This window comes from Epinephelus fuscoguttatus, linkage group LG8 (genome assembly GCF_011397635.1).
Source record: "Epinephelus fuscoguttatus linkage group LG8, E.fuscoguttatus.final_Chr_v1".
Classification (NCBI taxonomy): Eukaryota; Metazoa; Chordata; class Actinopteri; order Perciformes; family Serranidae; genus Epinephelus; species Epinephelus fuscoguttatus.
In genome coordinates this window covers 19,865,143-19,937,231 of record NC_064759.1, presented here as the reverse complement: position 1 = coordinate 19,937,231, position 72,089 = coordinate 19,865,143, and the positions used below count along the sequence as shown (strand labels likewise).

Genomic DNA, 72,089 nt, shown 5'->3' with positions numbered 1-72,089 from the left:
AGTGCTGGAAAAAACAGTTATGCTAAGCTCGTGTCTGCTTCGATCGAGACTGGTGGAGGCCTTTGTGCTGATCTGAGTTGGGCGTTACAATAGCTCGTATTGTTCCGCTGCCTCTCAGCTTTATTACATATGTATGTGTTGATTGCTGCAAAACAACAATGCTGGTGCATGGCATTAAGCAGTAACAATAACAGTGATGCTTGGAGCTCCTACTCAGCGTTGGATGTTTATCCAACAAACCTCTGTGTTGACGCCCAGTACCCATTGGTGTGAAATACCAGCAGGAGAGCCAGCTTGGGAATATCATGAATGGGAACTTTACAGAATACTTTCCATTACTGAGGGATATGTGATTTTTTTTTAACTCTACACATTAAAACAATCACAGATCAGGGACGACTGACTGTATTAATGATCGTAATCCCAATAACTTTTAGCTTTGGCTGTATCCAGAGTGCTCTGAACACTAAGCCTTGTATAGGAACCCAATGGGATCCATACTGTGTAGATGTGTGAAATTGATACAGAATTCAATGGCACAATGGACACATATGAGAGAGCTGCACAGGCTCAAAGGTCACCTGGCCCACCCACGTCACTGTGGTGTAACAAGCCCATGTGGAATGCCAGGGGGTCGCTCTGGTCGAAAACCTTGGGTTTGTCACTCGCTCAACCCCTCAAGCATCGTGACACACCCGAGCGGGCCAAGCAATGTGCCACCCCCGCCGGCACCCTGTGGTATCAGAGACCTCCCCACCCATGGGTCCCATTCACACAAACCCACATATGGGCGTACGCAGACAACAGCCATCTCTGATGCCCTTCTGATTCTCTCCGTTGGCATTTAGCTGCAGAAGTTTAGTGTGTGTGTGTGTACCCCTGTTTGTGTGTGTGTGTGTGTGTGTTTCAGCAGAGCAGTGTGCAGCAGGGAGGGAAGTGAAGGGGGGCTGAGGTGACAGGAGTTGTGGTGCAGATGTCCCCACAGCCAGCGGAGCCTCATGAATGGCAACTGTTGTGATGGTGACGGGGAAACGCGTTGGAGGCCTGGCCTACGCACTCCAGTCATCTGAATGGCTGGAATTCAACTTGGTCGAAAAGACAAGCTCATGCGTGCAGACTGGAAACAATGTGCCCTCTTTATTACTTTCTCTTTCTCTCTCTGCTACTCTCACTCTTTCTCTTTGCCTTTGAATCATTCCCCCTCTGTAAATGTAGCTGTTATTTTCATTGTGTTGACGCTTAAATTGTGACGCATATCTTTCATGTCACCTGTAAAATTCTTGTTGAGCATCAAAAACGATTGTATATGTACGACTAAACATAAAGGCAAATTGATTCATTCTTAATAATGCATCAAATGAAGCAAATTATTCGTAGAGGACAAAGCGCAGTCTATTGAAACAAAGGAACAAAGATGGATAGGAAGTCACGGGATAATTGATTTGAAGTGGAAATGTTATGATTGATCTATTGATTAGCTGTCTGCCGCTCCAGCCCTTTTTAACAGCAGACATACGGCTTCACTCAGGGGACCGTGAGGCTGGGGCCTCACAGGGACACACACGTGCCATAGGTCCATCTATTTACCATGCAACTATCGGGACTATGAGACAAAAGAGAGACAGGATGAGGCTGCCTAGTCAAGCTCTCTCCTGTTAAACATCCGTTCAGCCAGTCAAACACCTTTTGTGACTCAAAGGCTGTTTACATCTCTGAATTTATTGTCACATATCAGCATTTCTCAGATGGAATTATGTGACTGATAATCAATTGACAAAAGACAGAAGGGGAATTCACCGTATGTGTGCCGAAAACACATTTTTCGGAAGAAAGAGTAAATCTGCTGCTCTCAGTTTGCTCTGGATTTTCACTGTCAACATCAGATGTGAATGAGAGCACACACACTTCCACAGATGCACATAAGACATCTACTGCATTTCTTTCTCGGAGTTACAGTATTTATTAGTGTACAAGTGTGTTTGTCCTTGCACTTAGCTAAACCAAACAGCCAATTAATAACAGCCATACCAAAGGTGTGAGATGCCACTGACAAATAGGATGTGATCAAACACATTAGTGAAAGTTGATATGCATAAACGTCACACATAGACATCTAAAAATGTCATACATATTAGAAAGCAAAGCACATATCTATCTTTAGCCCTGTTCACATGGGACTAGTTTGACGTCTGTGTTTTGTGTGGCGCATTTGCATAAGATAAGCAAAGTCTCTGTTGTTTTACTTGAATCATTCAGTCATTTGTAACTTTACTCTACGTATTATAGAAACACTACATAGCACTACTAGCAGTGATACAGTGTTAACCTCCTTTTTTTTTCTATAAATGTGGGTTAAACAAACAGAACTGATTCTGCCACGTCATCCATGTCATCATCTTTTGAGATTTTGCTCCTCTAAAGGATTCGAACTTGATTTCTCTGTGAACAGGTCTCTATACTGTGGAGCAAGATGAGCCTGCTGCACCCAAAATGCATTCAAAAATTTTATTTATATTTTCCAACACAGCCTCTGCAATTCTCAACCGGGAAAGAGGCAGAAACAAGTTGCGGAGAAAACTGGAATTTTTAATTAACAGATTACAGACATGGCAGATTCACACAGGATTAAGGTCCTGTTTATACAACAACAATTTCAAACAAAAACAGTAAACTTCAGTTGTGTTTTGGCTGATTGTTTACACGACAGCGGCGTTTTGGGTGCCTGAAAACGCAACGTTTTGAAAACAGGTTCCAGAGTGCAGTTTTTTGGAAACAGCACTGTCTCCGTTGTCATGTAAACTTGCAATGTGCAGTTCCTCTGAAAACGGAGACAGCAAAATGTAGATTTACTGTAGCAACTCCACCTCGTCATCCATCCATACAAATGTTTCTGCAGTTGCCATTTTGTTTGTTTATACATCAACGCTCTGTAGAAGGAAGTGCATGTGCACAGATGTGTGTTGTTTAATTGCAAAGTCACACTGCCAACTACTGGCCTGGCATGTACACTACAGCTTTTTTGGTCAGTTTTGCGGATCCGTGTGCAGGCCGACTGTTGTCGTATCAACGCGGAATTTTTTTTCAAAACAAAAATGAGAAATAATTCTCTTTTTGGCTCTTTTATTTTTGTGTAAACGTGGCCTAACATAACAGGTGACGTCCGCAATTATTACCAAGTATCAGAGGTCCCCTGGTCGTACTAGTCCCATGAAAATAGGATTTTTGTTAGTATTTACATGAGAGCAGATCTTACACATTTTCAAGTTTTGTTTGATACCATTATGTATCTGCACCTCAGTTGCAACCGAGGTACACACAGCTCCCGTCTCCTTCTTTTATTAGTGACAGTGAAGTGGACAGCCAGACTACAGTGAGGTCCTTTATCCTGAGTAACAAACAGATAAATCACTCAGCTCAGACCCACACACTCACACACAGGGGAGCGACAGACAGTAAAAGTCCGACATGCCCAAGAGAGACCAAGAAAAGGATTCTTGTTTGAAGCAGGAAGGGGTTATTGTTCACTAGATGCCAGGGCGTGGGCACCCAGGCACAGATTAGCCACAGGGAAACATTATCTCTCTGGGACAGTTTACAAGACCCAGTCTGGCCTGGCCAGGCATAGTTTGGTCATCTAGGTACTTTATGTTCTGAGTGGCTCTTGTCTCTCATAAGAACAAAGTGCAGGCTTGTTGGAGAAACCCAGAGAGGGGTGAGTCCCTGCTCTCTTCCCACCTCCTCTCCTCCCTGCTTCCCCTCCTCTCCTCCCCTCCCCTCTGGCCCCCGGACCAACTGCAAGGCTGCTGGAGTTCAAGCCTGGCCACGTGTTGGTCATTACACTCCCACAATGACCTTGTTGAGCTCAACATTTAGAGTCCCATAAAAACATTATTGTCCGACTCCTGGGATCATTTGTCCACTACCACAAAGGCTCAGAGAAAACCAAAATGTTAACCCCCCAGGGTTTTGCGGAGGCACATTTTTCAGATTCTGCCCCTTCTCTCCCTCTCTACCCATCCGCCCTCCTGGTACCACACTGTGCCCACACTGACGTACTTCCTAGCGATGCCCACGGGGCACTCCTACACCAGCACATTCAGATATGAAGAAAGCTGCCCGGTCAAAATGCTGCCCCGTAAAATAGCCATTTTGTGTTTTGTACTCCAAAGAGCAAAACCAACAATATCCATTCTCTTCTGCATACATCACCATTTCAGCTTTTTCCTCTCATTTTATTTTCTTTCACCCACAAATGTTCCTGTTTGTCATCTGTCCATCCACCCATCTATCCTTCCTCTTTCAGCTGCATAACTATGGACCCATAACAGCTAAAAGTCCCTAATGGTCATTTAGTCTCTAAATATGTCCATTTCACATCGGCTGGGTGCATGTACCTGCTGAGTGAATGGGCAAGGTCGTGCCAGCCTATTAGCCATATTAAAAACCGACCCATTATGGTAATTGGGGAGGTCTAATGCATGTACAGGTTGCTTAGCGCCCATGTATTAGCTCTGATAGATGACTCAGTGATTAGCATTGAAAGGTACATTGTAGTGCGGTGCTGCTGCTTGCCCCCGTGCTTGCCGTCCTCTGATCCAGTCTCTCAATGTGGTGACCTCTACTGTGGACACTTAGGTCAGTTATGCACGTCCCTGACCAAATGTTTGCTGCTGGGAATCAAAGTGACCGCTGTGGACAAGGACATTCGTTATTCACTGTGACAATGACAAAGAAATGTAACTTTTTTTTTTTTTTTAATTGGAGGGCTGAAAAACATACTTAATTTCCATTTGGCCGACAGGATATGATTGTGGTTAGGAATCAGGGAAGGCACATGTTTCATCCTCATTACCTAACCTTACATCAGTGGACTAAAGATGCGCATGTAAATGTAGAAACTGCATCCTGGACTCTGATTCTGTAGTAGAACAGTACATGCCGAAAAATGTTTTTTTAAGCCACATTTTAATTATTAGATAAAAAAGTAATTAGTATAGATCAACAACACTGTCAAATTTCTTTTTTTTTTAAGTGGGACAATCTTATTTCCTTATGAATAAAGTAGTGAAAATCTTAGAATAGAGGAGGGAGAAGGCAAGAACCCACAGTCATACTGATGAGAGTGTTAATACTTCACTACAAGTTTTTAATTTAGAAATCCATAAGGGAAATGCTTTGCCTTGAGTATCCAAATCACATTTCATTAAATTTTACCATCTGTCCTGAACCACCAGCACCCACCCCAATCCCCATCTTACTCCCAATCCAGAGCTCCCATCCCCTGCTCTACGAGCGGCCCTGACTGGGTCTCTCAGGGAAGGGAGCACATTCTCCTTTCATCCCCTCTTAGAGGACAAACATCAGTCCCATCACGCTGCCCATCCATATTCATGAGCCGCTTATAAATATCTGATAGCAGCCTCGCTACAGCTGTTTAGCTAGGAGAGCAACGTAAAGCTGCTCGCACGTACATACACACATAAACATTTTGACTGGACATGCATGTGCACATACACACATGCTTAAATTGTACGTATTGTTCTCTATTTCGTGCACATACATGCACTGGTCGGAGGCCAGATATCGGCCCAGCATCTCCCAGTGGTTCTACCTGCCTGGCCCCCTGATAGCATCGGCTCATTGCAGGGCTATCGCTCTCTTTCGCCGGCTTTAATTAAAGCGTAAGTGTGACTACAAAATGAGAGAGGAATCCTTAAGTGCTGTATTTACCTTCCCTCTGACAGGGCTCATGCTTATCAGCAAGGCGAGAGTACTGGAGCCAAGAGACAGGGACTTCTCAAAGGCCTGAGTAATCGCTCGGGCCTCTTTCCCTCAACACACACATATACACACTCTTCCTCAACCTGAGCATCACCCGTCTCGTGATGCCTCTCCCTGTTTCATGCATATGGAATACCAGTGCTTCACATTGCTTCTCATCAATTTCAGGAATTCAAATTATCTAATGAAACATACAGTAAATACAGAGTTGAACTAAATCCACATTCGTAACACCTCATTAAGACAAAACAAAACAACATAACAGTGTGTGAAAGGGGAATTTCTTCAGTCGTTTGGCTGTAGCGACTCGTGCTAATTATTCTTCTATTAATTCCAAACAAACAAAGACTTTTCACTGTTGCCGGAACATTTCACTTCCTGTGTGCCAGAGGATTTTCCCTGGAAAGATGTAATTGTATTGGTTGTATCATTAATGTGCTACATGGAATAGTGAGGGAAACAATAATGCAAAAAAAATATTTTAATGGAAATGTTGCACAATATTGAAGGTCGAGTTTGAAGGACTTAAGGGCATATATTGGCAGAATGGAAAATAATATTAATAACTATGTTATCATTAGTGTAATATCACCTCAAAATAAGATTTGTTGTTTTTGTTACCTTAAAATGAACTGTAATATCTACAAACAGAGCGGGTCCTCTTCCACAGAGTCCACCATGTTGTTCTACAGAAGCCCAGGATGGACAAACCACATACTGGCTTTAAATAGAGCCATTCACCTTTTTTTGTCAGCCACCTTAGTTCTCCTACATGCTTGGCTCACAGGAGAAGTTTCAGTTTGTTGCAATCTGCAACCTCACAGCTAGATGCCACTAAATCCTACGCACCGAACCTTTAAATGGTAAATTTTCCACAAACTGGCCAGACTGAGTGTGAAGCACTAGATGGGGGAGTGACCAATCCTTTGCAAGGAACACGATGGGATCACAGGCTGTGAGGGACATTCAGGCAGAGCAGAAAGCAAGCTACGTTCACCAGCTACTTGCTAACCTTGTCTGCCATTTGGTGTTGGGCAGATAATGCACAGTGGGGTTTATGTGAGGATTTATTTCCCCCTAAAAACAGCTGGAGACAATATTGTTGCAAGCGTGAGAGCAAACCAAAACTATGCTTTTTTGCAGCTGTAAAACCAAAACAATAAGCTAAAAGATGCTAAAGCTCTCCATAGAGCTAAAGGAGCTGAGGAGTTGGGTGATAATTCACTATGGGTTTGTCACTATGAACTTCCCCTTTCACATTTATTTTATCCATTGCTAATATTTCTTTATTTTTATTCTTTATGCTAGATAAAAAGCTGCTTTGCATTTTTCCATATATGAAGAGCAGCCCTGCAGGCATTTACAATGCAGAATCCTTGGGAGAGGAAAACAGAAGGGGCCTTTTTTTTCCTGGGGCTCCAGATTAGAACGGCGATATGAACACCTCCCTATCACTGTCTGCTAGTGGCTTCCTAATCACATCCCTGCTACTGATACTGAGGCAGAAACAGGACGTGAGAGGGAGGGTGAGCAAGAAGAAGAGAAAGGAGAGATAGAGAGGGAGAAAGGCAGCTAAGGGTACAATCTTGGAAATCAAATGCCACAATCCACTGCATGCTTAGTGTGGCGGAGATACAGCGACAACATTCAAAGGTGACATTGCAATCAGTGGACAATACTGGCACGGGCCCCTGCACCTTCAGAAAGGTAGAAGCCCCAAAACTGCACTTGTGAGGAATTTAACTGGTGTTTCTTTTCTTTGAGTCCTTTTTTTTATTTACTGATACCTAACCCCTCCAGTCGCTCGTCTTCTCCTCCAACTCATTAGAAACATTAGAATTGCTGATGCCGGCAAGAAAACACATTTTGCTTCGGTCTGAAGAATATCTTTGTTCTGTTTCCAATACAAATAGAAGGAGATTTAAATATTGCTCCTCTGGAGTGTGCCTGTGTGGCTGTGTAAGAGAGGGAGGCAGTGAGAGTTTGAGTGTGCTGTGTGCATTTGTGTGTTGAGCCGCGAATGGTTGTGCATAAGAAAGGATGAGAAATTGTGTGAGCTTGTATGCGTGTGTGACACTATGTGTGTTCCCAGAGGGTATTTCTGTTCCTTGTGTGGAGTACAGTTAAAGTGAACAATAGGCAGTGCTGCACTGCACCCTATGCAGCGTGATACTACAGAGCATCAACAAAAGGCAGACTATGGGCTTTGTAGAGAAATCTGGAAGCTACTACTACTTGGAAATGGTCAAAAACGTTGGCCACAAAGGCCTTGAATATCAATGGTAAACCTTGAGGAAGGTGCGATGGTTGAATCTGATAGGCCACTGGCTTTGACCCTCGACTTGGAAAAGATAACTGTGCACTGCAACAGGTGCATTAGTAAGTTTTTGTAGCCTACGTCAGGACATAAAAACAAAAACGCAAGGACAAAACAGGAGGGAAATAATGATAAAAAAGTGTAATTCACAGGCAATTTATCAGAAGCTGAGGGAGCGTAAAGGATGCAGTCATATAAAATTACACTTAAGCAGAGGAAGAGAATATTGAAGCAAAACAGAGGGGTAATATGAAATCCAGAGTAACAAAATAAGGCGAAAATGTAAATAGAAGGTGGAGAACTGAAAAGAGAAAGGGGAGGGAAGGCTGAAACTAGCTAGCTTCCCTCATTAGCCATGCAGAGCATCTTGGCTCTGCTCCCACACCTCCCGGCTCATCATCGCCTGGGCCCTGGCTGCCAGCGCACCCCCACCTCCGTGAACCATCCCTCTCCGCCTCATCCCTCTATCCATCCCTCCCTCCCTCCCCTTCCAGCCCCTATAATCACACCCGCAATCGCAGCCCCTAATTAGGTTAATTAATTTGTATCAGCCCTTGTAGGGACTTGGCTGATGAGGCAGCCATAATAGCGTCAGCGATTGCTCCCTCCTCTCGCAAAAAAAAAAAGAAAAGAGAAAAGAAAGAGGGAAAAAGATCTGATGCAAGCCAGTCGGTGACAAGACAGGACTATAAACCACGGGGTCACATTTACCTCCCCACCCCCCACCTTTCTCTCAACTATGTCTTTCTCCCCTCTAACCCCAACACATCCCTCCCCCCTGCTCTTGTTATTCAATAGCAGTGACACTGACACCTAAATAGTGATATATAACCCATCTTCTGACAGTGCTTCATTGTGTCCACTGGAATGAAAACATCCCGTATGATAATAATTGAGTCTGCATCTTCTTAGTGACACACTTCGACGCATATAGAAGTGCCTTGTATTGCTTGTTTGTTTACACTTTGGCAGTCTGTCGTGGTGTTCCAAAAGAGTGGGGGGGGAAAGTGTGCAGTATGATAATGATTCTCTTGGCGGGTTTGTCTCTGTAGTCGTCAGAGAGACCGACTGAAGCATCGCATTACAATCAGCGGCCCTCATCGCCCCTCATCAGGCCACTGACGAACAAACTCTGATTAACACCCCCATCTGATTACTGCAATCACCCAGGCTAACCACGCACAAGCACTGTCCCCCACCAGTGCACGCACACACACGTGCACACACACTCATTCTAACACCTCACTGTTGAGCAGATACGAGGCGCACGTGCGCACAAAAAGTAGCTCTCATCACGCATCATCACGTAGTTGCCATTAGAGAGGTAACCATTAGAGAAGCAACACACTAACAAATATGAGCGACAAAAAAGTGCACGTCAGAGTGTGTTTGTGTGAAACACAAAGTGAGAATATTTTTACAAAGTAAAAAGGGAGCTTGACAGAAAAGGAAACTAATGTAGCGTACACACCTACAGTACCAAACCCCAAGTACAGTGTCCAGTGTGTGTGTTGCCAGAATGTTGCTCAGGTTCAAACACACAACAACCCCCCATACACAAGAACTGGGTGCGTTCAATTGTGATGCAAGCAGACACATGCATAAATATACACACACGCAATCTCAGGCAGACAATGACACGGGGAGGCTGCGAGACAAGGACAGATCCGGTAGTTAAAGCGTAATGAACACGTCCCCGAGGCGCGCGCCTGGCATTCCCCTGAATGATGGACTGACAGTAATACCGGGGCAGATGGGTGCCCTCCACGCCCCGTTCAACACCACACACACATGTACACACCCTCCCCCTGGTCTATCCTGTCCCTCTCTCCTGCAGAGAGATACCCCCTGTAGGTCTGATGTGGAGGCTGGGGTGGGTGGGGTGGTGCAGGGGGGGGCCAGGGGTGCTGTGTATGTGTGTGTGTGCACCTAGAGGTGGGGGGCACAAGTATGAGGCCCCCTTCATGATTTAGGCTCCCATGCAAATTTAATCAATTCGAGTACCTCTCGCAAGCCAGGGCTCATTAGCGGCAATTTAAAAAAGGGGGCTCTGTGATCCCCACCTCACTGCATGAGCCAGACATTCAACTCAGGCACACATGTGCACACACACACACACACAAACATGCTAAGATACACACACATATCCAAATACTCACGCACAAATACAAAAAAGCGCACACACGTCAGGGGCACTGTCAAGGCTGTAAAGATTTTCCTTCAGACGTCTTCCCCCTGGCATGGAGAAAGACCCTGCCTGCACGCCAGCTGAACCCCCCCCCTTTTCTGTCCCTCCTCTCTATCCACTACTTCAAAAGCCCCATGACACCCAGCTTCAAGTTAAAGGAGAGAGGGATCCGAAGATAAAGACTACCTCTCATCCCCCAACCCCTCGCATTCTGAGACACCCTCCCAACACTCAAACCCCAGGCTACCTCTCTCTTCTCCTCTCGCTCTCCAGCTCTCCGTAATTGGGGGATCGATTAGTATTGTCCTTAACCATCCTTAACCTTGGCTCCGTGCGGCTGGCTTTAGAGCACGGCAGAACTGTGTTGGTGAATAAGCTGGGTGGAGGCGCAGCACTTGTGGTTTGCAGGGATCAAGTACCAAGTAAAAACCATGTGGGGAGGTGATAGGGTCGCAACGGTATTAGAATTTCATGGTACGATAACTGTCTCAGAAAATATCGCAGTTTCACTGTATTACAGAATTTTTTAATATCAGTCAGAATGACCCTTAATGGAATGAAAATTGAAGGGCTGAACAAATGTTTTATTACTATAATTGAAACTTGAAACCATTTTGTTCCGTAAAACTTAAAAAAAAAGCCCAGTCCCAATCAAACACCCCGTCCCTTTTACTTGCCTGGTGTGGCTACACATGTTGACAATTGAAGGCCTGTCTCAATTAGAGGCCTGGTCTGGTCACCAAGTAGTTCATTTTTATAGGAGTTCTTTGGATGTATGAAACAGATTGTTGACTACAGACTTAAGCTAACGTTAGTTTGTTGTTTAGATCACACATACAAATATAATGTTTTGACTTGTGACAATATGAAGATGCTATATATTGTTAGGTGGGTTAGATTCTCCATAATTCAGTTGTTCAGTTCATTTTACTCTGATGCTCTGCCTGTCAGAGCTAGATCAGATTAATGATTCATAATTGATTTTTTATTCAAAGCCCAATTTTTATACAAGTAATATTCATACTGGTTTGAATAAACAATTTGACGGTTTGCCCCCCATGTTTATTGAGCAACAGTTTTGTGTGAAATGAATTAAAGGCCTGTCCCAAATACAGGCCTGTTGAGTTCAGCGATTCAAACAAATATTAGCCCAGACTACTAATTGAAGTTTTACGGTATGTGTAAAGAGTCTCTCCTTTGAAAATAACAAAAAAAAGGGGAGATTTTCTGTCTGGTTGCAATTTTTTTCAATATCGTGGATAAGCAAATGTACACAGTATGATAACTGCCAACTTATATATCATGGTATACCCTAAAACTGGTGTATTACTGCAACCTTGGGAGGTGATAGTGGTTTGTACTCTGTATCATGTAAAGATAAAGGAAATGGTACCACAAAATGACCTGCAGGTTCTTAAAGAAAAGAATTTGAAGGTTTGGTCCACTTAAATTACATTTTTGTTTGTCCAGATTTGATTAGTCTCTTACATTTCTGCCGCCACCTCAATACATTCGAGGTAAGCATTGAAATATTACATTTTAAAAAATTTAGCAGCAACATCACTTTCCCCTGTCACCCTGGATAATGCACAGAACATGTAGTCAACAGTTTTCATTGGGATGTTTCTTCAGTAGAGTGTAGTTCCAATGGAAACTGTTCACAATAGCCTCATTGCCACCAAGAATTCCATTCAGTTCAGTTTATTACACATTAAAAGGGTTATTTTTGTGTTCCCACTGTCAAAAAGTGTGGATGGTGCCAACAACAACTTTCCATACTGTGCGTTTTTTCGTCACCTCTCCGTTGAGGAACCTAGCACACTGATCTGATACTAAAAGGTGGAGCTAGAATCACTGCAGCACGTTGACTGGTCAAAAGAGAATCGTCACTCTTGCTCTACAAGGACTTAATGCGCAAACCCACTTTTTTTTAAATATCTAATCGATTGCAAAAGAGACAGTTAACACTCCAGCCTGTACTTTGTTGCTCTGAAAACGTCAGCATGCATCCCTGTTCTGTGGATGATCAGCGAGGTGCAGACGTTCCTCTGCGTCACTGGTGAAGAGGAAATACAGCGAGAGCTGGACGGAGCAGTGACACAGCCATTAACATTTGGTAACAACCCTGCCTACATTTAAGGCTGCTGTCTGTGGTAGAAACACAAGACAGATCTAAGGTACATGTCTGTAGGGATTATATAGCGGATTTAAGGGTACTAGAACAAAAGTGTTTGGTGAAAACTTGGCTTTTGAGATCTAGAGTAACTTGCTCATTGTCTTAGAAAAGGAGTAAAATATTTTGAATGATAATTTTTAATACTACGAGGCAGCAAAAAGGAAAATTTTGTTTACAACTACCGTGTTGATATGGTGGCTCAAATCTCAATGACGCATATCTCAAAACCTGGGCAAATAAAACAGAATCCATGTACAGGTCGATAACACTTACGGTGAGTGAGAAAATGTCACTCGGATGGACTGACCCTTAAAATAAAATTAATAAAACACATTGTCAGCGTCAAATAGAAAACATTGGTGTCTCACGGTGCGGCATTCAAAGGACAATGGGATCAAAGACACTGAACACAAAATATCCCCCTTATTTAATGGAGTAGTTTTTCTCTATGTGTGATAACTAAACTTGTAGAACAAAGATTCATTGTATTGTACCCCATCTTAACCAGGCTTCACTTTTACTCTGAAACAGTTACTATATATTGGGGTCAGTGTCATACCCTGCAGCTGTGTGACCACACAACACTCCACTTCTAACTCCCCCCATTCCAAAAATGACTATTCGTTAGCAAACCTCCAGGGTCATTAACTTTAGGGATGGCGTTGTGGGGGACAGGATGGCCTGTGCAAGTCGTCAAATGAATTATGAGGCTTTTGACAATAGAGAACTGCCTGTCTATATCTTTAAAATCAGGAGGTCGCCCACTGCCCACCCCTGAGCCCTGCCACTGCATCCCGGCGTAAGTGTCCCGTTGCTGGGGGGAATGAAAGGAGAGCTTGAGGAGGAACAGTGGTTCGTCTGTGCTTGGGTTGCACAGCCAGATAGGGGTCCCGGAACTGCGCACACAGTGTTTTGACCCCTGGGCTCTCCTCAACGACCTCCACCCCCTCCGCTTATGGATGCTGGGCCCTGAGGGTCCCAATACACGCACGCTCTCTTTGCGGGGTGACGCAGTAGCAGAGGGCAGGGAGGGTGGGAGGAAGGCGTAAGGAAGGAGGGAAGGAGAGTTGGCCAAGGACGTCAATCACTCTTGGACTGGGTGCGACGCAATTCTGACATCAGTGGTCACACAGAAATGCCATGGAAGGACTTTGTGTGTGCTTGTGTAGTGAAGTGAAATCCACACATCCATGAATGGGCTGTTTGCTACATGTTTATACATATTTTTTAATTTAAAAACACCCTAATCAACATTTGTACTATAATGAGGAAACTGCTGTTGGCTCTGTATTGAGTTTTAAATGAAAGAGCAACCAGTCCAAGTGGACACACACCATCACTCTTTCCCTCTTTTGGCCCATCATGTGGTGTTGGCTCACCTTTGCTCTGGTCAGCAGTGTTTGGGCCAAGGCCTCTGGTCCCTCTCCACCGGCCCCTCCACCTCTCACTGCGCCTAGTGACATTTCTGCCTGGCTCCCTCTTCCCCTCTTCCCCTCCAGTGGCTCCCAGGAGAGGCTGATGGATGGGCCCTGTTTATGAAGCTGCTGCCACCAGAGTGATCAATCAAAGCCGGGTCACTGTGATGTGCTGCTGGGCGCCAGGTCTTCAGTCTACTTCACACTGTAGGCTGGAAGAACCGCACATACAGTTTGTTAGTACACGCACATACATGACCACAGAGAGGCTGATGGAGAGAGACAGCACTATAAAGAACTAAAAGAGGAAACATGTTGTGAGGAAAATTTAAGTGTGCTCGCCTCACCTGGTGCCTCAGTACATGAAGTACTTGACTCAACCGACTTCAGGGACTTGGCAGAGACAGATGGCAGGAGGATCAACAGAGGAGTTGGCCTTAGTGGCAGTGAAACCAGGAATCTTTTTACAATGAGACATCAGAGCTAATCCCCGCTCCACCGTGGCACTCAGGCAAACTGATCACACTTTACAGAGAGGTCTAATTAGCCAAAGACGATGGCGTCTGTTTGAGCTGGATTGTCTCGTGAGAGCAGAAAGATGTGAGGAAGACATGGAAAATGACAGCCCTCACATGCCTTTATCAGGGAAGACATTTTGACATTTCACAGTATGAAAAGCGCAGGTGTAATTAATTAAATTAGTGATGGCTGGTTTCCATCTGGTTGCTGGGCGCTGGTATTGTGCATGCTGGCTCACTGTCTGGGCTTACTAGACACCTGATTGTAACAGAAGAACACCTTTACTTTTCCCACCATGACAAGCCAAAATGTCTGCCATTAAGAGGCCCAGGAGTATGGGCATTGATTTGGTTAATATATATGGGGATATCTGATGACCTGCGACAAATCCAAGGCAGCGTCACATCAAGATAGCTCAGTGGATTAGATTCAACTGTATGAACAGGTGTAGCTGTAACAATAGTTACATTTGTCTCTCAAGGGAGCCTTTTAACGAAGGTATTTTTGCATAAGCACAGCTGCAGCTAATAAAATTAATAATAGGTAATTTTGATTAAAGTCAGCTAATGAGCAAGCATTGACAATAGTATTATTATTATCAATGCATGCTAACTGACACCTACATCACACTTAATTTTATTAGCTGCACCTGTGTCTCGCCTGCTGTGACATGTGAGAAGGATCTGTAGGTGGTGCGTGCTGCATCCTGAGGGCTGCGACAAAGGTGTGTCCTGCAGAGGCTCTGAGGACTTAAGGTCCAGCCTCACAGACACAAGAACAAACGGTGTATTTGTGCTCTTCTTGTGAAATGCTAAGTCAGATATTTCCAAGTTTATCACCACAAAGTTAAACTCAAGTGACCAGTGAGACAAGTAATTGGTTCACATCTTTTACTAATGACTGATAATGACATTAATGCAAATACCTGATAATTATGGCACAGACGTGATACTTTCTTAACGTACAACCTCAGTTAGTTACCCGGCTATTATTTGCTTAAATCTCTGAAATCAACAGGCTTGGTAAAGATGGGAAATACAGTCAAATTGATTATTTAAACCAGTTTGAGTATTACTTGTTTAAAAATTAGGCTTCAAAAAACATATTCATTATGAATCATTAACTTGATCTAGCTGCAACAGACAGAGCATCAGAGTTACCACAATTGTTTCATGGCACCCAAGGGTTATGGCACCCAGCATACCAACATAACACCACTTTATCCTGTTAAAATAATGCTCACTTGGGTTAATATTTATGAAAAGCACTTGAGTCTTTTGATCCATGGAAAGCTTATGGACTAAAGGAATATGAATGACTTTACTTGGTAATGCAGGAATGGACATATATTCTGACTTTATGACCGCGTCACCGTTTTGTATGCTTGATTGAATCAGCTAACTCAAATGGGTAGCCAATAACCTGGTTTTATACGTCCAACAACTTCTGTAAAACTTAACTGCTTGGCAACCAGACCAGGCGTCGAGTTAAGATGGGCCTCTATTTGTGAAAATGTGCTAGTAGAAGGGACTGGGCATTTAATTAGGGCTAGGCTTTTCATTGAACTTTTACAGTACCTGGTTGATGAGGACAACCTGAATGCAACCTTACAATGAGCTGTAGGATACTGAGGGATGTTGGAGTTGTGTCTTTTAAAATCTGTCAAACAATGTATTTCTTAGCTGGTTTAAAAGAAGGCTTTGAAACTGAACATCATGGTAAATATGACAGGTTTGAATTTGATATTAGGGGGTTCAACTCCTCTGTTCTAAACTAGAGAGCTCAAGCCTACTTGAGAACCATTTGCGAAACAGACAGAAGACATCGCTGACATCTTACAGACAACATTACAACCACAATTAAACTCTGAAGTCTAAATGTCAAAATGTTGTGTCACTGACTGCCTGCTCAGTCTGCTCTCTGTGGATGTCCCAATGTCTCCAGCCACCAAGTTTTTGTCTCCCAGATAGTTGTATAAAGAACACTAATGCCACCTACTGGTACAAGAACAAAATACAATCCACTGCCACAACTGGAGCACATATGACATCCTCAGCTCAAATTCAGCCAGATGCCTCTTTCACTAATCATGTCGTTGTCTTTGATGCCAATCAGGCAAATCTCTCCATATGCATCAAAACCCATAAAAACTCTACTGTCCCAAAACGAGGTCAACCACAAGTTGTATTAGCTTAAAAAAAAAAAACACAAAAATGTGTGTAATTCTGATATTTATTTGAAAGAAACTAAAAATTGTAGATAAATATGTACAAAACTGTGTAGCTGGAGCAACATCTGAGGAAATGAGAATCATCCCATTGTCTACAAGTCCATTATTTCACCAGTATCTTGTTGGCAAAATTGGTGATTACACCCCACTCAGCGTTTCCTCTTGGCCTCAAACTTGTAGATAGCTGCAGCACTGGTTGTCTCCTTTTTTACCTTCACTTTCTTGTTCTTATCCTGGTGCACAGAGTAAAAAAAAAAGATCTCGCTGTTAATTTGACAGCTTGACACTCATTTGCAACTGAAACCAAAATGCTTGCCTCCTTCTCGTCACCTGTAGGTCCTTGCGGGTCTGAATCTTCTGTGTGATCACAAACATTTTCTTTTCTCTGTCAATCCTCTGGGAAAGGATCTTATACTGATGGTTCCTCTGCTTGGCCAACTTCTGCAGTTAGAGTGAGGAGAAAACAAGAACCAGCAGTCGTTAAAATGCAGCTGAAACTGAACATTTACTCACCAAAATGTAAATGAAGCATTTTTTTGTGACGGTCACACCGCAAAAGAGGCTGATGTACATGCATGACAAACACAGACCTTCACATTGTGAGGCTCCACAGCTCCCTGGACGCTCTTCGTCTCCAGAGTTGAGAGCGTTGGTCTGTTGTACACTCTGTCCACCAGCTCAGGAGCTGTGTCCAGGTGTTTCGCCAGATCGAATGACTCTACTGTGGAGACACAGTAAATTTTAATTATAACTTTTCAAGTAACCAAATAATTATTAAAAATCCACAAGGACAAGGATGTCTGTTCACATCCTGATTTACTGCTGCATGGTTTTATTTACCATCCTTCTTGGAATCCACAAAGAATATATGCTTGTTTTTTTGTTTGCTGCCCGCGTCTAGAAGATGAAGCTCTCCTTTCAGCCTCTCAATTTTCTGAAAGCAAATGATAAAGACACAATAATTTACAAGGGGCAACCACTGACACCCTATTTGTGGAGAATAATGGCTGTAACACATCTGTGATTGAGTTTTGAGTGTATAATCAAGTCCATTTTTGTTGTGCTCCTTTATTCAAAAAGTCAGTCAGGGAAAAAACAGAGCGAGACATGATGTATTACATGTTATAAAATAAGCCTACCTTGGCCTCTGCAACCCTCTTCATCTCCACATATTTGATATCCTGCGTCCTCATCACTTTCTTCTGCTCCTCTGTCATCTCCACGTCCTCAGTGCCTTTCTTTGCTACGTGAACTCCATCCTGTCACCATGCCACAAAATAAGCCACACACATTAAATATTACAGCCACAGAGACCACATTAGATGATTTAAGTAACTCATTTTCTCTGTCATGCTGCTTTGATGACGCTCCTCTTACCTGCAGCTGAGCATTGATCATCTTGTAGTAAAACTCATCTGGGTTCTTATCCAGAGCTTTCTTTCGCAGAGCAGCAAGAGTGTTTTGTTTCTTGTGGTAGTCACTATAAAACAAAATAAGTGGCATCATAAGCCATTGCAAGACGTATTCCTCAAAGATGTTTCACATTAAAAGGTGTATGCCTTTGAATCCAAAGCCTTAAAGACATAAAACATGTCTCTTAAACTTGTGTTAACTCACTCTGCACGGAGTTTGTAGTCTTTCTTCTTCTCCAGCAACCCCAAATGTTTCCTGAAACCAGGCTGGTCAAACAAAATGACACATACAATATTAGCATTTATTGCTGTGGGAGTCACAGGAACATAGCATTATATTTATTAGCTTGGTGACCATGTGAAGACATATTAAAAAGTGCACAGGGCGCTTCATAACATATCTGCAGGCTAGCAAGCTAACAAGCTAGCAGCAAAACACTGAAACGCTCACCTGAGATCTTTCATGGTGGTTTTTCTGTCGGGATTTCAGCGCTTTCCTGAACGAAGACATTTTGAGAAATGTCCCTCGGTGTGATAAAGCTGAATATTTTAGTTAGAGAGGGTAAATGTAGGACTTTAATGACCTATACACTGGAACCTCCCTGCTGCTTCAGCTCTAGTGTTTCCCCGGTAGCTGAACATGTGGGTTCCTCCCGTGTTATTTACATTTCCGGTCCGCAGATTCGCATCTCAACTCACATTAAAAACATCTTTGGGGTGATATATCGGGCAAATACTCAACTTAAAAAAAATCCTTAAATTATTCTGTATAATTTGACAAGAAACGGAATAAAAAATACTGATTTTCTCGATTGATAAAGTGCTGTGAATTTAATGCTACGTGTTGTAGTACCACGCAACAAACAGTAGATGGTGGTGTTGCACTCATGAAGAAGTGTTATGTGATAGGAGCAGCATCTTGTTGCACACTGCTGTGATAATACTAATAAACTTTATTTATATTGCACCTTTCAAAACACAGTTACAGAGTGCTTTAAAATAAAACTAAAACACATTTAAAACACAAGGAGAATTAAGCAAACTAAAATGTCATAACGTCTCACCAAAGTAAAAGGCTAAAACTAAAATGAAGGTAGGGTGAATTAAGGGTGATTGGGGCAGTTTTTGAATGTCCTCCCTCTGTAAGCTTTCATGTCACTAGAAAAAGAAATAGCTCAATAAGTGATACATTTCTGTAATACTGAAGATGTTACCTATCCATTTGAGGAGGTAATAAAATGTCATATACCCAGGAGGTGTGACAGACCCTTTTGTGTAAACTGACCCAAATCCTATCACAGTGAATTAAGACTCTATGTATGTTTCTGTTTAACTTTACTGCTGAAATCCATTCACAAGTCATACAATATAAAGCTGCCTTTCCTCACTGTCAGAAAAACCCTCTCCATCCAACATCCTCCCTTAATTCTCTCCCACCAAATTTCATTGAACACATTTAATTGAGGTAAAAAAAAATCCTTAAAGTCCAAAATTCATTGAACACATTTAATTGGGTTAAACAAAAATGCTCGAGGTGATAACAATACTTCAGGTAAAAATAAATGCAATTTAATTATGTGGTTTCACAACTATGGCGTTAGAAAATAAATGTTTTTTTGTCACTTGTAAGGCGAGAAAATAAATGCTGTTTAGTTATACTGTCCCCATTTGACCTTCTGTCCCAATCACCCAGAATTCACCCATAAACCTGAATTAAAATGAATAAGATAGCAATAAAATAGACAGACAACTCAGAAAAAAAATATGGATATGGTTTCCAATAGAAGTACGTTTTTAGGAGAGACTTAAATGAAGACAGTGACTCAGACAGCCTCATACCCTCAGCCAGGTTGTTGCAGAGCCTTGTCTGAGCCTCTGATTGCGGAATCATACTATAAGTATCATTTAACTGTGGACACTAACTAAGTACATTTACTCAAGTATTAAAATATTTGCACTTAACTTGAGTTTTTAGTATGTTGCTGCACATTTCACAGGAAAAAGCTGTATGTTTTATGTCACATTGACTGCTTGTCTAGTTACTTTGCAGATTGAGATTTTACAAACAAAACATATTGTGAGTTTGTAAAATATGAGCGATTATTATGGATTTAACTGCTCCACAGTAGTTTAAATTTGTTTCATCTTCACCAGCTACAACATTAAAATGCATCTCACTGGTTTATGCACATTTTTCCATTATTGTTATATATAAAGAAACATATTACATTCGCATTTTTGCTGTAGGGCCTACTATACTTCTAGTTAAGTAAGGTTTTCATGCAAGACCTTTTCTTGTGCCTTTATGTGGAATATTTTTATTTATGGTACTTTTACTTTAAGGATCCAAATACTTCTTCCACCACTGGTATTATGTGAATGAATAATTTAAGAAATAATAAATGGATGAAAATAGAATAACATTTGAAGGATGTCACCATCCAGTTTCCTTAATATCGTTCCTTATTTAATAACCTCATGTCATTAAAGTTCAAAGCTCTGCAATATTTAATTTGGCTTTAAATATTCAAGACCACAAAAACTGCATTACAGGGCTTACTGGTGAAGGGAAGTGGGTTTAATTATATTCATCAAAGTAGAAGACCAGTATAATTGGTATCTGCCATTAAGGAGTTGTGTACAAGCCAGGCTTGGCACAGGATGCTCTTCAGAACAAGCGAGGGTCATCACAGTGCTGCTGACTTAATATGTTTTGGCTGCACTGTTCAAACACCAAATTATTTTGGTCATTATAATGAGGGCCTGCATTTGCCAAAGCGCACAGTTAACACTAATTGGTAACAAGTTTATGTTTTTCCAACATGGACATTTATTGCATGTTTCCGTTGGGGTTCCAGACCCTTGTTTTGATTTACGTCCAGACCAATAGACCTAACGGAGATTACACAGAAGCTCCGTGACATTAAAAACTTCTCACACACTTTTTTCCCCTTCATTTTCAGAGGAAAAAAGTGCTGCAGGAACTTGGACAATGAGGGGGTCATCACTCCACTCTGGGGGAAAAGACTTTCCACTTCCTGACATGATATTTTGGGTAGTGGATAGACAAAGACAAAGCCGCAATGGCACCAGTCCTCTAATCTCACCCAGACTCCCAACTCTTTGTGGATGTGAGAAGAAGCCTCAGGACAGAGAGTGATATTCCACTAAACATCTATTTTCCCCCCATGGCAGCTCACTATCCCCTCACCAACCGCAAGGAATTTGTTTTATATATGTGAGATTTGCCCGGCATGCAGAATGTTTTGCGGGTGATTGGACCTATGAATGGGATCAGTGTTTCCACATTATGTCACAGGCTTGTTTATCAGTCTGATGGCTAATGACCCTGATTCCTGTGAAGGTTTCAGCCCAAGGCCCAGCTGGTTCAATCACCCACTAACGTGTTTAACTAAGCAAACACAGACAGCAGGCAGGATTTACGGGTAAAATGTCTGTGTCCTGACTTACTTGGCTCCTTGCTGTTTAATTCATGGGAGTATTTATCATTACAAGTGAAATGCCTGGTGAGCAACGACAGGGGTAAATACTACTTTGGAAATTGGGGGCTTGTAACAAGCTGATGCAAGAGCAAGAGGACAAGAGGTTGTGGGTTTGTTCAGGGTCAGCAATGAAGGAATGCCCTTGTGGGGCAGATGCAGATCCGTTTGGTTTTCTAATATGACCCTGTAAAAATAACACTGCTGACATATTGTAAGACTGCTGCACTTGGGCTGAGCTCAGGGCTTTGGTATGTCTCCCCTGACCATGGTTGGTCCTCATCTGCAGCGAGCCGCCAGGCCAGCCCAGTTAAAAAATGCATGAGCTAGAAGTTCCTACCTCCTGTGTGATTATTTAGTTGCATCTCCTAAAATTAACACAAGGCAGCAAAACAACAGCAGACAGATTCAAAAGTCAGTCTGTTAAATTAGTCGTTGGTCGTGGGAACAAAGCTAAGTGCAATTACTTAAGTCTAATTTTAAAGGTGCTACGACTTGGATCATTTCTATTTTCTGCTACTTTATACTTGAGCTCTGCTACAGTTCAGAGGGAAATTTTCTACTTTTTTTTTATTTCACTACTTTTATTTGACAGCTACAGTTACCAATCCTTTTTCAGATTTAGAATTTAAAAACAATCTATAAGCTCATAAAATACAATGCATTTTCAAATATCCAACACATTCTCACTCCAACCTCATCACATAGACAGCTGGACTTCCCGCGCCCAGATACAATGTGCGAGGTACCCTGGGTGCGTTGGTTGTTAACGTTCTGGGACGCTGTGTCAAGTTCTGACTGTTACATGCATTGTCTTCTTTCAAAATACACTTCTGTTCTCACAGGAAATTTACCGTTTACATACAGTCTCTTTCAAAATAATGCACTACATCAGTACAACAACATGAATTGACTTTTTTTTTCCTTCAACAACTAAAGCACATGGTTAGTTTTAGGAAAAAAGACCAGGGTTTAGCTTAATAATCTTGCTGGACGTGAACTCCACTCCCCCAGGTGAAGGTCAGTGTTTGTTAGACCCATCCACCACACCTCCCACCTGCCCTGTTCAGACTTCCGCCACCTTAACTTTTGTTCTTGTTCTGTTGTGTTTCCCCTTGATGCTGCCAAGCATTGTCAAACTGTTACGGTGGCCAGCTGAATATCATGCAGATGTTAAAGGACGGCTTTTCTTTTGTCAGTGTCTGAAGCCTCAAGTCACTGCCCAAGCGCCTGATTTCAACGATACAAATACTAATACAACTGTACTGTACTAATAGAAATGTATGTATCAGAACTGTCCATTCTTCTTTCCTCCCTGAACTACAACAGTCAAGTCCTACTTATGTATTAATGCGTCAATATTAACAACTTGCAGAATGAGTACTTTTTCTTTTGAAACATAATTTGTAACAAGGGTGTGGATTCAGGTCCTATGACTTGAAACTGAGTCAGCCTGGAGTCACAAATTTGATGACTTTAGACTCAAACGTTAATAGCTGTAACTCATGTCTTCACTTGGACTTGAGCCTTTTGACTCAAACATACTTGATACCTTCCCTCAAGCCCAGAGATTATTGGTATTTAAAATGTGTGACACGGATCAATTTATTTCCCTTCATTTCCTGAATCAGCTAACATTAACACTACTCATTGGAAGCAAGTGAGCACTTCCAAAATCCATTTTGTTTGAACCATTCCAACAGCATCCAGTCAAGTAGCAGGAGAGAACCATGAAGAACTAATGTTGTGTTGCTTAAAAATGGTAAAAAACAAAAAAAACAAAAAAAAAACCCCAAAAAAACAAAAAACAAAGCCCGATACATTTTGGCACAACTTTTATTTAAGTCATGACAAAACTTGGAGGATTTTCTTTTCCATTGGACCCACTTCTTTTCTTCTGGACAGCTTCTTTTACAGAGCTTCCAAAAGAGGTTTCTGGAAATAGCTTTGCACATTACCAGGAAGTGCACAGCGGCGGCATGGAAGTCTGATTCCCATCTTCCCATTGCCAGTTTTTTGTTGGGTTTTTTTTCCGAAATGAACAGCTGCACTCCACTTGAAAAGATCACGTATACTCTAAGAAACGAATATCACACCTTTCTGAAGATTTGTCAGCCCTAACGCCAAAGATAATGTTGTTGATGGACAAAAACTACACGGCTGTCAACAAAAGGACAACGGCAACTTTTCACCACAGGTTATTGAACATTCCTACCTTACCTCCAAATATCCCCCTCCATTTCTCAATGCCTGAACCATACAGTAGGTGCACTCCTGGGTGGGATTCTCACCATAACCACAAACTCTTGTAAAACAAAAATGGTCTACAATTAAGCGCCAATACTGTGCTTATTTTCCCTGCTTGAGTTTTGAAGTGTATATGGTAGAATAACCTGTTTTATATTCCAGACAATCACAGCAGTGAAGTGGCGAGAAGTGGATGGGTTTCAGATGAGGCAAAGCATGCTTCAAGTGTTCTGTAAAATAAGCTATTATGGCCAGTATAATCAAAAGGATCCTTCAGTCGATGATTTTTTGATAGTTTGTTTTGAGATTATCTTTAAAAGGCAGCTCTGTATCATCCTCATATGCTAAAGCAACAGACACCTTTTATTATGTGTTATTGTGTGCATCATGCTACAGTTTCCACTCGCCATTATGTATGTGATGAAAAGACACAAATACTGTTATAAGACTTAACCACTCATTACTTAAATGGGACTGTTAACAATTGCATTGCCTCATTAGTCTGCTGCTCAGAGCCTTGACGCTCATTAGAGTTAATTTCACTCAGGTGTTCCAAAACCACACGTCTGTAAAAAGAGTTTGAGGTTTACAATTGAGTTTGAATTTTATTTAGCAGCGTAACAGTCACCTGAGACGCCATCGTCACTGTTCATGTGCTGCTTCAAAAAGGTAAAGTATGTTTTAAATTTAATGTTATCGTAGTCTTCGTCAATGGTATAGCTTTTCCATACAGATACAAATGTTTTGACACTTGTTTTTTTCCCTCGATATGCTTTCTTCAGTGTATATTTTCACAATCTAGACTCATTACTTTGTCATTTAATCCCTGTGAACCTTTAAACTAGTTTTTCCAAAACAGAGAGCTGTTTAATGTTGTAGGTAAAAAGAGCTACCCTTAACCTTCTTACACAGAAAGAAGCAGCAAGGGACTCATCAGGTCATTTGTCCCATGATGAATTGACAGGCATCTATCCTCTAATTTGTTGCACGCAGTCTGACAGGACCACGCCTCAGAGTGTAAAATTAGAATTTATAATTAAGGGGTTGTGGGGAAAACAGGGGTCAGACCACTCTTTCAGTTGTCACAGGACCATGAGACCATGAGAGACAAGAGTCACATGTTTGCAGTTGCGTAAAAAAAAGTTCTTCTGTGTTTACTGAGATATTTCATGTGTGACATTCTGCAGCTGCTTTTGCATTTCCAAAAACATCCCAAACATGTACTAGTTGTATTTTAATGTGCTTAGTGTGATTTACATAGTTTAAACAGATGTGAAACTGTTTAAATCTTCACGAGTTAAATCCAACAATGGTTTATACCAGGGGTTCCCAACTAGTGGGTCGCAGGTCCATTCTGAATGGACCGCAAGTGACTCGCAAACATGTCAAGTTTGTAAAAAACACACTTTATTTTTAAGTACAATGAACTTCTGGCACAGAGCTTTTATTTTGAAGTGCCGTGTCTTGCTGTAGAGTGAGTGACTAACGGACAACGATTTGACAGAGACAGAAAACTAGCTGGACAACATGTCCAGACTCAACTCTTGACCCTGGGATTGCACTAGTTGGGAACCACTGGATTGTAAAATGTACAGTCAATATTATTTTTGTTCATTTCTTTCAGGCTTAATGCTAAGCTAAGCTAAGCTAAGCTAAGCTAAGTGGCTGTTGGCCTCAGTGACATATATATCAGACAGACATGAGAGTTGTATCAATCTTTTTAACTAACTCTCAACAACAAAGCTAATTGCATATTTACCAAAATGTTGAACTCTTGCTTTAAAGGGACAGTTCACCCCAAAATCAGAAATGCATATTTTTCTCCTTATCTGTCGTGCTTTTTATCAAATTAGATTGTTTTGGTGTGAGATGCCGAGTGTTGGAGTTATCAGCCATAGCCATTTTGTCCAATATAATGGAACTGGATGGCACCAAAATGAGTTTGGCTTGGCTCAGCCTTAGAAATAAGGAGCTCCAACATCTTAGCTAGAGGTGTTTCGGGCACATCCCACTGTTAGGCCTGGGAACACCTCGGGGTCCCCCAGGAGGAGCTGGAAGGTGTCGCTGGGGAGAGGGATGTCTGGGGTGCTTTGCTTGGCCTGCTGCCCTGCATAAGTGGATGAAAATGGAAGGATGGATGGATTGCACTCAGCTGTGTCATGACGCTTGCTCAAGATAATTCACAGACCTTGTTGTGAGCAGTTTTATGTAAATTAATGTCTAGGCCCGCCTCTGTAGGACAGTAGACGAACTCCTCTTGTAGATGCTTTTTAACTCCTATATGACACATATTTGTGAGTTACTGATCTTTCTTTAAATTTCCTTGTAAAGAACAACACAGTGTTTCCTCTGAAACAGTCCTGGTATCAGCATACAGAATCTCATATCAGTCTAGTGTCGTTCTGTTTGAGTTACATCATCTGAGGTTGAAAACACCAACCACTGAAGGTGCATGGTGCTGGCAACCACTCTGAATTCTTCACATCATGAGAAGCAGTAGAGCAATGCTATCTGTCTGAAAGTGCGAAGGAGAAACATTCAGCAGCGTGTTTCAGTACCAGCACAGAAAGGCCTGTCTTCCTCTTAAGGTGAGTTGAATGTGACTGCATGAAATGGAGAGTATTTGTTTTTAAAATGAAAACATCCACATTTTCCATGAATCACGTTTTTGTATCTAGTAATTATTTAACTTTTTCTGCCAACTTGTAGCATAAATAAAATGAGGATACACAAACATGCATGAGAATCCTTCTGCAGTTTCCAAGGCCAGCAGTCCCAAATAAAACAGCAGTGTTATTTTTTTTTTTTTTTAATTTATTATGCTGAGTTTGATATGGGATGCAAAGCTTCATTGCAACTTTTGTTTATCGTAGTTGTGTCTGATGTTTTTGCAAGAATTAGTTCAATGAAGAATGTTTGCTGTATGTAATATATGACAAAAGCTGTACATAATTAAAATAATAATCACTGTTTATTTAAAGTAGGGAAATTATTGACATAAAATAAAGAAACATGTATGTTATCAGAAACAGACATGTTGTGTTTATTTGTGCATATTCTGTTAACACTTTATCTGGATCTCCAGTGCTTCCTGTATCACTGCCTCTGTCACAAACCCTGGACTAAAAGGGGACAAGTAACATTTTCTTGACTTATGTATCAACTACTTTTGTTTGTGTTTTGTTTTTCAGAGTACCATATGGCTCAAACAAAAGAAAAATGATTCAACTCTTGGTTTAACATTCACCAGAACAAAAGACCATCCACCAAAATACTACCTATCCAAGGTAAGCATTATATTAAACCACTCATCCCGCAAATGAACAAAAAACCTGAGTTTTATCTTACTATATAATGACAAAAACTCTGTCTGTGTGTCTGTTCCACGTTTTTCTCCTCACTGACTCGGTCAATTGATGTGAAATTTGGCACAGTGGTAGAGGGTCATGGGAGGATGTGAATGAAGCAATATTACATCAATTGGCCAAAGGGGGGCGCTATAGCAACCGACTGAAATTGCAAACTTTGAATGGGCATATCTCATGCCCCGTATGTTGTAGAGACATGAAACTTTGCACAGAGATGCCTCTCCTCACGAGGAACAAATTTGCCTCAAGAACCCATAACTTCCGGTTATATAGATTTTCCGCAATTTTGAATTTTTTGAAAAACACTTAAAAGCGATCTCTTTCTAGGAAGTTTGACCGATCTGCATGAAACTCGGTGAACATAATCTAGGGACCAATATCTAAAGTTCCCTCTTGGCAAAAGTTGGAAAACTTACTAAAACTGAGCTTCTATAAGGCAATGAATATTACGGAGGGCGTGGCTCATCACATAAAGGTGTATAACATCCCAAGGGTTTCACCGATCACCACGCAACTTTGTAGGCATATGACCACACATAATCTGAGGGGACCCCTCCATTATTGACCCCATCAAACAAAATGGGGGCGCTAGAGAGCTAATTTCTTATCTAGGCCTAACCGCCATATCGACTTTTACTAAACTTTGTAGATTTGTAGAACAGGATGCCTCAAGGTGACTGGAGAAATTTAACTCTAATTGGCAACTGGGTGGCGCTATAACAACAGAAAAATGCTTAAAAATGGCTAAAATGCGATCAATCACTGTGGCTCCCCCTGTGGCCGAATGCTGTTTTTTCCCCCTAATTTTTGGTATGACTAAGTCATGGTATGGTTAGTCTCGCTCACCAGAACTTTCTCAAGAATAGAAAGGTCTGGCTGGACCGACTCTCACTTTAAGATTGGAGAAAAAAAACGCCCCAGCTGCTTGTATTTCTTTCAACCAATCACAATCGTTCTGGGCGGTGCCACAGCAATGGTGCACTTGCAAAAATATTGCTGGGGAGAAACAGGTTTTGGTGTAACATGCCCACAAAAATATCGCCTACAGGACACGAACCAAGGCAGAAAAATGGCTACATCCCCGCAAGATCAAATACCGCAAAAGTTAGTAAAGGAAGTGTTGAAAACAGTTGAAAACTGCTAACCGGAGGTGGTAGGGCGGGACTTCAGCGGGTAGTTTGTTCCACCCAATGAGAGGCTGATCTATGCAGCGTACTTCCGCCCATGCAGACTATGGTATGGTATGCTGTACATAATCACGGAAATTGTCAGTGTGTCATTCTGTCAGTCAGTCATTCTGTCTGTCCCACGTTTTTCTACTCACTGACGTGGTCAATCTATGTGAAACTGCACATAGGCATTGAGGATTGGCATAGGTAGAAGGTGACAAAGCTACCAATGGGTATGGACTGGTCTTCATACATCTACAAAGACAGGCAGTAATGTTAGTTATATTATCTGATGTAATATTTACTGGTTGAGGTGTCAAACCAACTGGATTACATCCTTCACTTCTGTTGGAGCAGGGGTGTCAAACATGCAGCCCGGGGGCCAGAACCTGCCCACCAAAGGGTCCACTCTCTGGCTCACTCGATGACTTTGCACACCTAGTAGTGATGCACTTGTGAAGGCTAAGAGTTGCCATGGTGTTCCCAGGACAGATGAGATATGTAATCCCTCCAGCGTGTTCTGGGTCTGCCCTGGGGCCAGTGAGACGTGCCCAGAACACCTCTAACGTGCATCTAATTTAAAAGTGTTATGTCCTTTACTTTCAGCTGCTCAAGTTCTACCCTCAATCTCTGCTGGGAAAGTTTCTTGGTTGATTGTGTACACTGCTGTGAGCTCCATCATCTGTCCTGCAGGGTGCTGTTTTTCTCTTGAAGGAGCTTATTTGTCTCCATTTGTTTCTTGCTGTTCTTTGAGCTTGGTGAGCTCAGTTCAGAGGCCCTGACTGACCTCCTCCTCAGTCTGGAGCTTAATGAGCAGCTCCTGGTTGGTTGAGGCCTGTTGTTCTTTCAGGTCCTCTAACTCTTTGAAAAACCACTTCTCATTCTCAGAGGTGTTTTTCTGCTCATCAATCTGTGTAATCAGTGTCCTTCACAGCCATCAGCTGCTTTATGGCCTCCAGATCCTCTGACACCTTTTCAGCTCAGGACTGAATCTCTTTGTCCAGCTGTTTCTGAAGGCTGTCGCTCTTTTCTTTTTCAGCCTTGAGCTCAGCTTCATAGCTTAGGTTTATCTGCTGTGAAGCTTTCAGATATTCAATTTCTTGCTAAAGAGCTTCATTTTTGTCTTTTTCAGCCGGATGCTCTGCTGAGAACTTCTCTTGGCTGATCATGTGGGCCACTTTGAGGTCTTCGAATTCTTTTTGAAGCACTTTCTTCTGCTTTGTTTTGATGGTGTTTTGAACCTCAGTGGCAAGACTCATGGTGTTCATGGTCTCTGGGTAGCTGAGCCTCTTCAGCCTCTCCAGTTCATTGCTGGTGTCCTTTTCTTTGTCTATGGGCATTTTTTTGAGGCTCTTCTGATGGGCCAGCTGTTGTTTAGTGTCTTCCAGTTCTTTGCCAAGCTGCAGCCTCATAGTATACTCCCAGCAGTATTTGGCACACTCTTGTGCCAAGAAGTAACTCAGCTGCCTCACTTGGTCCTGTGGGGTAGGGCCCCAGGGCCTCCTGTTGTTTCTCGCCTGCTCCCTTTTTAGATTGTAGTTTAGCAAAATTTCTTGGATAGATGCAGCCTGTCACTGATGAACAGTTCTCTGTGTCTCTCTGGTTTGACTCTGCTAAAAAAAAATGTGTTCTCTCTCTACCATCCTGACACACAATGGCAGGACAGTGTCATCACACAAGCATTATTTTTAAATAATAATAATAATTTCTGAAGAAATGAATACTTTTACTTCTGGCACTTTGTTTTGATGCTTTTACTTTTGTACTTCACTCAAAGGAATACTTAACCCACAAAACAATCATGTTAATGTTAATTGAATCCATAAAATAAACGTTGCTATTATCACATGCCTCCATGGAAGATGACATACATATTGATTGACTGGGGAGTGTGTTTAACAACAGCAAAACTATACCAAAACATCCATTAACAATCTCTAACACAACTCGTGCAGTATAATCCAAGTCTCATTTACTCCTTGTATGCTCAGTGCTTCCTAAACAAATTGCATATTTGCTAAAAAACAACAACAAAACAAAGGAGTCTAGCTTTGAAGAATGTATAGATAAGTTTCACTTTCTGTTCAGTTGTAAATAGTAGTTATTTTTAAAAATGGCAGTTCAATAGTCACTTTTTATTTATGGCCCTTAAGCTTCTAAATGCTCCATATGTTTACCAGCTGGTTGTTAACTGTTCTGTGTTTGGTGTTCGGCAAATAGTGAACAGTGGATTTATCAGAGCTTTTCGCAGATGCTGCTGGAAATGAGGTTGACAAAAGCAATAAGACTGGAAAAAAGCTGTAAAGTCAGGAAACCAAAACAATGACTTATAAGACAATGAAGTGCCCTGTAAAGATAAGGGGAACTACAGAGTTGGGTGATAATTCTCTGTGGGTTTGTCACCATGAGCTACCCCTTTATCATAACACCCAGTCATTGTTAATATAAAAATATTGCTTCAGCTTTAACTGATCTTTAATAAACAGAGATTCAAGTAGGTTCAATGTAGGACTGAACCAAAAATTCTGATGTAAAAGCAGGAGAACAATACCATCCGTCATACAGGGTGGTGCTTCTGCCAACAACACTGTTGGCACATACTGATTAACAGTAATGACTCAATGATAAGATCTGAGACTCCCTCCGTGTATGACCAAACGGCAGCCGGCTGCAATGAGGATAAACGTCATTCCCACCTGCTGAGTCATGACAAAAATGATACATCAAGACTGGAGAAAGGACCAACACTGTAAAATAGGGTAGTGAAACAGCTGGGTTGGTCTTTAACCCTGTTTGGTAATGTAAGGGCGAACAAAGACGAGTCAATAAAGGTCACTAAAAAGCAGTGTACACACAGAATAAAGAGAGATACAAGTGATATGGGAGTTTCATTTTATACCAATTTCACCAATTTAATGCTTGAATATTTACAAATATTTAATGATTTCCCCTAGAATAAGTATCTTGCCTAAAATAGCATTCAGAATAAAGAACAAACTCTCTATTAGAAGACAGAAGTCACTGTAAATAAAACTAATTTTAAAAATAGGGAGTGACAACAACTTGCAAAAGAAAAACTGACCTATTCTCCACAAATTATTTAACCCTGAAATGAAAGGTCGAGTTTGTAGGATTTAAGCGGGATTTATTCTCATGCGTCAGCTCTATGCAGGTCCTACGCCATAGCTTACACACTTGGTCTACGCGGCTGTGAGCATTTATACTTGTGCGGTGGTGTGTTTGTGTCACTCTGCAGTTACACCTCCAAAACACTAGTTGGCGGTGGGGTTTCTGTGAAGTGCTGTAAAGTTTAGTTGATTCAAAACACACATTAAACATGGCTTAATAGAGACAATTTCAAACACAAGTACACAAATCAGCTTCACAATAACTCATTCACAGACAAAGCACTTGTCTTTTGCTGGACACATTTTAAAAACAAATACAACATGCTAATGTTTTAAGCACAAGCCTATGGCATTTTACATTGTATAAATTAGCCTAGCGGCTGTCAGACTTTTCCTCAACAACAGCACGTTTAGCTAAGGTAGCATCATGTCATGAGGCTCACTGACAAAACAACTGTCTTATAATAAACACGTTTTCCAAACAAATGCTAATGTTATTAGCAAAAGCCTGACATTTTTTATAAATTAGCCTAGTGACGCTTGCAGATTTCCTTTATTCCTATAAAGCCAGGATAAATCACACAGAAGACTCAAAATGCTATTTTGCGGAGGCTTTATTGTCTTCACAATTCATTGTTTCTTATTCTGTGAAATAAAAGCAAATAAAAGCTTTGTTTCCACTGAGGGAAATGGTTTCAGCTTACAGAAATAGACAGGAGGTCTGCATCGCCGCAACATGTAGTCACATCTTTGGGGAGGTGCACATCAGGCCATGGCGAAGGTTACAGTCTATGCTCTATGTTGATGGAGAGCATTTGCTGTAGGTACGGCGTCAATTTGAGGCAAAATATAAATCCCGCCATAGTGGCCTCTAGCGATGATGTTGCAGAACTGAAACTTCTCCCAAGTGCCAAGAGTGTAGGTGACGATGACCGACTTGAAAATGTTGATATAAAGCGGTTCATTCTAAGCTAACAAAAACACGATTTTCAGGTGATTATGAACTAGTGGTAACATTATTATGAGTATTATCTAACATTTTTGCCATTATATCTCCCTAAAGCCAACACACTTGACCTTAACTGGTGCTGACCCTCAATTTAATCTGATTTCTGATCTTACTTTACCTAACCCCTGACCCCAAATCTACCCTACACCTACACAACCTATTTCTAATTTTAAATCCAATCCCTTAAGGTTGTTTTTTTTTGACAATTTACTTACCCATCAGCCTCAATCGTGGGACAGTTAAAAGATGTTGTTCGGAGGGTCTAAGAGGTCAAGAGTTGGAGTAGTGGCAGAGAAGTTCAGCAATATACTGGGGTGCCAGCCCATGTATGACTTCATGGACCAATCACCCATCATCACTGACTGACAGGTTAAACTACAGGACATAACAACTGTTAAAACAAACAAACAAACAAACAAACAAAACATTAGGATGACATAAAAAGAGGACATTTTATTTTTGAAATTGCTTTGTTTGGATATTCTTGCAATTTAACAAATTCTGGTGTTTATATAATTAAAAATGTCAAATTTGTTGTTGTAGGTGATTGACTTACTGATTGGCTGATGATTAACACAATTAATTGAAATAAAGCTTAAAAGAACCAAGTGGTCAACACTGCCTTATTCAGAAACCTTACAAAAACTAGTTTTGGCCTGTTCCAGCCAATACTCACCAATTAAACCTAATTTTATTAGAGCAGACAGAAAATAAACGGCAGCACAGTGACGGAGGGCCTTTCCGGGAGCTCCCATCACACCCTCCGCTGCCTGGACTCCTCTCTGGGCTCGTTTGAAGTCGCAGGAGAGGAGGAGAGGAGGAGGGAAGGAGGGGAGGGAGGAATGGTTTTTAGGGGGGCGGGATCTTGTGACTCACCAGCAACTTCCTCAGTAGTAGAACAAATGTAGCCGGCAAGCTGCATCACTCTTCGCCACAGAGATTTGACTACTGTCAGAAGACACACAAAAAGTTTTACAGCTGACGAGCGACGCTGCTGAGCCGCCGGAGTTTAGCGACCTGCAAACTGATCCCAGTCCAGATCTGAGCGAGACTTTGGAGACCGTGAGGGAGGCGGGTTACCACTGTCAGGGAGCAGAAGGTGCCTCCAGACTTCAGACACTACTCCTGGTAGGACTTCACTTTTTATTCATACCTTGTTACACTACTTTTGACGTTTCTCTGACCTGGCTTCACGAAACTATTTATTTCACGTTTGGCATTTTCGGAAATTACTTCTAAAAGTGTTTTATTTGATGGGAATTAGTTTATCCCAAGTGTCATTGAAAGCATCATGATGACTGGCTGAGGCTTTTCAATGAAAATTAATGACACAAAGCATCACTGAAGTTTGTAGACTTCAAACGCTGTGATAACAAAACTATAACTATTTAAATTTATAATTAATGTAAATAACTTTCTCTCTTTCATAAAATAATTTAAAGTCTTTTTCTCATTATCATTAGTAGTGGTAGTTGCACAGTAATTATCATCTATTAACATTTAATGTAAAACCTTAAGGTCATATTTTCTCTTTACTTTTCACGCTGAGAGTTTTTGCTGTTAAGTAAAAATCAGTGAGTGCAGAGATTAAAGCAGGCGTGGGCTTGACATCATGACAAGCCTTAATACTTCACACCTTAGTCAAACACGCTGCCCGGGGAGAAGCCTGCAAAGTAAAACCCTGACAAACGAGGAACCACTTCCTGTGACAAGTGAGGAGGTCTGGACATTTTCTGTCTGCCAGTGTGTTTTTCTGCATTCCTTGTTTATGCCTTCGTCTCTTTTTTCCCTGCCACTCTAATCACAGTCCCACACGTGCACTCATGTCTGTGTGTAATATAACGCACACACACACAGATAAGGCAAAAAGAGAAATAAACTACATCCAGTCAGTGGGAGAAGAGACTGTATCGGACTGTGTGACCCAATGAACTGTGTGGAGGAAGGATTAAGAGCAACTGTTGTGTCACGGAAGCTCCCAGCTGAGCGGTGTGTGTGTGTGTATCTGCATGTGTGTGTGAAGGCCTCAGAGAGCAAAGTCCCTCAGGCTAAACTTGTCTTTTTTTTTCCAGCAGCAGGAAGTGGGATATGGCAGTGTGCATCTGGGAAGGGTGTGTCTGTGCTCCAGCTTCTAGTTTTGTTTTGGGCGTACATCATCACATCACAGCGGATAGTAGTAGTGTCATCCCTGTGACGATTGTTTGGTGCTCCACCTGTTGCGTCATATGGGCGCAGTGGGCACGGCGGTGGGAAAGGAAAGTGTCGGGGCTTGCCAGACGAGAGAATTTGATCAAGATCTTACACGTTTACGAGGGAATGCATCACCTATTCTTCAGTGCTACTGAGGGAGAATCAAGATGAAGGTGTTGCTTATCAGCTTTGTCTACAGTTCAGTAGAAGACTCATATTTGATCTTGGTTCCAGTTGGAAGAACATTTGATGTGATGATACCTGACTTGGCACTCACACTTGTTAGATACAGGAATTATTTCACTTTTTAAGATTTCATTAGGGTTCAAAGTCCAATCTTAAGCATGCATGATAACCATATGCCACTTGTGCTTACAATATGTTAACATTCAAGGTCTGGGATACTCAAGAAACCTCTTAATGCTAGAATTTAATCATATTATCACTCATTTGGAGTTCTAGCCACCTGACAAAATGGACGTCCAAATCCTTTAAGCTTTGTTTTGGTCTCTACCATCTCCTGACAGGAATATCTGGCTCAAAAGGCTAGCACACATGCCACATCTTTAACTGCCTCCAAACACGAAGTTGGGCGCCAGCTTTCAAGAGCATGGACGCAGGCTGTGTCTGAAGTTGCTAAGTAACCATAGCATTGTTTTTTGAGTATAGGAAGGCCCAAAATGTCTGTGGTACAGATGTAAAGCTCTGGGTAGCCCTGTACTTAAATAATCTACTTCCTGTCCACGTGTATCATAGACTGATATTTACAGAAGAAAGGGAAGATATCTACCAGCTGTGATTGGTTGTTCTGTGTCACATGACACGCAGTGTGCATTTCTGGAACGTTGTGCCCTGAAAAACAGGTGCTTGGGAACGCTTGCATGCCGTGACAGTGTAGCTCTCACTACACCAAAAGCAAAAGATTTTAGAGTGCAAAAAACCGTGCCATGTGTACGGGCCCTTCAGTTTCTAAATGTAGTTCTTTTACTGAAACCAGTTCCATCCTGCTGCGGGAAATGATGTTAACGAGAGCAGTGAGACTGAAAAAAAAAAACCAATAATAATAATAATGAGACATTTTTCAGCCATTACTAAAATTATGGCTTGAATAATGCAGATCTCTCTTCTGTCTGTCACTACAGAAATTACACCTTGGAGGAATTCGGTCTCTCAGGCATCACACTGTGCTTTCACCACTGACAGGTTATTTTTACACAAACTGTTTGTCACAGTAAGAAGCAGAAATAATCCCCAAGCAGCCAAAAGCCAGTCATTCTGTCCCATTTAGCATCTGGGAAGCTTGCCTTGACAGAGCCCACGGGCTGTATAATGTATTTGTTTGCTTTCTTCCTCTTCCTCTCTCCCTCTCCATTTCATTGACCATGGTCACATTCTTCGGAGGTCTCAGTGTTTTCCAAAGGTTAGCCCTGCGTGGTGGTTGGACGCCGGCCAGCTCTAAACTGCAGTGGGACTGCAGCTAAATGACTCGGACTGGTTGTGGCTGGTTTTATGGGTTGGCATCGTTTGAAACCAGGCCAACGATAATGATGGAGAATGGGCGGTCAAGTGGTTGCAGGTGGTTAGGGAGCAGAATTTAGATTTGTGTTGAGGCAGTTCTCTCTTGACGTTCTGCAGCTGTTTGTCTCTCCATGGTGTTTCAGAGGACACTCTGGACACAGTTTGTATTGTTTTAATGACTTTGTGTCACATTTGGTGTCGGGCTACGTTTTAATCATCAGGTTTTCATGCTGGGTTCCAAACTGCTGGACGATTTTTACTTCAGACTCTCACGCTTCTTCTGCTTGTTTCACACTCATCTGGTCAAGGCATGTTTGTCTCTCTAATCATTAACTGTTTGTTCTGATGTCTTGACATTCTAATTTGTGCTCAAGTTTAGACAATCTGTGAATTCCAGCACAGTTATTAGGGTGCATACCTTGTTCTCAACCTCTTATTTTATGTGGTTCCAACCAGAATTAAAAATGTAGCCCAACCCGGCTTTTAGCTAATCAGACTGATTAAAAAACATCACATCTGTGCTACATGTGAAACCAAATAAAGGGAAATTAGAAATCTTTCTACTTTGGTGCTAACAGAACCTGTCAGGCACACATCTCTGGCTCACATTTCTGTGAACTGTATCGGTGAGAATGTGGGAAAAACCAAAGTTTCAGATGTATATTTTCCTCATAATTCAGATGTTCTTTTGAGTCAGCTGTGTCTCTGTGTCTTTCCCCCTGGTAGTCAGGGCCCTCTTCAATAGGCTGTGGGGGCGCGTGGCTGGCAGCAGGAGTGTGTCTGAATTCCCTGAAAGGGAGGAAGTGACCTCAGGTTTCCTGTGTGGGGATGGCCAGGTGCTGTGGTGTTATTGTGAGGGGCACAAGACTTCCTCCATGGATGCTTTGTTGGTAAACGTCTGAAACTTGATCCTTTGAGCCAGGGCCCCCGTGGGAGGTAATGTGCCCCCGTCACAATCCAGTCATCTTGCCTTCCCTCTCTACTTCCCTCTCTTCTTTCTCACTCTCTACAATCTCTCTGTCACAGCATTCACACCATGTGAGATTTTATGTAAAGAGAACATAAACTTTATATACGCAGCCATGGAGTGTAAAAGGTAACTGACTCTGTGCTAATGGGGTAATTACATTCCTTTAGAGATACAATTACAGGTCTATACCCAGCACTTACCTGCTACTCTCAAAGGAAGTGCTGTTTTCAAAGGAAATACCAAATTGTAAGCACAGAATTGCAGATACCTCACAACTACACGCTTACAAGTTTAATACAAACTAATTATATGTTATTAAAGAGTGGGCTTTACGTTGGCTCGCTCCACCTTTCACTTCATTTCGCCTCATCTGTCTGTTAAATTTATTACACATTGGATTAATGTAACTCCCGTTTACCTTATCAGCGTTTCCTTTGCAGTCTCACATGAAACAGATGTTGTTTGGGTGCAGGAATCTTGTCGATTCACTGCTGCATCATCACATTCAGTCATGTTATGAACTTGTGCTGAGGAGAGGTGTGAGTCAGGCATGACTGTTTTCTCCAGCACCCTCGCCTTAAGGGAGGAGGGTAGGGTCATGCTCCAACAGAAGTGTATGGCATGTACTAATTCCCAGGACTTGATGAAAGGAATGCTATGATGCAAAAAGTGTGAGGGTTACCAACTCCTCCATCATGTACCTAACCTGCCTCAGTTTGTTCCTGGGACAAACCTTATTTCCGTCTTCGCCTCTGCTGTGGGCTGACAGATTCATTGCCAAAAAAGGGTGCAGATCTGTCTTGAATTGCTCAATGTTACTGTTGCCCAATGAATTGGCACCAATAAAAGCTGTTATCCTGGTAACACAGTACCTTTCTACACAGTGAATCAACGTCACAAAGGTCCATAAATAAGCACGACAGCTAGATACATTTGGTCAGCAAACTGGCATCCAAAACCAACTAAGCAAGTCCTATAAAGCAGCAGAGAGAAGGGAGGACTGAGAGGGGAAGCACACATTTGATGTCTACAGACAAATTGCAGTGGTTTTATACAACTGGTAATGTGATGGGTATTATGAATTCATATAACTAATGGTTATGTAGGGCTGTGGCTAATGGCTAAATCATAGGATAACCTATGGTTAATGGAGGCACTTGAGAAGAAGAATGTTGGGGCGAGGAGAGTTTCTCCAGTACGTGAGGTAATAAGATGTTATTTCACCGTGATAGATCTCCGCAGAGACAGATGACAAAGTGAAGAGCCAAGGCTTACACTTCATCTTGTAACACCACATCTTTATATCTTGGATAAGAGAGTGATCCTCCTCTGGATAATATTGGTGTTGAGGGAATCACTGGTCCACTGACCTACAATTATCATGGCTTCTGTCAGAAGTGGATCACTCTTAAATTGATGTTTGCATGATTTACTAATTTAGACTCTGTACCTAATCTTTGACGCCGACTAACACTCCTACCCATCGTGGTATCTAGGCCTGTTACGATAATTATGTTACCAAATTAACATAAGATATATGGACATGACCTCAATCATTTTGTTGACCTTGATATTGCCCGTTGAGTTTAGATGTGTGTTTGTTTTACATAAGAATGTCACTAACATTTTAGCCAACAGCAAGTCTCCTTTTTTTTCTCCACCCCGCTTACTTACAGGATTTCTAAGAGACAGCAGCATGGCGGTGCAGTGGTATTGCCTCTCAGCAAGAGGCTGGGGCCCTTCCGTGTACAGTTTTCATGTTCCCCCTCATGTCAGCGTGGGTTTTCTCCAGGTTCTCCAGCTTCCTCCCACAGTCCAAATACATGCAGGTTAATTGGTGACTCTAAATTGTTCGTGAATGGTTGTCTGTCTCTATGTGTCAGCCCTGTGATAGTCTGGCGACCTGTCCAGGGTGTACCCTGCCTCTCACCCAATATCAGCTGTGATAGGCTCCAGTCCCACAGTAACTCTGTACCAGGATAAGCGGTTATGGAAGATAAATGAATGAATGAAACTCCAAAGACGACACAGCGTAGCTTACTGGTAGCCTGCAGCTGCACTTTTGGAGTGGAAGAGGAACAGTTCTGATAGTCGCTAGCTCGCCAACCCCTGGCAACAATCCAAAACGTTTATTGCCTTTAATTTTACAATCCAACAACTTCATCTTCCACTCCATAAATCCACCAGCAAGCCACCCAGCTCCCAGGCCGTCCATCCATGCGGTACCTGCATTGTTCCCAGAGCTTTGTTAAGCTTTTCTGTAAGTCACAAAAGGCATCACTTGTTTTTGTTGGCCAAATTGGGGTAAATTTGGGCTCCCCCTCTAAAGGTACACGAATATCATACAGTATATACTTTTTTATATATTTATAGGTGTTAATAGGTGTTTAGCACTCTTTGAAAGGGTGTTCTTGCATTGCTATGCTATTATATTATTATATCAGTCGCATAAAATTGTCTCAAAATGACAGTGATATCATGTATTGCAATTATTACTGTGACAGTATATCATCTAGCAACAGTAGTTATTGTGAAAGGCCTAGTGGGATATTGAAATTGGAATGTGTAATACAGATCAGCTATAGTATGAGTAAGTCTGCAATAATTTAACAGCAACCATCCGCCTACATGGAGCTGTCAGAGTGGTTTTATTTCTATGGGAGCAGCAATGTCGTCATCCTTCCCATTGGATGTTCTTGTACACTGGCTTAATTGGGCAATAATTTGAGACCATGTGGCATACAGTCCTTAACCACGCAGTGATACACAGCAGGCCTTAAACAAGGCAACAATGCCTGAGGCTCAAAATGTCACCTTTCAAAACACTGTAAATCGCTGAGAGACTGGGCTGTTAACAGAGTGTTTCTTCACAACAACATGTTAGCAGGACTCTGTTCTCATAACAGATGTCTCAGAGAGGTAATTAAGCCCTGGCACTGCATACGTGCTTTGTTTGTTCCACTGTGCCACCGCTGTATCCCCACGTTCACCCCCTGCTGCTGTGGTAGTTGTGTCTTTATATGGTTAGTAACTTCAGTTTGCCACAATGCCAACTGCATTAGTGTTGATTGCTTCCCAGACACTTAATAGGGTAGGCTCCCACATCTGCAAAGAATGAGCCCAGACTGTGACATCATGGCAGAGGAAGTGCAGTCATGAGAGTGTGGGTGTTTGGCAAAGTGTTGGTGTTTAGCATGTGCACATTTTTATTCAAATGTGCACTAATGTTCTCTGTGTTGCACAACTGCCTTCCAGGGATAAACCAGAAGGACCAGACTTGTTGGCCTGCTGAAAAGCAGTTACTTGTTCTGATTAGATGTGTATTATCTTGTCTCTGATAAATACAAGACTGTTTATTTGGAGTGCAGCTGTGAGCGAGAGCATTCCCCTCGCTGAAAGTAAACACTGTTAAAATGCCTGCTCTGCATGATGAAACTAGTGAGCGATCAAGAATGTGACTCCCTATCCAAAATGTCTTACACCATCCCTCTCTCACTGTCGTTCTTTCCCACTATGTCTTGTGCTCACTAGTATTTACAGGCAGAGGGACATGCACACACACACGCACACACACACATTGTCTCACCCTCTCATTTTCGTCTCTATGGCTCTGTTGGAGAGACAATAGTCTCTACAGAGGAGACAGGCTTAGACAAGCCAGACGTGCTGCGTACACTGTGGTGTGGATTTATGTCAGTCACTAGTCTGTAAATTGAATTGTATATGACAGTTACCTTTTTCAAAATACACAGAGAAGAGTGCACTTGGCACCGCTCGGGCACACTTTGGCACTCATTTGTTAAGCTGTCAAAGTTGGAGTGAATATGAGTAGGAAGCAGGCAGGATGTTTCTTGGCCTCCCTTGCTGCCCTGCGTTCCCTCACCTTCATGGGATACTAACCGGCCCTCGGACGGTGCCTCGGAGGAGCCATAAATGGCAGAAAGTGTCCTTGGTGTGGCTATAAAAGGACGTCAGCTCCTCGATGAGAAGATGACGGTGATTTATGACAGAGACGAGTAACAGAGAGCTAAGGAGGGATTTCTTGGCTTCTTCAGGTGAAGTTTAGAGGGAGAATGAAAGGATGAGATGGAGAGAGGAGTGGCCCGAGTACACTATTATTGCCTGTGGGCGCATCTGTCAACGGGCTGTCACAGAAAGGCGTAATCGAAGACAAATGCAAGCCCCTACTGTGTATAGTTTACTCTGTAGCACCTCTCTGTCTTGGAAAAGTTTCTATTAGTGTGCGGAGACTATTTACCCTTATCACAACAAATGTACACAAGAGAAAGAACATGTTGTGACTCCCCCAAAGCATCCGGCGTCAGCGCTCACTCACCTTACGTGGGCAACGTTCTTCAGAGTGGCACAGAGAGAACATTACAGTGAAGTACTGCTTTGTTTGACATCGTATTTACAACCAACAGATCATATTGAGCTCAGGATGTTTGTAGTAATCGGACATAACTCAGTCCAGAGGGAGATCAGAGCATTTACATTCAACACAATTACCAAATGATTCACAGACCTCCAGTACCAGAGAATACTGTTGTTGTTGTTTTGACTGTTATTTAGCATAATCATCTGGTGTTGAAAGACCCGCTAGATAGAAAAAGGCATTGGAGCTGTTGCCAGACCTTTTTTTTTTCCCACCAAGCTCCAATGGTCCGCACATGCAGTTCTGAGCAAGGAGGTCATCCTTGAGAAAATTCTTGCATTTCAAATTCCATCCTCTGCATTTTTCCAATCTGTATCAACTATGTATTCCCTAAAATACACATATAAACCTGTATTCTATGGAATTTAATATATAATGTGCAGGATTTTCCAAAAAAACCCCCAAAAGTATAGACTCAGAAGGACATAATCCCTCACAATCGTCACTTATGACCCTCTAGAAGTGTGTGAGAGTGTATTTTTCTGCAGAGACTCTGCCATCTGCTTGTATTTTCTTATTTTCTTTTATTTTCTGTGTGCAGGACGTTTAAGGGCATCTACCCCCACTGTGCTCAGGTGGGGTCGGGGCTTTATATAAAAGTGGCAACCAGGTGCCAGACAGTAAGCAGCAGGCATCCAAGAGTCACAAGGCTGAAAAAATACAAATATAGCAAGGCGCAATGGCAAACAAGTGACTCTGGGGTTGGTTTTTACTCTCACTTTAACTTGTGAGCGTGTTCACAGACAATAACCAACAATCCTGCGTAGTACCGGTATATATTCAACTAAAGCTGTAACTCAGCAAAAATTCAGAAACCATAGAATAAAGATTTTTTTTTTAAATATATAGTGTTTTAGCTTCATTTATGAAATTTGCTCCTTTGATGCTGCCATTCTCTGGTGCAGCTGTCACCGCAGTCCACAGAGATTACAAAAGCACATATGCATAATCATAACTATACTTTATTACATATGAAAAAAACTCCAAACCATAGTCTCCTGTCTCGCGTCTGCAGCTGGAAAAGCATAGATGGGTGCAGCCAAGTGCACTCGCTGCAGTCCATGTGGTACAGCATTACATATACAGATGGTACAGTGAAGTAGAAGAACAGTGACTTTTGTAGCAATTTAATTTCCTTCGATGGGCGAAAATTACAGATGTCTGGACCTCGTTGTCGTCAATGGTATCTTGGGTCTTTAAAGAAGTATATTTTTGTGCCTATGGAAAAGTCTTTCATCTCGCCATTTGAAACCTCTATATCTTCTGGAGCATCACTAAAGAAACAACAGATACTCTGCACTTCATAAAGTCTTCAGTCAGGTGTAGATTTCACGTTGTGAAGTTAACGATGGTGTGGTGTTTTTTGTCTAATCCGAGCATTAAGAGTTCCCAGTTCTTTGCAGTTACGCCTGGAAGTGAAGCCATCTCTGTGATGTGATGTGATGGGAAATTATGTGACAGATACATACCCCCATTACAAGTGGCAGCCTCATGTAGTGTATAAGTCTCGGGCATTCAGCCAAACCACCTACAGAGATGGTGCTTGACCGCATTAGCAGCAGCAAAGAGCAAATGTAGCACATCTCTGCCGCCCATCGACACGTAGGTGCTATATGAATACACATAAGCTGTTACATGGTGACCCAGAAAGATGTGCAGGCAGTTCAGACAGGCAGCAGGCTGCTCAGCCATTAAGATATAATCAAAAATGATTTTCAGATTGACCAGATGAATTCTCAATTTTAAAGATGATATATGATGATATTTGTCATCTCATGAGGAAGAGCTCTTTTATATTTTGTTATATTTTAATGCCAAACAGTAATTAAATCCAGCTGAAAGCGAGGATGAAAGAAGCTTGTGAACACCAGGTGTACATAATGCCGTGGGTTTTTCCACCTCACTAAACGCTGCTCAAAACTGTACATTCTGTTTACTCCACTCTTCTCAAGAGTCTGGCAAACATCACTAAGTTGTTTTCTTCTTTACTTTTCCTAAGGTCCACCATACGTTTGCAATTCTATCAGTGCTTTAATGGGCCCAAACATTCAGCTTCAAACAGAACCACATCCAATGTTGGCAATGGAAATTAGATCAATGGGTAAAATGGGGGCCAGACGGTGAGCAAAGCACAGCAGAGGGCCAATGACACAAGCACCATGACTTCACCGTGGAAGTATTCAACCCCCCTTAAAAACCCCTATCCCTCATCCCATCGCACGCTTTCTCAACACTGGTGAGTGGAAACTGTTTAAGGTTTAGTGATTGCTGAAGAAAAAGTGTCCCATAGTGTGAGCAGTAATGCATGATGACGGTCATTGGTTACACTACGTCATCCTTGTGGTGATCTGTCAGGGGAGTATTACCGTGGCTCTGCACGGGACTGTGAGTAAGTCAGTGCCATGTAGCTTTTAACCTTCATCTGCCAGTGCCACCAGATTCTGCTCGTCTAATAATCAAGGCATGGCTATATATCCTGATACTTTACACAGTGTGCGACATACATTTACACTTCATTTGATGGATGAAGAGGCCTTAGGGACATTGCGAGAGCCTGGTGCCTTCAACTAGCTTCTCACTTTGTTTGTGTCTGTTTTGTGTTCAGCGCTGTTCCCGCATCCCTCGAAGCCAAGAATACTAGAGAAGAAAAGCAGGATAAAAGCAGAATGAGGTCGGACAAGAGTCGGGCGAGAGGTGTGGTTAATAGATTGAAAGAGATAGACAGGTCTGCTTGGGAAGCAACATAATTCAACCACGCTATCAGTGTTTACCAAAGCACCTGTTTTCACGTCGTCTCTCCATTTAACAACTGCAGCTGCGACTTTGCATTTTATCACTGATAATGAATTAGGTGGGGAAGATGAATGGTGTTTTGCATGGCTGCATGATAAAGAGATCCAAGTGTGTGACACTGGAAGATAAGGACCTGACGGATTGCAGCTCTCTTCTGGCAAAGTCGAGAAACTAGCTATAGGATTTCTGAACTTGCAGCTCTTCTCGAGACTTAAATGAACCTCAGATAAATCCACTGAGATCCATTTTGTACCAAAGGGGGTATTGCTTTTTGATAAAAATGCTAATCGGTTTTAGGTGACTACATGTTTACATCTACCACTACCACTCCACCGCTCTACTGTTCCTCTGCTGTGATTGATTTCTCCATGACCTGCTCACTGCCAGGTTACCGCACAAACAAATTAAACTATCCTGGCGGTGTGAGTGGATGCAAAAGCTTAAAACACAAATGACAAGTGGGAACTAGTAACACACAAAGGCGCAAGGTCTAGGTGAACCTGGACTGGACAGACAGCAGAGAAAAAGACAAAAGGGTAGGTGGGTGAGCGACTTGGGGACGTGGAGAGTGGAGGGTGGAGGCAGTCCTGGGATGCATGGCAGCATGATTTATGGACACCTTTGAAGTGAGCTCATTCCAGCCACACGGCCTGCCTGCTGCATTTCAGAGCAGGGACCTTCTCCTGGCGGTACGGCGAGGGGGATAAATGACCCTTAGGTCACCAACCTCCACTAGTGTACCACTCACATATGCACTTCCTGATTATGTGGCAATTCATCAGCGTGTGTTTGGTTTCCAACAAGCAAAAATGAGCCGCCTGGGTATCCAGTGGACTTGTGACTCCCTCCTCAGTCAGTATTTAGAGGTCAAAGCAAACAGGGAGAATGACAAAGAGGAAAAGGAGGTGGTCCCTCTCTGGGATCGTGAAAATTAGGTCAAGAGAGATATGTTCCTACAGAGTCCAGCTAGTTTCCTTTTTTGCCGCAGTATGCAGAATTATCAGGGGAAATTCATAGTATCTCCAGCAGAGTCTGAATGGAAACTGCTTTTATCGTTCTTTGCAGTTTAAATCTGCTCACCAGTAGTTTCACCAATGATGACATCATTGTTTAATTAAGTAAAGCCTCCATCTTCTGTTGTGCTGGTAAGGACTGGGGACTAGGCTTGGGGCGGGTGGCTTGGCAGTCGTGGTCCCAGCGCCTCAGTGTGGTTTAAAATTCATCATCTGTTCGATGTGTTTGGATTGTCATAACCAAGATCTTCCCACTTTGTTTGAATCTCATTTCCTAAATACATCAGATTGTTTGATCTTATCAGCTTCATTTATGTGAGCAGAAAAGCCGGGGATTCTGAATATGAGCAGTAATTACACTCAAGGGGAAGTCCCCACAAAGGAACTTAAACAAACTATGGGTGTGTGTATGCAGCTGCTCAGTGTGTCTGCTCTTCCTGCACAAGTCGCCCATTGTCCCCCAGTTTGGCTGCTGTGTTTATTTTTTGTGTTTGATCCCTCTATCTACCCTCAGCTTTGTGTGTTCACGTGTATGTGTGCACACTACCTTAGGTGTGTGACTCCTCGTGCACGTGGCTGCAGGTGTGTCTGTCTCAGTGTGTTTAGAGATAATACACCTGATTTTTCATTGTGACTCTGTGTTTGCAAATGTGTGTGACCGTCCTTCTGAGAAGTCCCAGAGATGTCTCTGTTTGGGGTAACGGGAGGAAGCACAGTGTGTGCACGTTGACTTGGACATCCTCGTTGTTATCAACCCCACACTGGTGAAAGGGGTTGTTGCCCAGTAGGAAATGAACCCGTGTTTGGTTCTCACAGCGCATACCAGAGTAAAGGAAGAAGAAATTATGTTTTTATGACAGGAAAATGCTCCACAGGGATGTTTCGGAGGTCAACTCACATTATCACATCTATTTTTAGATCTTCGGCTGTATGCTGTGGGATTTTACTGTGTGGCGGTTTAAAATACACATATAATAGTATGCAGTTAACTGTATGCACTGGCATACTGTCAAATTTATTTTAGGTAAGTTTGACCTGATTTTCTACATCTGAATTACAGGCTCCACAAATAGCTAGGAAGTCTAAAATATCCCTGAATGATCTAAGTTTGGGATGTATTAACATGATATCTGAGTTCCCTGATGGGTTCAATATTTTTTATGGCACAGCACATCAATTTTCACATTGCCACTGCATCCCTAATAAAACGCTGGGTTGTACCCTCCGTCCGCGCTGCGCAGGATGAAACGAGAGCTGCGCGTCACTGCCAGGAGGTTTATGGTCCAGGGAAATGAGGGCACTGTTTACACGTTGCCAGGGAGATGTGTCTGAGAAGGGAAAAAATGGCTGTATATACTGGAAATGACTTCTTAGAAATTCATCCCAGTCGTTTCACATTTGGCAGGCCCCCCTCAGTTTTCTAAGCACACGTAATGCTTTTTTTTTTTTCTTCATATGAACCCATCTTCTCAGGGTTACAGACTCGGACAGGGAAGGAGGTGAGTGTTTTTGCGGTTGTAGGAGGCGCTTGGTGCAGCTGTTGTCAAGAATGCAGATTGTTCTTACTGCTTTTTAACATAAAATGCCCATGAAAGCCCTCTGCACGCAGTGATTGGAAACACCCACCTGCAAATAACAACATGCTGAATATTCATGTCTGGGGATGTTGGGATGTATGCTTTAAAAAAACAAGCCGTCTTGTCTGGGCATTAACCTCAGGGTCAGGTGCCATCACTGCAGCCACGAGCCGCAAGTCTCAATGAGTTATAAATAATTGCTAGCAGTTGTGGGTGTGTACTGCACAGTTGTGTGTGTGGCATGCTTAGATTGCTGAGTGTGCGGCCTGTGAAACCTTATCCCAGCCCCTTGATGTCCTGGCTGGTTGCGCTGACTCAGCAACATTAGGAGACCACCTGGGAATGACCAGTCTGCGGGAGCCATTTTGTGTCTGTTGGTTCACAGTTAGCCTTGGTCTTCAGTCCCTGTGGGTTACTAATAGCCACACAGCTAGTGCGTAAAGAGCAGTGGTCACGTTTTGGTCAGAAATGATGATGCAGTCATTATCATCATGCTCCCTGGACCTTCTCAACTTTTTAGTCCACTGTTTGATAAGTGGATTTTAAATCATACAGACATTATATACAACTGTAAAATTAGTTTACTCTAAACAGTGAAACAGAGTTGGATCACACTGTAACCAGAATGAATTGATTTTGTATTGAATTTGGTTCAGACCCGAGGGTTGGGGGCCTTCTGTGCGGAGTTTGCATGTTCTCCCCATGTCAGCGTGGGTTTTCTCCAGGTACTCTGGCTTCCTCCCACAGTCTAGACATGCAAGATAATTGTTGACTCTAAATTGTCCGTAGGTGTGAATGTGAGCATGAATGGTTGTCTGTCTCTGTGTGTCAGCCTTGTGATAGTCTGGTGACCTGTCCATGGTGTACCCCGCCTCTCACCCAGTGTCAGCTGGGATAGGCTCCAGCCCCCTGTGACCCCTAACAGGATAAGCGGTTACGGAAAATGAATGAGTTACATTTCTGTCATTGTTACATTTTCTATTGACATCATTAGGAAAGGTTGCTAATTTATGCACCTAAAGTCACAAAAACGTTAATACTGAATGTTAGCTGAAAATGTGTTTCAGTTGTTTCCTGCCAAAATAGGCAATTTTACAATACAGTATTCACTTGTAGTGACCACAGCATTATTTTATTCTTTTTTGATTAACATTTAACCAAAATAATGAACTTTCCCTCACCTTAACTAAACTGCATTTGTTGCCGAAACCAAAGGCAGGATTTTGAACGCGACCCCTGGGATCTTGTGTCAAAGTCCTGCACTTCGTACAACCGTCACCCCCCCCCCCCCCCAACCACGTCCTTCTGAAGCCTTTGCAGAACACGAATGTTGTCTTTCATTACCTGAAAGAAACATAATCCAGGCAGTGATTATGTTGCCACAACAACATCATTAAGAAAGCAGTTCAGTAACATACAAACGTAATTACCAGAAGACAGGGTCAACGCTGCTCACATGAATAATGACAGAATCTGCTTTGGCCCTGTTTCTTTATTGTAGTTCTTGCATTAGAAGTGGGAGTGAAATTTCCCATTGCCTCTGACAAAGCCCAGGAACAACTGATAAAAAAAACTCTGGGCTGATAGCAAGGCCACAAAACTGTACAACAAACACTTGAACCAAAGTTCAACAGTTAAGACAAAGCCATAACAGAAAAGGCAGTGACCGATTTTCTATCATATCAAGAGCAGAAACAACAAAGTCAAAGCATCCTCAATCCTCTATGATCAGATTTCATGGTCCAAAACTCCGTAGCAACAGCTCAAAGGCACGTGCCTCAAATCCATATTAGGAAATGTGTAAATCAAAGGAGGCCAAATTAGCCTTAACATCCCTCGGCTCTGACAGTTTAGAGCAGTTTGTTTTATTTACAGGAACAGGCCAGAGGTAATTTTCCACTGTGGTGACTTGCGAGACATTTGCTTTGTCTGCCTGGCCTGTAGCAAAGACATACACAAAAGCTGATGTTTCTGTTTTGCCACCGAAGATATTGCATCAGAAGGGCTCTTTCTGTTCCCCTCTGGAGGTTGGTCTTGCGAAAACAACATCCTCTCGAGGGGCTTGCAAACCAGTAACTGAATCACCCAGCTCGCAAGTGAAAGTACCCTGACCTCACTGCGCATACCTCTCATTCGACTCAGATATGAATGGGCTGTGTTACATGTGTTAAGTGTAGAGTGTGTGTAAGACAGGATGCTTTAAAACTGAATACATTTATTTGAGCATTGTGCAGATCCACAGTCCTCTGCAAAACAAAGCAGGTGTCAAAACTGAGACGGGTCTGCAGGGTTCAGATTTCAAAGGGATGCCCTATCCCGTGGATCATAGGGTAGAGGATGACAGGGAGGATGTGAAGATATTGGGATAATGACTGAGATATCCATTTTTGGGCACAAATCTGCTCTGGGAAACTTTGGAGTAAAGGGGTCCCTGGGATTAATGGCCATGTGTGCACTAAGACAAATAATACACTCTTCCTCCTTAGAGCAACCAGACAGCTTTTCTAAACCAGCGGCCACACACAAAAGCACCGAGTGAAACCCCCAGAAAGAAAATACAACTGTTACCCTGAGACCTCTCAGCACCTTACTCAGTTTTCTTCAACTATATACAGAATTCTTATCTGTGTGACACTGTAGTTTTGTTCAGCAGGCAACAGTGTTTAATCTTTTTGTTGGATGTTTATCACACACTCTCTTTAACTCCATTGTTTCTGCATTCCTTACCTTCCTCTCCTCTCACCGCACTGTTTACGGCCTCAAAGTGTACCCAAAGATCAGCGAGCAGACTGTCAAGATTTTTTTTTTTTCGTGCTTGCTTTCAAGATTTGCTTTCTCTTTTCTCACTCTCGCTCCAGTTTTCCCTCTGCCATCTAAACATTTACCGGCAAATACCATCACAGAGAGCGAGAGAGAGAAAAAAAAGACAACCTTTCTTGCATTCTCCAGGCAGTGACTCTCCAAAAACCTCCACTGGCACACAGGAGTTGACTGCATAGTTTCCCCAATGCAAACCAGATGTGAAGCACTAATGTATGGCAGCATTTTTTTTTCTTCAAAGGAAGACAAATGTAGGCCAAAAATGTAGTCCTTTGGTCATCCAGACACAGAGTGATATAAAAATAAATTCACATTCATTCCTGAGCTCCAAACTTTCCCTCATGGTGGTTGGGGCAGTACTGTATGATTTAAAATAATTACGATGTTATTGTTTGGTGTTGGTGGAGTATTGTGGAACATTCGGATTGAGACGGGCTTGTGGAAGAGGACAGATGAGCTGCGACAATTGCATTTTCAGCTGTGTTGTTTTTTTTTGCGAGTTTTGCCCTCCATGTGCACACAGAACCCTCCTTACAGCACGTCCTCATTTCTCTGTGTGCCAAGTAACTGTCAGAATATGACAAACGTATGTTTTAAGTATAACTAAACATACATCAGTGCGAGCTTGTGCTGCGCTTGTGTTTATCTTTTGTACACATTTAAATCTCCGTATCAAATCCTTTTAATAATTGAGGCCAGAAGGTTTGATGCACAGGTCTTTCAGGCCAGCTGCTATTCCCTTGTAGCTTTTCTCTGATTCTGCAGTGTGTACCACACAACAGAATCAAGGCTAATATTAAGAGACATAAAGTCATATCCCCACACTTGCATGGTCATTAAAAGTTGCCGCGAAGGGACAAATTACAAAGGCAGTGGTGACATTTTCTGCTGCAGGTAGTCATTTTCCTCCTTTCTGTTTATGATGTCGGCTTTCATTTGAGCCCTCTGTCGCCTCCCACTCCACACCAGGCGGTGTTTAAATGCTCAGGGACAATAACAGGTTAGCGTTCCAGTGTCTGGTCCTGCAGCCTGTGCTGTATCGTCAAGTCTGACCCGGGCTCCCACAGAGAAGCACTCTCAGGTGCCCCCGGACCAACCCCCACCCCTATTCCCCTCCGCCCTGCCACAGCTCGTCCATTGATGTTGTACAAAAAACTAAACTGCTCTCAGTAGCTTCCTGCAGTAGGCTCATGTCCTGAGAATGTGGGTGGCCCAGGTTCTCCTCTAATGCAAGACAGAGAGATGACAGAAATAACAACACTCATAGTTAAGCCACTGGTTGTTTACCAGCATCATCTGAACATTCGTTGTGTGCTGACCCCATCGTATAAAGTTTGACCGCAGATTGCTCAAAGCCATGAGTGTCATGATGATGATTGCAGTTTGGTTTTCTGGCTTGGAATCAGTGTCACAACTACACTAAACAGCATGATGCTTTACCATACTGCCATTTTCTATGACCTTTAAAGGGACACTTTGTCAATTTTCAACCAGCCTTGTATCATAACAATGTGGGTAGTATGTGTAAATGAACTGTAGTAAACTTCCTTCCATCTAACCAGCGCCAAGATCACCCTGCTCGTCTCCCAGCAAAAATCCAGCCATCTCATGTCATGTCATCCAGAGCTGCTGTTCAAAGTACAGATTTTACTTTTGCATTTTCATATGCCAACACATTCTCACTCTGACCTTGTCACATATAGATGTTGTGGTCATGGACTTTCCACGTCCACATACAACGTGCAAGGTACCCTGGGTGCGTTGGTTGTTGACGTTCTGGGACACCATGTCATGTTCTAGTCTTTCAAGATACACTTTACATACAGTCTCTTTCAAAATAAACGCGCTACGTGGGTACAGCAACGCAAATTGCCGTTTTTTTCCTTCAACAACAAACACATGGTTAGGTTTAGGCAACATAAGCGTGTGGTTAGGTTTAGGAAAAAAGAACAGGGTTTGGCTTTAGAATCTCTTTGGACAGAAAAACGTGAAAGTTGGTGTTCGTTGGAACCATCGACCACCCCACCCGTCGCCCCACTCGGTCTTTCGCCACCTTAACTTTTGTCATTGTCCCGCCGCATGTACCCCTGATGCAGCCAGGTGCTGTTAAACTATAACAGCAACAGGCCACGTATCATGCCGATGTTAAAGGACGGCTTTTTCGTTGGTCACTGCAAGTCACTGCCCAAGCGCTAGATTTTGATGACTTTGGAGTGAGACCGTGCTCCGTATGCATAAGAGTATAGAAGAGGACCTACCCCTCTCAAGGCACTGCTGATCAAATATAAACCAAGATTCTGTCACTGCACTGCCTGTTTCTCACCCAGAATATCTCAGCAACATATTTTAGTGCACTGTTTGGCTGTAATACGAGAATTTGTCAACAGGAAGTTAGCGCCGTACTGTTTCCTGTATTGTAAAAACAAAGCTTAAAAGCTCAAACTGTAAAACTAAGCAGTGCTGATAACATATGAACCAACATTCTGTTTCTGTGTTGCCTATTACTCAGGTAAAATGTTTTCAGAAACTTATTTCAGTGCACTGTTTAACTGTAATTCGAGATTGTTTGTTACCTGCTGGCTGCCATATTGGTTTCTAATGAAAAATGTCCAAGCTCGTATTATGTCGTCCACCAGTGGGAGTATTCGTTGGTCCTGTGTGGCCCAGTGCACTCTGGTAGTTGTAGGTTTTCTACTTCTTGAGCAAAAGCCAATGCCTTATCATTTTTCCTCTGTTTTCTCTGGTCGTGTAGCACCGGTTTCAAAAGTATTTGTGTCTTACTACTGCATAGAAGATCATCTTTCCAGCAGTAAAATTGTAAGCAAAAGTCTTTCTTAACATCATAATTAAAATGTTTCTTGTATTACTATGTCCAGCACTTGTAAGCGTGTTTGAATAAGCACATCTGTTTATGAATTGGGCTGCAGCATTATCTCCCCTTCATGAGCAATTTCCTCTTCTTCCTGTGATAAGATTCATTGCCTCAGCGTGTCCTTTCGATTACTGGACTTCATTTATCTGATCTAGCAAAAGCCAGCAGAAACCGCACACCAAAGGCACTGACTAATATATAACAAATATATTTCAATGTCCAACTTTTGTGTTGATTTATTGTGACCTGAGTGGTTCTAACCAGTTGTCTGCGCGCACCATCAGTCATGTTGATGTGATTTAGCTTGTGGAGTGACTAGTCTCACAGAATATGTGGCTCTGGAAGCCTCTCTCAAAGGACCTGACCTCGGTTTCCAGTCCCTTGAAGAAAAACATGAATGTAATCCCACTGACATTGTGTCATAAACATAAGTTCTGGACCATTAAAAAAAAGTCTTGTGCAATTCATGCCTTTGCCTTTTCACATTAGTCACCAAATGGAAAAGTCTTCCACGGTCATGAGGCGCTGGAATAAATAGGATCAGACGACTTCTCCATCAGGCTCCTTTCAAGTGGCCACTGGACTGAGACACAAATGAACTTTGCTGAAGTGTGTTTTTGACATTGTACTTTATTTTTGATATGCTCAACCAGGCCATCAAATGATACACTTAAGTGTCCAGTGCTGTACTTTTCCCCCATCTTAAAGTCAGCCAAGGAGCTTTACTGTGTCTGGAAGATGTCCAGTCACCAGACAGAAGGCAATGTGATGGTATGTGTTTATCCAAATGCAGCCGTTTCACTTTTCCTCTAATTTGATTTAAGACTTGTCATAGGTTTAAGATCCTGCTCCAGCATTCATTTACCTCTAAATGTCACCTTCTTACATGTTTTTCTTTTTTCTGTCTCTTTTCTCATCCCTCTGTTGTGTTTGATTTCTCCTCCATTCCTTCATCCTTCCCTCTGGGACCTGTATAAAAGAAAACAGAGTCGTGTGTACTTTAAGGGGACCTTCTCAGCGACACACTCCTTCCTCTTGTGTGTGAGTCTGTTTGCTGCCAAGAGATCAAACAGTTAAAGGTGACTGAGTGGCTTTTGTAGCTGCTACTTTCTTAAAGTAAATCAGACCTTACCATGCACAGTAAAATCCACACTTGTTAAAGTATCCACTTGGACATAAAAGCACAGTAGTCACATGGGCCAATAAACACAGTCCTAACAAATAGAGTAGCTGTATTGAAATGGTTTCTGTCTAACTGTATTGCTTGCAGGCTTCATACTTTGGTACAGTTTCCCACTTGGCAATAAACCAAACTGTTTTAAAATTGTCTGCCAAGACATCATTGGCAGACTGTGATGCTATTTCCACCCCCGGTCATGTTGTCTTATCAAGGTGGACACAGTTGTACCACTTCCGCCATGACTTTTTTTTTTTTTCATCTTGGTGATACGGCAGTCACACATTGGCCGTGCAGTATCACGGCTATAAAATGTATTTTTGTTGTTGTTGTTCTCCTTGTAAAACAGAAAAAAATAGACTTACTCTTGTCCCTTTTTGACCTGATGTCAACAAGTGATAAAAACAACAGCTGCACCACTGACATTAACGTCATGCACCTAGAGTTAGATTTAGTATTTCTCTGTTTACCTTTGTTTACTCTAAATGGAGCTGTTGCTAGATGGAATATTACAATATATCAGTAATATAACACAAACTGATCCGCAGTAGGTGTCTGCAGACCTTTAACTAGACATTTAGAGTTAATACAGCTTCAAAAGGTGGTTTGTTTGTCATGACTTCTCTGTGACATTCCTACCCTTGTAAACATTTTTAGTGGAATTTATGAATTACATGTCACAGTACATATTTTCCAGTTAGTCTATACACACTAGTGTAATCTTTTTGTGCTCTAGTGTAAGGTATAACTTAAGGGAGCAGGGGGATTTTGTGATATCTAGCAGTGAGATGAGACAGTTAGGATTCCTTCAGTGTTGATTGTTTAGGAGGTTTTTAGCGGGAGTAGAATTATCCGCATAGGTCTCTTCCACTCCTAAACAAATGGAGCAGTTGATTTAAACACAGAATAAAGCAGTTTTATGTTACAAATCAGTGTTTCTATGATACTGCTCATCACAGAGGGGTTATTAGCTGTGGTGGCCAATCCAAAAACATGAATGCCCTATCTAGAGCCAGTGTTCGGTTCGCCCTGGGCGACTGTAGAAACATGGAGGTGCAACATGGGGATCTCCATAGATGCTTTCTATGTAGATATAAATGGCTGCATTTCTGCCAATATATCCCCCTAAATCCTACACACTGGACCTTTAATGGCAGCGAGAGACATTAGAGTAAAAGGCATTTTGTAGTTGTGGCCATCTGCCTGCTGAGGTCAAGATGATCTCTCTCCTCTGTTGATGTAACACGATGTCAAGTGCTTTGTCTAGCCTTAGTAAAATACACACTTTACAAGCAGATTCTTCTAATGGGCGGCAGGAAAAAGGGGGGAAGAGCTGGCAGGCTCGTTCCCAGCAGGCTGTGCGGACTGTTCATTTGGAATCAACCGGAGCGTAAGCAAAGTTTGGGCTGGGGATTAACAGGCCTGCCTGTGGGACCGGACTGGACAGGCTATCTGCTAGCCCTTCAGTAACCAAGCATGACTATGTTGCCTGGCAACAGCATGCAGTCTGCTTGCTTGCATTGGTCTGTTGCTCTGTGGTTACTCACAATTTGAACTTTGCCCTCTTGTGCCAATCAGGGAGGGTTGTGATGACTAGGAGAACGTAACCTTGGCGTTCCTCTGCTATCTTACAGCTGGATGTGTGAAAACAAATGAGAAATCTGTCTGTTTTCAGCCCCAGAAAGACCAAACACAAACAATATCAAGCCAGGAGGTATTACCCAGTAAGTTATACTTTCCATAATTTTAAAATGAGGGCTGAGAACTATTAAGTCAAGTATTATCTTGCTGATACCATGGCCACTGTTCCAACAAAATGTCATGTATAATCACAAAATATTAGTAATTGCTTTACGCATATACACATGATTTCCAGTTTTCAAAATCTTAAACTATAGTTCCTGAGCCTCAGAATTTATGTGAACACACTGGGGAGTTAGATTTTCATTAAGCCCTAGTGGTGGTCATAAAATTCTAATGTTTGTGCCAAGGATGCAAATTCAGAATGTTTTTTATGTCACCGATAGCCGACCCTTGTCAACCAGTACTTAACCCCTAACTGACAAGTGCAAGGGAGGCTGAACATGACATTGCTTTTTTTTAAAATACTATTTTAAGTGGATTAAATCTTATTGCAGTGTAAGGCTGCTCTCTCTGTCTTTATCACAAGGCTATTTGCATTTTGTTTTGGGAGCACATTTCTTTTGAAAAACTGATCAATCCACCATTCAAAAGACTACAGCCTCCCAAGGGTTAAAAAAACAGAGGCATTTCTGCACAGTCATTCATGCTGACCCATATAGCTGCTTTGAATATACATTTTAGTTTCTCGCTCAGATGCACTCCTTCTGGATCATTACAGAGAATGAAATACACTGTTGGTTATTTTAAACAGAGATCCCCACTCTGTGCTGCCATACTATAATTACACTCAGCACAATATTTCTGGACCATTGTCCTGTGTGGGGGCTGCGGTGATTTCCTTGAAGCGCACATTTTTCCCAGGGGGCTGAATTCAGTCACTGCTCTGGTATTTGGGAACATTATTAACCCAGAGTGGTGTTCTTAGTCACTGCGTCCTGGATGTGAAGGAGATGGACCTCTGCTGGGAAGTTGGTATATACAGTAGCAGATACAAAGCCCTGTGAGAACTGGCCTCCGCACTGGAGTTCATTGTGACCCAGATCCAGCTCCTCTCTTCTGAATTTGGGATTGTGGGTTTTGGGTCAGCAATTGCTGCATGCAGTCACGTCTTAGTCCATCACCCTAGGGGTCAGGGTGCTGACGTCATGCCCCTCTCTGTGAGAGCCTGTGCCATCAGGAGTTCATTCCAGGCTCTGCATTGGCCACTCAAACACTGATGCTCAAAGTAAACCTCCCTGAAATGGAAACACTACAAGACTTTTGTCTGATTTTTTTTAAGTAACATATTCATGAATCAAGCTTTGGCATCTTTACAATTGAGTGTAACGTTCCCATGTGTGCTTTAGCGACTTCTCCTTTACTTAGTATTAATCTGATTGCTGGCAAACTAGTTACTCTTGCTCAAACCTAAATCTCTTTGGAGACAAGAAAAACACTTGTGGTGAGGAAATAATGCAACCAGGAACACACTGCGTGATCCATCTCAGGTACAAGGATGTTGGCTAGTCAAACATCTGCATTTGAGATGTTTCATGACCTACTTTCTGTAGCCTCTTAGTATGCGGATACGTGGATGATGCATATGAATTCGGGGAGGGCAGTAAACAGCTGTCTGATTTGCTTTGGAAATTAAAGCTGACATCAGACGTCATAGCGCTGGCCTCCCAGCTTTGTGAGTCATGCCTCGTCTCGTTCTCTCACCTGGCAAGCGAAGGCAGTGCATACCTACCTAGCACTGCAGATAACATTAAGGTCATAGTGCTCATTTTCAGCTCCACGCTTTGTTGATCTAATCTCGAGGTTGCGGTTATGGGGGCTGATGGCAATGCCTGATGGATGGTGTGTCAAATGCACAGAAATCGCTGTTAAAACGCAGACTTGCGAGTTGAGCACCTTGCTGTACGTTACAAAGGCCAGCCACAGCTGCTTATTCTGATAGTTTGCCATAACCTCCAGATGGATGCTATAATGTGAGACATCAGATACTAAAGATGTCTCACCATCAAAGACTCAGTCATTTGATGGTGAGATAAGGCAGTCGAGGGGTGCGAGCCAGCGTACACACATGGCTGCAGGGCTTCTGAGCATTTATACTCCCTTCTTTAAATCTTGAGGTCATCACAGGGTGCTGAGAGTGTCTCTGCAGTTTGGTGAAGTTGTGTTAGCGGGAAGCCTGTCACTGTGTTAAATATGAAGAGTGTAAGCAGGTGAAGTCTGTTGGATCTTGACTTTCTCACCCCGACTCATTAAGAGCTTTTGTCTCTCAAACGGCTGAGACGGATGAAACATGAGAGTCTGGGACTAATGTTTTCTTTGATGACGGATCCTGTGTGATTTGGCTTTTAGGCTTTGTTCCCTTTTCTGTGTCACTGTGTGTTTAAGTGTGTGTGTGCAGTTTGTGCACTTGCATAGGTGGACTTTTTTTGCACATGTGTGTGTGTGTGGGAGTGTAAGACAGGCAGCACAGGGCCAGTTTACGGTTTGATTGATTATTATATCAGAGGTGATTATTATTACTGGGTGATGGGAATGAATAGCCAGCACTGCACCCTGCCAGGGGGCTGTATCACTTATCACTGGGCTCTCCTCCAGCCATGCTGTAATGTTTTGGCAACCTGATATTGTTGCCATAATGCTCTCACAATATTATTCTGTCACTTTGTTGTGTGCTCAGTCATGATCAAGGGGCCTATTGCGCAGTGCAAACCGCACTTAGACTGTATACCTCCTGTATCTGTATGTGCGTGTAGCTGCATCTTTATGCTGACAGGAAGCCATGTTTTCGGGAGTCATGTTCAAACAGCTTCAAGTGTCTGTGCATTTGATACACACAAACACTCACAAATGCTTCGTGGGGTTTCTGTGTCTGTTGGTGGTCCGCGCTTCACTCGCAAATAGATTCTTGCTTCATAAATATTTACAGGTGTGTATGATGTGTTCACATGCAAGTGTATTCCCGCTCAGTCATGAGAGAGGCTGCTCCATTTGTATTAATCTTTAGGTTGCAGATTTTGAGCAGTTGACAGCAACAGGAAGGAGTTTCGTAGCCGCCGAGAGAAAGCAAAATGACAGCTCCCTCTCTTGTCCCCTCCTCCTGCATCCACCACACTTTCATCACACAGCAATAAAAGTTAATAGGCATTTTGCGCTGCCTCTCGTGTCGCTCACTCTCGCTCTTTTCCCTCTGTCTCTCTTTCATTTTCCACTTGCTCCCACTTGCACAGCGTGTTTTGTTTAAGCTCAGCTCCATTGCTGGTACAAGCCGAAGTATTTACAGCGTAAATATTGGCAGTGAAAGTCTATACTGATGTCTGACTGCTGTGCTGGGAAAGGTGACTGAATCATTCCTTAGTGCTCTCCCTCCTTTTCTTCTCCTCCCTATTGTCCCCTTGTTCTTGTCCTCATCTCTTTTAGATTTGTTTTTTTTAAATGTTGCTGACCCGAGCGTCTCCTTTCTGTGTTTCAGGCTTTCCAGAAAATTACAATGGCTGACAGTTTTGACTGTGACAACTGCAAGGAGTCCCTGTATGGCCGCAAGTACATCCAGTCAGATGACAGTCCCTACTGCATCCCCTGTTACGACAGCCTGTTCTCAAACACGTGCGATGAGTGCAAAGAGCTGATCGGCCATGACGCAAGGGTAAGGCATCCATTTTGACATGATCAGACATGCAATCATCTATGTGCTGCACAGCAGTAACAAGTGGAGTGCATCCAAATTTGCAATTGAAACATCATCGCTTTTAGACTTGATTAAAGGATAAAAAATGAAGACATATATATTTGTGCTAACATTTGTTTCCTGTACATACATGCACTTGAATTAACCACATACATGAACTTAATCCACATATTACAAGTTTAAACAAAGATAAAGCACATCAAAGATCTGGCCTAATTAGGTGTAAGCCATTTTTTACCATGTTTTGACACGGCTTTGGATAGCTAAAATAGAAATTATGTCATGTTAATGACACATAATTCGTGCTAAATGAGGCGTGTTCCATGTATTTTGTGTGGCAAGACAGTAAAGGCTAATTTAACATGCAATTATACAGGCAATTTCCACTAAGTCCACATAAGCCAACGGGCTAATTTTGCCTCACATTGTAAAAATGCAGCATGAACGAACGTCTCCCTCCTCCCCACAATCAAGTTAAAAATCTTCCCTTAATGGAAAACACTAACATGACGTGGATCATTGAAGACCGACGTATGCAACTTGGTGGCGTTTACAGAACGGGCCATGCTACAGAGCGTAATAGTTTGCTTAACGAAGGAGGCCAGTGAGTTATCAACACCCTCATGGGCAGTGGGTGATAAATAAAGCTGGCATTTTCTTGGCTCTGCGCCCTTTAGGCAATCAATTCAACATACTTGTGAGACTTTTTTTAAACAGAAGTATGCTCACAAGAACAATACAGTATGCACAGGTACACTACATAGTTGTTTCTGCCTATGCAGAGCTTGCATGGGCCAACTTTAGCTGGTGTTAAAGCAGTGTGCATGTCAAGCTAGTTTATTATTTTCTGGCTGTAGAATGAGTGAATAACAGACAGCTTCTTAACAGAGACAGCAAACTAGCTTGATGACATGGCCAAACGCAAACATGACGCTGAATAAATTAAACTGTGTGGACCTTGAACTAATGACTAAAGAGAAATCTGCATCAGTTGGGAACCACTGTGTGAAAGGAACACTTCACTCACAAAATAACCATTTGTAAATCAATTAGTGATGCCGAGTTGCCTTGAATTTGTGAAGGAACCTTTGTTTTTCTCGCGTGCCTCCATGGATAACAGCATACACATTGATTTATTAAGGACTGTGTTTACCAACAGCAAACTACAGTGTAACAAAGCATCCATTTACAAACTCTCACACAACTCATGCAGTGTGATCCAAGTTTATCTAGTTGTGTGCTCAGTACTTCCTGAACACAAAAAAAACTGAACTGAAAGTGGAACTTCCATATGCTCTCTTTAAAGCGAGACTCCAATACTAATAAATCAATATGTTCACTGTTTTCTGTGGGGGCATGTGAGAAAAACCAATGATAATACATTTTATTTATAGAACACTTTTCATCACTCATATTAAAAGCCATTTTGAAAAGATGAGTTTTGATGAGTGATTGAATCAGGAGAGGTCAGTGCAGTCTTTAGTGTGTTTAGGGAGAGAGTACCAGAGGGAGGGGGCAACTATGGAGAAGACTCTGTCACACCAGGTAGGGTGCTTGGTCCTGAGTCAAGAGGTTGGCATGAGAGGAGCAGAGGCTGCGGGAAGGAGTGTGGCAGTGGAGCAGGTCAGTGAGATAGGAGGGGACCTGGTCAGTGGGGAGAAGGACTTTGAATTGGATACATTGTGGGACAGGGAGCCAGTGGAGGTTCTGGAGGACAGGGGTGGTGTGATCGCATTACAGTAGTTTTCTTCACGAACTCACAGTCACACAGCATGACTGACTGATTTGCAAATGATCATTTTGTGGGTGAACTATTCCTTTAAGTCTTGCAGTCTTTTCCTTATTGCTTCTTTTAGATTGCTGCCATTCTGAAACTGTAAAACATGTAAATAAATTTGGAAAAGACTAATAATTAATGTCATTTTTTGTGATGTGTTTATGAATTGACCTCCAATCCTTGTCGCCTCCTCTCACTCTGCCACCAGGAGCTCTTCTACGAGGACCGGCACTATCATGAGCACTGCTTCCGCTGTTTCCGCTGCGATCGCTCGTTGGCAGATGAGCCTTTTACCAGCCAGGATGACGCGCTGCTCTGCAACGACTGCTACTGTAATGAGTTCTCCTCCAAGTGTGTAGCCTGCGACAAAGTCGTCATGCCAGGTAAAGGCGCAACATTTATGGCTCGTTTAAGGCGTTAAGGCTCATTGTGTTTGTGCTCTCTGAAATCTGAATGATTCTTTTCCCAAGTATTGTGTGTTTTTTTGAACATGAACTAGCTTATCTTGAAATTCAGGAAGAGAAAGATGATTTAAATGAAAATGAAAGAGGTAGTGACATATGATATACCTTGCACATAATGCATTTGACATTGCAACATATTATGCTACTTCACTCACCCACTAAGCATAAGTCTCGTTAACCCACATTTTATTTTCCATGTAGTATACAAATTCAAATTTCAAGATAGATAGGCAAATGACTTTGGAAAATGATGACATGGCAAACCCCAGGAAGCGGGGACAAAGTATAAAGTAACAGATCAAGCAGATACAGAAAAGGAAAGAGGTTTTACAAAAAAGAAAGGAAGGGGAAAGAGACGAAGGCGAGGGTCCACGATTGAGTAGCAGCCAGGGCTGAATGTGACAGAGTAATTGCCAGTCTGCTTGACTTGTTGTCTGTAAGCCAGATCCCCAGGGCTGATGGGCTGCCAGCAGACTGATGATAACGAGAGATAAGCAAGTCAGTTATTCCAGCCTCCGCAGCAAATGATTCCAGGAAGAGTGTGACATTCCCCCTTATTTCCACTGTAGATAATCTCATGTTTTCTTATGAAGATCACACATTTGCATTACAAGGTTCAGTGTAAGTTTTGTTCAAGAGAGTCACCTTGAGAAGGAAAAATTGTTATAGAGACTGATCCAATCAAAGACATCTAAACTAGGAAAACTCCTGGGAGTTTGCACACTCCTATATCATCAAAAATTGGTTGCATTTCTGGATAGCGTTACCTCTCCTCCAACTAAAGAAACATACAGACATATCCTTTTGCCATTATATAAAAAAATGTGTACACCCTCAGAAACAGACGCACACACTTATCGTTGTTTAACAGCTGGATGCTACGCTGAAGTGGTTTGTGTCAGGGACAAAAAGAGGGGAGAAACTTAATACCAAAGCCATGTACATGGATTTCTCATAAGATTATTTCCTTGATAAAACTGCTCCAATACTCCCACTGCCAGAAATGGTCACACAGGATGTTGCTTGTCTCCCAGACAATGGCCCTCTTCTTTTCTCACTCAGTTTATTCTGTTGGAAAATCCTCGGAGAGACTACATGTCTGATGTTGTCACTGCCTCCTGTGACAAAGCATCGTATTTGAGCTTTATTTTGAAGTTTGGAACAATTTATTTGCCATGACACACTGAACTGTCTTACTTTTCGATCTACCTTTGCTCTTTCTACATTTATATCCATCTAACCCTTTGGCTCCCACTAGGACCCCCAGACAGCACTTTTACTCCCACCCATAGTCTCAAGTATGTGCATCAGGGATTGCAACATCTAGTCCCAAACTGAACTGAACTGAACTTCAACTATATGCAGAGACCATAACGTAGGATTTCAGGCGTAGTAGAAGTATTTGCAATTGAAGGATTGAGAAACTTAAATTGAGTAGATGAATTCAATCAAATGCTTTTTTAACATAATAAAACTTGTTTTAAAGGAACAGTGTGTAAGATTTAGAGGGATTGTGTGAAACGTGAAAACGCGAATGACCCTATCTGGATCTTGGTTTGTCTGTTCTGGGCTACTGTAGAAACATGGCGGTACAACATGGCAATCTTCATGAATGAGGACCAGCTCCCTACATAGATATAAACGTCTCATTCCTAGATAATGAAAGCAGTAAGATTAGCTCATTCAGGTGATTATACACTAAAGAAAACATACTTATTATATTCCATTTCTGCCAATATATCACCCTAAACCCTGCACACTGGACGTTTAAAAAGTAGTAAGTAAGTCCCATTGAGATCAATGATGTCTTTTACAAGGGAGACCTGGCCGAGACAACAGCACACAAATATTTACAGCCAAATAACCACACAATATAAAGAAGGGAGTTTACCAACAATTTGTTACAAATCTCACTGCACTATGATATGCAGTGTCTAACGTGCAAACAATGTGCAGATGCATTCATGTACAACAAACCACCATAATCCCAGAACCAGTACAAACATAGCAGCAGCCAGTCTTTTTCTGGCCTCAAAGTATATTACATCTAATGACATCTAATTATTTTCAAAGCTCTTCAAACTTATTGTGCTTTTGACGTTGCCCCCCCTAAAAATATATATATTCTATATTTCATATTTTAGCTTGTTCACTTTTATTCCATTTCCAATACTCAAACTGCTAATATCGTCCTCCTTGAGCCAGTGTAAGTCCTGTAAGCTTATAACCTGGAATGTTTTCGCAGGGGATTTTTTTGTAGTTTCTGACTTGAGAACACCACAGCACACACAGCCCGGAGCAGTGAAACATTAGTGCAAAATGTCGGCCCCACACAAACCACTGCGTCACCGTAGAGTAAACCAAGCAGTGTAATAAAAAACTCAACAGCCAAGGGATAGAAGATGGATTGGTTGGGGACACGGAGGGGAAAATGGCATTATCCCTTTCTGTACGGCCTGCCGCCAGTTTCCAGCAGTGGGAAAGAAGTGTGCGGCCTGTGATGTTTTGATTTAAAATAAAAGTAAATCTTAACGAAACAAAATGAGTTTTATATGCCTTCAAGCAATTGAAATGTGTTATTTCATAGCTCAGTATAATTACCACCAAATCTATCAAAATGGCAAGTGAAAGTGAAGGATGTGTTCTACCCAAAAAAGTTGAGTCTCAACTGCTGTCTGTCTTTCTTTCCATCCATCTTTCCTTCTCTCTGCCAGGTACGAGGAAGTTGGAGTACGCGGGCTCCACATGGCACGAGGGCTGCTTCATCTGTCACAGCTGCGAACAGCCGATTGGCTCGAAGTCCTTCATCCCTGACAAGGATGAACACTACTGTGTGCCCTGCTACGAGGACAAGTTCGCCCCACGCTGCACACGCTGTAAAAAGGTCAGTACAGTTATCAGATAATTCCAACTGGTAGCCACAGACACAATGCAAACGTAGGAGAGACACGAGGGGGAGTAATGTTTATACAGGTGAATTTAACGGCTCTCCACATGACCTTTGACCTGTCTGTTTTTTAGACCCTGGCTAAAGGTGGTGTGACCTACCGGGACGAGCCATGGCATAAGGAGTGTTTTGTGTGCACCAACTGTAAGACACAGCTAGCGGGTCAACACTTCACCTCCCGAGATGAGAACCCTTACTGCCTCAAGTGCTTTGGCAGCCTGTACGCCAAGAAGTGTGAGGCCTGCAGCAAACCAATCACAGGCAAGATTACATCACTGTGCTCCACATGATAACACTGACACTGACTGAACTACTATTAATACTCCAAACAAGATTGACTCAAATGGGCCTTTTCACACCTGGAAGTCCGAACCAAGGTTCACATTTCTCTTACATTGTATACACTTGATCCGGTTAGTTTTGGTTTCACACTGCAATTATGCGATCGCAGCAAAGAACTTTACATGTCAAACCTTTGTCCTGGCCTCATCACCTACGTGAGCTGCGTCTCCCTGTACTTGACATTGATTGGTTTTGCAGCTCTCCCGTTCTCTTGTATCTCCTCCCTCTCATCCTCTCTGAAAATAACTGAAAGGTGTTGTGAGGTTTTTCCCATTTGACTCTTTATAAAGTCATCTCCTCCTGTCCCCAGGTGCTACTGTGGCTCATTTTGTTATGTTGTTGTTCATGGACAAACTGAAACCTTCACTGCACATTTACCACCACGTGACAAGTTAACTGCTAATTCCTCTTCTGCTCTGATCGCCAACACCTGTTTGCTCTGAGCCACCGTCACTCTCTCTATCGCACACACTAGGCACTGAGGCGCTACACTACTCTTATCACTTGACAGTTGCCTGCCAAAATTTCCTGTAATTGGTCCGAAAGTCTGAACCATCCAAAAAATGTTTTCACACCAGAAATAAACCGAACCATGGTTTAGTTTGATCCGAACTGAGACCACCTCTTCACGTCAGACCAAAGTTAATTCGACTGTTCTGTTCAGACAGTGATTTGGGGGAGGGTTCACACCTGTAATTTTGGTTAAGATTAAACTGAAAAGTCCAGAAGCCCAGACCAAATGAGGAAGGTGTAAAAGGGCCGTAAGATTTGCAGCCAGTCTCTGCTTTGTGCATTGTGTTCCACATGGCTTAATTCTCTGAAACTCTTCAGCCAATTACAGATTATACACACCAGCTCCGTTCCAGGGAACAAATACATCTATGCGAAATGTCTTAAAGGCATTTAAAACTGATTTTCTCTGTCATTCTCTTTGTATGAGTGATGGATAAAGACTTTTTTCCTGGTTGCCTTGTTTTGAAGTACGCATGATTTGCTCCCTCAGTTGTCTTGGATTCAAAGCCAGCCCTAAAGCTCGGCATGCAGTTTAATCAGTAGAAATGGATAAAGGTAGAATTGACATTAAACTGTTGCCCATGGTCATTTAAGAAAAAAGGCGATTGGTGATAGTTGTTGCAGTGACAACACACGTCAGTGGGACCGTAAAGTGTGTCACAGTCACTAGTTTGAGATACTAATGAATATAATTTAATGACTTACTAAAGCAGTTAAATCCAGATTCCTCTCTAGCAGCAAGTCAACAGAGATAGTGCACAAAGTCACTAGTCACTGCTCGTTTGGCCGTAAGTGCAAAACCTCATCTCAGTGAGTTCAAAACTTGCCAAAAGTCAGTTTGTTTATACTGAAGTTTATTCAGAAGTTAGCTCACTACAACGGCACACATAAAAAATGGCTGCAGTTCTGACCATCCTGGTGCACTGATTTGAATGGAAATGTCCAGTCTACTCTCATTTTGTTTCAATAGTTTAATCTCTGTCTCACTGCTCTTCTTGTCCTAGGTTTTGGAGGAGGGAAGTACATCTCATTTGAGGATCGCCAGTGGCATCAGCCATGCTTCACCTGCTCCCAGTGCTCTGCTTCGCTGGTGGGCGCCGGCTTTTTCCCTGATGGTGACAGGATCTTGTGCCGCGACTGCAACAGCAGCCTATAGAGCGGTCACTTACCACATTTTTGCCCTTCCCTTTGAATTACCTTTCACCCTTTGTCACAGCATTTTTAAGAACCCCGAGTCATTACCGAGGAAGGTAACGCAGGCTAACAAATGCTGCCTCTCAGGTTGTTTTTATATAAAAAGAGTTCCTCGTGGTCCCTGTCTGAGTGCGGTTTTCATCCAGGAGCTAGTGCTGCATCGTTTTAATGAACCACCACAAAGATTTCCTCTTTAGCCAAAGGGTTAATAAGTTTATGAAACAAAGTTTATAGAGTGCCTTAAGAATAACATTACTTATATGTTATGTGCTATTGAACCAAAGAAACGCAAAATGCTAGTCACTTTGCAAAAATAATCCTTCATATTTTATATATAAAAATTGCCACTTCAGGTAGAGGTCAGGCTCTGAAGAGAAGACACAGAACACTGATACAGTATAGTATGTAAACCTTACGGTCTGTATTTCAACGTATTGGTGGAGGTACTGTTTTCATGCTCTTATAACTGCAGTTTTAAGCATTTTAATTAAAATATGTCAAAGAGTAAAAGCAAGAAGAAAATGTAGAAAAACAAGGCTGATTATGCTTCCAGTGAGGTAGTCAGTGTATGGTAGTTATGATCAATAAAGTCATTTGCACTTTTGATAAGATATTATCTCGCTACCATGTTATGTGCACATAAAACACACCTAAAAAAAAAAACATGGCACACAGACCACTTTTTTCGTCATGTATCTGCTTTTGTTGAACTTTGCAATGACACTTATTTTTACATCTTATTTCTGTCTTTTTTCATTTGTTGTAATGATTTTTTTTTTTTTTAATCACCATTGCTCAAAGAGCCAGCATTTATAACCCCAAAAGAAGCTGAAATGAAATGCGGTACCTTTGTGTATTGCAGGAGTGTGCATGTCTGCCATGATTTGCGTCGATAATTATTTTGTCGCCGATAACGCTGTTAGTGTTTTATATTGTTAGTTTGTAACATGTATGTGAAAAGTTATTAAAAAATACCTATATTTCATTATTTCAGCTTTGATGCTGGTGAGTCAGAGTTGGCAAATATACATTTTAAGATTGAACATACGGCAATGAGGTGATAACAGTATGAACGTGCTGTAAAAAAAAAAGATGATAAATGATTGATGGCTAAATGCTACATGGTTAGTTACATTTGTGAAGTCTTATTAAATAAATTTACACTGACTGATGTTTGCTTGGAAGTTTTTTATTACTCTGTGTGTATCAGTGGTCTCAGTGAAATATCCATTACTGGTTTATGAGGTCGTAGCTTTCTGCGGACTTGTGTTTACTGTCTAAGCCGGAGAAAACCCTTCTGGTACGTTTAAAAAGTCTTTCTAGGAAAGATCAGTGTGTGTGTGTGTGTGTGTGTGTGTGTGTGAGAGAGAGAGTGAGTGCACCAGGGGAAGGGCATACAAGTGTGTGAGTGTGAGAAAGTGTTAGAGAGAGGAAACCATGTGTGTGTAATAAAAGACAAAAAAGTGTTTTGTGTGTGGGGTTAAAATATCTGTGTGTGTGTGTTTGAGAGACAGAGTAAAAGGGAGAGTGAATGCACATCTGTGTATATGTGTGTGTGTGACTGAATGTGTGTATGTATATGCCGCTGTTTATGCTGACTCGACTGTTTCGTCGCCTTGATCGAGCACACACACACACACACACACACAGACCGCCAGATACACTCTCCTGTCGGCATTGGTGCAATGTCCTCCTCCCAGCCTGCGTTTGAGATTTTTTCACCAAAAAAGGAAATGGAAAACTCGTAGCTGCACGGGGGAGGGAGGGAAGGAGGGGGGTGAGTGGTGGTGGAAGTGGGAGAGAAAAGAGTGTGGGAGAGAGGGAGGATGTTCACATCTGGAGTTGCTCCATGGCACTTTCACTGGGGGGGTCAGCTCCACACTCGGCCCCCTTTGGATTTATTGGGAGGAGGCAGGCGGGGAGGTGGCAGCTTGCAGGAAGGGTCAGAGGAAGAGCTGTGGAGACGTTAGCTGTATCATATGGTGAATGCACTCTGCGAACGAGTTCAACTTTTACAGCTATTAGCATGAATTTTAAAGCTGCCTTGTGGTCTGTCTGATTTTCAGCAACATGTCCAATGTCTTTGTTATCACTGTCACACAGAATTAAGTTTACACAACAGAAGTTCCTGGAGAACAGGACATGTCTGAGAAAGTACGGCCTTTCTTTTGACTCGAAGTGTGCAGTCAGCAGAATAGCACTCACACTCACTTACTAGAGGTTGGCCTCTTCACGCAAAAGATATTAGGCTCACAATTTTGCTGCTGGGCCTAACATTTCCCCCAAATGTCAACCCTCCATGCAAAAACAAACAGTGTGACTTGTTGTCAGGCTCTGGACATGACAAGACCAACACAAGTAGACTCAGCCAGACTCCATCAGCCATCTATAGTTGATGTAACTCGTGAGGCTGCCTGCCAGTAATGTCATTTACAGTTTCACCAAAAAGGAGACTGGGGTGTAGTTCACACACTAAACACAGCTCGGTTTATTTTAATCAAAGCTGCACATGTCAGAGTTTATGCTGTGCGTGTGAAAATGAACTTGTTTTATCAGCTTTAATCACAAAGTGGAACTTCACTGCTGAAGGACAGTTGGCTTCCTAACTGAGGCACTGCAAGCTTAGTTTTGCCTGCTGAACATATAAAAAATACGGACATTGAATCATAAATAGTTGGAAGGAAGTGTTATTTATAAACAGGGTGGCATGGTGGTGCAGTGGCTAGCACTGTCACCTCACAGCCAGATGGGTTCAAACCCAGGCTTGAGGCCCTTCTTTGTGGAGTTGCATGTTCTTCCTGGGTTCTTCAGTTTCCTCCCACAGTCCAAAGACATGCAGGTTCATTGGTGACCCGAAATTGCCAGTAAGTGTGAGCGTAAGCGCGTGTAATCTCTATGTGTCACTGCTGTGATAGTCTGGTGACACCACACCAAACCAGGAGTTCCTGCCTCAACAACACAATCTCATCCCAAGTCGTCATACAGTATATCGCTGCTTTGTTGGTGGCCTTTCATGTCTACATATTATGGTGCTAGGTTGCCGTCTGCGTCTGCTGTTGACGTTTCAGGCGCCACTACCAGTCCTGGTACGTCACCAAAAGCACATGGCTAGGTCTAGGCAACAAAAGCGCATGTTGAGGTTCAGAAAAAACATCATGATGTGGCTCTACGTTGATAAGGGAAGGGAACACCAGAGTTGTGGGAGAAAGTCCCGGGTTTGTTGGATCCATCCACCACCCCTTCCACCCGCCCTATAGGGCCTTTCCAGCTCCTTATATTAAGTCGATACCAGCAACATTGCAACCTGATGCTGTCCACTGGTGTTTCACACCGCCACCACAGGTCTGTCCGGCCGTGTTATGAACTGAAGGCCTCCATCTGTGTATCATACTGCCACAACAGCTGCCATCCAGCCGTCTGGCAGCATATCATAACGCCTCGTTTCCACTTATGTATGTGTACAGAGACAAGACAACCAAAAGTCCATTCATTCCTATGGGAATCTCCGTGATGTCCCATGTGCCTGTGAAACTCCTCCCCTCCATAATATTTTGCCACAAGTAAGTTAAAAAAAATTGAACTTTTGCAGTGGATTTCAGAGATACAGGATGACAGTGTGCTAGCTTAGCTAACAGGCTATTTCCTTCAATTCAGTTGCCTGTGTTGATTGTCATTTGAGTTTGTACGATTAAAAAGAACTTGTTTATCTAGGCCGTGTATCATATCACTGCCAAACATTGGTTTTAGTGTCCAGTGTCTGACAACAAAGTCACTGACAAAGCCGCAATATTCGATGACTTAGGAATGAAAATGGGATGGCCTCACATCCAGTGTCAGCTGGGATTGGCTCCAGTCCCCCCACGGCCCTGTAAAAGGACAAACAGTCACAGAGAATGAATGGATCCTTATAAACAGTCTATAGTTCATGCGTGGGTTTAAGGTCAACTCAAACATGCAGTTTCCTCTTGTGATTATTTATATATTGCTTCAGCAGGTCTTTAAAAGTGACAGATTATAGTCACAGAACGTACTTGTAAGGTAGCAACAACCAAGGCACCAGGAAGTATCAGAAGAGGAGAGAGGCAGACAGAATAATGTTAATACAGGCTCAGATCCCAAAGGTTTATAGAAAGTTTGGTCCATAAAAACAGCAGTGAGGGATGATTAGCAGAGACCCTGTCCATATTGATGCCAGATGTCTGCTCTGCCCTGTTCTCACCCAACTGGATCACTTTTCAGCATAAAATCAGAATCACTTATCACAGTTTCAGAGGGAAGCAAATTCTCAGAATCCAAGGTGAAGGTGATGGGATATCTTTTGTGCAGTCTGTGCAACAATCTTAGCCCTTAAAGATCTGGGGCCAGTTGAGCAAAGCACCTTAAGTTTGCTCCTTAGGTATGACACTTGAGGTTTTTCCCTAGCTGAGTAAATTACTTAAGGGTGTTGCACAGAATCTCTTTAAAGGTTTCTTTAGTCAAGGAAATATGTTAAGGCATTTACTGCACTGAACTGAAAGATTTTACAGCAGTACGATTCTACTGTTCCCATGGAGACCATTTGTTTACTTGAACATGCGCATGTGATAGCCCAGGCTACCTCTTGTCGACCTAAATATTGTCTCACAAAGTTGGCCTGATGGTAAAAACAAAAAAAATAAATAAATAAAAAAAGGAAGAAGATAAGAAGACACAACGACCAAATTGGTTGGGGGAAGAAAAAATTGTACTTCTAGAGGAATTCAATGAAAGAAAAAAATATAATGAAAGGTAAATTTGATCTGAAAATAACAGCAAACATGAAGCAATGAATTTTGGAGGAAATTGCAACGTTTGGAAGGGAACTTCACCACTGTGTTCAGCAGCCAGTGGGGGCATTTGAAACCCGGTGAGGAGGTCATAAATCGACCTCTCGTCAGATTTATAATGCAAATCAAGTACTCATCATTAGGTATCAGGTACCCTGTTCGCTGAACACTCTTCTCGGGATGTTTTCATTTTCCTTATTTATCGCATAAACTCGCCCATGTTGCCGTTAAGATGCACTCAGAAGTACCTTGTGTTTTTTTCCTTACTTGAGTGGCTAAGGTCATCTGTGCAATGGTTTAACTGACTTTAAGCAATTCCTTAAAGGGACAGTGCACCCAAAAATGAAAATTCAGCCATTATCTACTCACCCATATGCTGACGGAGGCCCTGGTGAAGTTTTAGAGTCCTCACATCCCTTGCGGAGATCAGTGGGTGGAGCGGCTAGCACACCTAATGGCAGACGGCGCCCCAGACTAACGTCCAAGAACACAAAATTGAATCCACAGAGTACCTCCATACTGCTCATCCATAGTGATCCAAGTGTGCTGCAGCCGCGGCATAAAAAGTTGTTTTGAAAAAGTCATTTGAACTCTGTTTTTAGCCTCACTGTAGCCTGTAGCTCTGACTGCTTCTCTGTGCTCCGCGTTCACGTGTGCGCGCGCTCAGGGTGATCGGTGATCTCTGAAGAGCAGCAGTCTCGTCAGTACTGATGTCCAGATTCTCAAGTGCAGGCATCGCCAATTCCCAGTCTGAGCAGCAAAGACTTTTCTCATCTATTGGCATTGCTTTGCATTCACACCACCAGGTTTCCAGTGCTGGACTCCAGTATTCTGCGGCTGGCTGAGGGTTAGGCTCATGAGCTGCAGTGGCTGCTTCGTCCAGTAGCCTGAGTTCCG

At 42.4% G+C, this 72,089-nt stretch overlaps 2 protein-coding genes across 3 annotated transcripts; one reads left to right on the top strand and one right to left on the bottom strand.

Annotated features, from left to right (window-relative positions):
- Nucleotides 1-16,614: 16,614 nt before the first annotated feature.
- utp11 (UTP11 small subunit processome component) lies at nt 16,615-18,700 on the bottom strand. The gene is made up of 8 exons (XM_049583777.1): nt 18,490-18,700; nt 18,244-18,305; nt 18,004-18,106; nt 17,766-17,885; nt 17,467-17,560; nt 17,217-17,347; nt 16,957-17,067; nt 16,615-16,859 (listed from the first exon to the last, which is right to left on the bottom strand). The coding sequence occupies exons 1-8, from the start codon at nt 18,547-18,549 to the stop codon at nt 16,776-16,778; spliced, it is 765 nt and encodes a 254-aa protein (XP_049439734.1). The 5' UTR covers nt 18,550-18,700; the 3' UTR covers nt 16,615-16,775.
- Nucleotides 18,701-33,337: 14,637 nt separating this feature from the next.
- fhl3a (four and a half LIM domains 3a) lies at nt 33,338-67,554 on the top strand. 2 transcript variants are annotated; one of them, XM_049584268.1, is made up of 6 exons: nt 33,338-33,587; nt 58,935-59,108; nt 61,136-61,310; nt 64,106-64,275; nt 64,413-64,599; nt 66,198-67,554. In XM_049584268.1, the coding sequence occupies exons 2-6, from the start codon at nt 58,953-58,955 to the stop codon at nt 66,347-66,349; spliced, it is 840 nt and encodes a 279-aa protein (XP_049440225.1). In that variant the 5' UTR covers nt 33,338-33,587; nt 58,935-58,952; the 3' UTR covers nt 66,350-67,554. The 2 variants fall into 2 exon arrangements, with proteins under 2 accessions (XP_049440225.1, XP_049440226.1); XM_049584269.1 differs by lacking the exon at nt 33,338-33,587 and adding an exon at nt 58,658-58,800.
- Nucleotides 67,555-72,089: the final 4,535 nt, after the last annotated feature.

Coding starts and splice junctions, on each gene's coding strand:
- fhl3a (XM_049584268.1), top strand. CDS start 58,953: ATGGCTGACAGTTTTGACTGTGACAACTGCAAGGAGTCCCTGTATGGC. Junction 59,109..61,135: donor TGATCGGCCATGACGCAAGG/GTAAGGCATCCA, acceptor CTCTGCCACCAG/GAGCTCTTCTACGAGGACCG. Junction 64,600..66,197: donor CTGCAGCAAACCAATCACAG/GCAAGATTACAT, acceptor TTCTTGTCCTAG/GTTTTGGAGGAGGGAAGTAC.
- utp11 (XM_049583777.1), bottom strand. CDS start 18,549: ATGTCTTCGTTCAGGAAAGCGCTGAAATCCCGACAGAAAAACCACCAT. Junction 17,348..17,466: donor TGTGGATTCCAAGAAGGATG/GTAAATAAAACC, acceptor GTGTCTCCACAG/TAGAGTCATTCGATCTGGCG. Junction 16,860..16,956: donor AGACCCGCAAGGACCTACAG/GTGACGAGAAGG, acceptor TCTGTGCACCAG/GATAAGAACAAGAAAGTGAA.